This window comes from Atractosteus spatula, chromosome 22 (assembly GCF_055471065.1).
Source record: "Atractosteus spatula isolate fAtrSpa1 chromosome 22, fAtrSpa1.hap1, whole genome shotgun sequence".
NCBI classification, from domain to species: domain Eukaryota; kingdom Metazoa; phylum Chordata; class Actinopteri; order Semionotiformes; family Lepisosteidae; genus Atractosteus; species Atractosteus spatula.
In genome coordinates, this window is record NC_142727.1 from 16,229,496 (window position 1) to 16,301,584 (window position 72,089).

Genomic DNA, 72,089 nt, shown 5'->3' on the forward strand with positions numbered 1-72,089 from the left:
TCTGCGAGCTGCCGCTTTTGTTAAAAAAGCACCTATTGGTAACAAGGGCACTGGCGAGAGATTCCTCCCCCCGCCGCCGTTGTCTAAGTGGGTGGTGACTGACAGCCCCCCCCCCAGTGCTGTCGCCATTGGCGTCACCTGATCTGCACACCCCTCCTTGCAGCCCTGCGCCGCTCGCTGGGGTATCCGAGCTACTGCGACAGGCGCATCATTTCTCTCTCGCTGCCCCTGATTGAGCTTCCCGGGTTTTCCAGGAACAATCAAGGCTATTTTTGTGCCGAACATTTCAGGTGTCTCTTCATTTAGCAATAAAACGATGTGCCGGGGATAAAGGGCTAAAAAACAAAAACTGCTCGGCAGCAAATCCAGTCACCTGGCAGTAACAGGGCAAATTATTGTCTTTCTATCTAGTTCTCAGTGCTTTCAGCGCACGTGGTGGGAGATGTTAAAAGGTTTTTTACAATCTTGCAATTTTCAATAAAAGCTCTGAGCTTTTGAACTTTGCTTTGGTGAACATCAATAGCTATAATAAGGCTGATGGCAGCCCTCTAAAAATTTCGCTGGCTCCGAGGCCTGTGGAGATCTGTGAGATGCCAAGTCACTGTGACCGCAAAACAGCTTTTTAATGTTTCCTTCCTTCAGAGACATTTATATTAAAACCTGTTTATTCGTCTACCTCCATCCATCCACTTTCTAATCCGTTTATCCAGTGCCAGTCCTGGCAAACAACGGGCACAAGGCAGGGTTCACCCCGGACAGGACACCAGTCCATCTCAGGGCAGACACAGGCACACCAGGGCCAGTTTAGCCAGCGCCACATGCAAACCCTCAGACTTCATCTCAACTCCTTTTATAGCCTACCGTGTTTACTTCATTCAGAGGTCACGGGACGGGGTTTTCTCACTACTTTGTTTTGGAACATTTTTCAGGAGATCAGGCTCACGGCTTCCCAGTCCTATTCTCCTGCGTTGGGAGACTCCAACCCTGGGAGCGCCAATCCCTTCCTGCCAAATCCACTCATCAGGCTTCTCACCTCTCTTTGACTTGTGTCTTCTGGAGCAGAAAGATGGAGAAATTGCAGACCAAATGCATAAGCAAAGAAAGGATATGCAAACAAGGAAACTGAGATTCACGTGGTGATGCTCATGTGTTTTTCTTAGAGGGTAGCGGTGTGACAATAAGATCGAGGATGTTTTTGGTGTTGGTGTTCCGCTGTTTTTCATTCAAAAAGGTTTGGGCGTAACAGATTCATAACTAAGAGGCATTTAAAGTGCAACATGCTGTTGGTTCAAATACTCATTGATTGTGTTTTTTAAGCCTCTCGGCATAAGGACTTGTATAGTACTTAGGAAGAGGCTGTGGTAATTCTAAAAGAGAAGCCTTTCATGGACAAAATAGTATTGCTACTGCACACAGCATGCTGGATATAAGGACAGGTCAAGATACTCTAGTTCTGTAAGATTGGTGCTGGCAAGGGAAGTATCTATGTGCATTATTCCTAGGCTCAGTAGGGAGCAATCTGGTTCTAAATGGATTGAACTTGACAATGAGATATGATATCTCCAGCATGAATCCAACATTCACCTCAGCAATCAATCACTGAAGCAAGCTCACCTTTGATAGACCTATAGTGGGTTTTTACAGGGCGTCTGCATCCTGTGATATAGCGCAGAATTACAATGAAGGCATCAAATTGGGAGGAAGAGAAAGCAAAGCTTAACATTCCAGTGTTCAAATATTTTTTTTGCATTTAAACACCTTCTTTGTGATAATATCCCCCTGAATCGGAGCCAGCTCTTTTCTTCTAAGCTGTAATAGCCTGTTGTCTGAGTGATTTAGTAAATTGCTGCGCAGTGCAGCCCGTCTCCAAATTGAGAGCTAATGGAAACGAAGCAGGGATGCAGTCTAATCCCCCAGCAAGTTCAGACCAGGTCTGTCCTTCTTCTTCTGAGCTTTTCCTACAGGTCTCTCTGTCTTCCACTTCCATTACTTTCAGAAAAGCTTGGGGTTTATTTTTTAAGAGGCTGGGGAGGGTGGGGGGTTATTTTTAAGGCTGAAACAGACAAGAATCCTTTCTCTCTTTTGCCTTTCCTCCTTTCTTTCGGTCTATTTCCTACCACCAGCAGCAATAAGCTCATAATTCTAACACAACAAGGCCCCCTGACAATATAGGAAGGGTAAAAGAATGCTGGTGTTCAGGTGAAACTGCAGAAAACCGTTTATTTTATGGCTTTTCTTAACATTGACCTTAATGTGTAGTTTTACCGAAAGGTGATCAGGAAGGGAAGTCACTGTACCTCGGGCGCCGAAAAGACAGGGATGTGATGAGCTTGCTTTCGAATCTCTATTGACTACCAGCAGGGTTCAGCATAAATCACTGCCGGCTTATCTAACGAGGACGTTGATGAAGGAGAGAATAAGAAACTGGGAAACCGGAAGTATGTGGCCTCCTGCTTTGTGAATACATTTGCTTATCTACCTGCATCGAACCATCTTCCCTTTCCAGCATCAAACATAATTCCCGGGGGCGAGAGTGCCAAGCGAGGCCTGTGGTCCTGACGGCTCTGAGAGGAACCTCGCAGTCCCCTTCCACGCGGCCTGGTGCTGTGGAGCTCACGTTGCGCCAGGTGATGGATGATCCTGCAGGAGGGGGTGTCGGAGGAGCTTGTCTGTGCATCTCATTTTCTCCCACTGGATACCGACTTGAAAATAAACCAGTGATTCTACACTCGCCCCAGAGAAAAACACCCGGAAAGTTCTCTGTTTCGCCATTTAAGTACAGCGACGTGCAATGATTGTCATCTCATACTTGCTCTCAAGCACTTTTCTTCAAGTCCCGTGCGCTTAGTTAAAGGGAGCGGAGAATAAAAACCGGGACCACAGAGGATCCCCAGCCTCGGCCGGAAGAGATTGTCCAAGGATTGCCCATTGCTTGGAGTGGAGGGTCATCTCAGAGATCTTATTTCTCCTATAACTCTGTGTTTACATGGTCACCTGTAACCGAACAACAGCCGTTTGATTCAGTAAAGAGCTCCGTGGCTAACTGTTCACTCGGTGAGCTGAAGCAAATGAAATGATCGCTCGATGGCTTATTGTGTTGAGTAGCTCAGTAGTAAAAGTTAAGTGATTTTATCCTGGTTTAGCTCCCAGCTCGTTCCTTGTGTTTCATTCTTTCTTTGAGTCGTAAAACTGAGATTCTTTTGCTGCTGAAGCTGTAATTATTGATGCATACTGTACCTCGGTCACCTCCAGTCTTGGAAGTTGCTTGGAATACGATTGTGTGCCCCATGAACAGGTTCTTTTTGATTTTAGATCTTGATTGAACTTCTCATTAACTTGAAAAACAAAGTGCCTCTTTATTTTCCGGATGCTGCACGCCTCCCCACAACGTTTCGGAGTCGGGGAATGAAAAGACAGACAAAGTTTGATTTTCAGGCAGATGCAAGGCCTGGGTGACTCCGCCTGCAGAGACGTAAGAGCTGTGTTTGCAGGGGGAGCAGTGGAATATAGGCTGTCATATTACTGTTCAAGATGTGCATAAATATCAAGACCCGCTTCATGCTGTTGAAACAATCTGTCACCGTAATGGAGTTTGAAAAGAGGTGCGAGAATTTACCACTGCATCCTAGCAGTTGGCAATTAGTTGCAATGACTGGAGGGCATGGCTGGCAATTTCATTTCTGTCATGATATTTATCCTGGTTTGTAATATTTGAAGGCTGAGTATGAAACGAGAAAACAAATGTTGATCTTAATCGAATCAGACCGCCACTTCTGCGCATGCAAATTGCGTTTTTCTTAACTGTTAACAGAACTCTTCCCTCCGGTGGGGGGGGGTGACAGCGAGAGGCAGTGGGTTAGGATGCAGACAGGCAGCGCAGGCAGAAGGACAGCCAGCAGCAGCGCAGCTCTGCCCTGGGAAATCAGGCCGGTTCCCGAAGGGATCAGCATCACAAGGCTGTTTTATCTTGTCATTTGCACAAACCACAGAAATGCAAATGACACTATAAAGCAGAGGAATGAGCACGGAATTGCTGAGCCTGTATACTGTATGCATCAATAGATGTCATGCTTTTATTTTTAGACTAAATATTCTTAATTTCCAGCATAGCATCAAGTGGTACGTGACACCTGAGAAATAGCAGAGAGGTGGGGATGACGTATCAGGAACAGCCATTGGACCATAAGTAGAGTGGTCACTCATAAACCCCTACAGGGTGACCATGGCTGGTTGTAACACGACTGTTTCAGGACATTGTGGGGGATACACCTCGCGTGAGTTGTCTCCCAGCGTTCTCGTCACCAATCAAACCCATCTCAAACCTACAGTCAAAGTGGCTATCCTATTCATTTACTATGGAGCAGACCACCGGCGTGCAAAAACCAAAGTCTTTAAAATTGTTTTCTGAAATACTTTTACAACCAAAAACAACAAGAGAGGAAAATATTATCCATCTATTTTCTAAGCAGGAAGAAAATGTCCATTTCAGGGCTGCACAAGTGCCTATCCCAGCCAGCAATGGGGGCAGGATGGAATACACCCTGGTCTTGCCCAGAAGTCTTTTTCCCAGAAGTTGAGTAATGTACCAGCATGTCTTTGGACCATGGGAGGAAACCAGAGCACCTGGAGGAAAACCACACAAACACAGGGGGAACATGCAAACTCCGTGTAGATAGTACCTCAGGTCCAGAACTGATCCCAGGGTACCAGCTCATGCTGAAATCAAATTGCCTCTCATTTTGAGCACAAATGATTTTAATTTATAAGAGAAGCAGTCAGGGCCAACGGTATCTTCCAAATCCACACTGCTCCACCCCTTTCCCCACGCCGGCGGAGATGGAAACACGTTTCATTTTCCAGTTCATAGACTGGATTTAAAATTGCAGTAACCCTGATAGTACCCATACTCTTTGAGGATAATGGAGACACAGTATCCCTGACCTGGCATGCATGTAGCAGTTAGTGTAAAAGCTGACTAGCCTAAATGCTAAATGAAAGAAGACATCTGGGTCTCATAGGTGCAATGTGGGCGCTTAGGCTTGGGTGCAATATGAATTAAGCTTGACACTGGGAACCCTTTGGCGACTCAGTGCAAATGTACAGCTGTATAATACATAGTGTCAGCTTATTAGCCCCTCAGTAAGCACAAGTCTTACCAATAGAAAATAAAGGACAGGGAGGAGAAAAGGCAAGTGTCAGAGGATGGTAAAGATCAAGGAGGAGGGAAGATGCGGTCTGGAAAGGTGTCTATTAAAAATACACATTATTGGACAAGCTCTCTTCTCCCTGGTCTAGGCAGAGTGTCCAGCCCTGGTCCTGGAGAGCCACTATCCAGCAGGTCGTCGCAACATCATCAATTAGTAAAAAACATGGAGCATATGTGAGTGGTGATTAATTTAGTAAGTTAATTGGTTCAATTAAGCCAGAAATGGCCAGCTGTGGTCCTTGAAAGCTATGTGAAAGGTGTTGTGATTTTCATTGATGAAATGTTCAAATGATCCCTAAAGAACTCAATTGCACAAATCATTTGCTTAAGTGGTGAAAACAAAATTGCTTTATTGTGGCTCTGTAGGACTGGAGTTGTTCACTAATGCTGTAAGCTATTGTAAATACAATATTAACTCCACTAAGCCATATGCTTCCTTAAACTGCTAGTTTCTAGGAATAACACCCAATCAGAAATTGTTATGAATGTTCATTTTTGAAACATTAGGCATAGAGTTTGAGGTCAACTTGCTAATCTGAGAACCAACCAGCTCCCACTGAGATGAAGAAGTCTAACTACTGGGGTTGTTTCTGAGGCTGCAGAGATAGGTGCTGTAGCCTGTGGCTCTGGCTGAGGAGAAGAGACCTCTGCTGGAGCCCCAGGTGAGCTACTAAAAGGCCAGGCAGCACAGAGGACTGTGGCTCTGGGACTTAAAATGTACCCATTACAAACTGGGAAGGATGTTCAGCCCACTTTAGGCCAAAGGTTATTTTTTCTAGAATTTAAATTCTGGGCATTTCAGTGAACATGGACCTCCAGCTCACATGTACCCCAGAGACAGCACTTCACCAGAGGAGTGTGCGACTACTACTTACTCTTAATTTAAAAATACTAGCATAGCAAATTAGTTATACTCCCTTCTATCACTAATAAATTTAATCCAAAAAGAAAAAAGTCTTTTTTAACCTTCTCTATGTTGAGAGCCAGCATTAGCACTGAGCCTGGCAGCTGGACTGCTGACAGAACAGCACAGGAGTCCTATAATTACTCCAGCTCTATTTAAACTCAAAACAGATCAGATCAGATCACCCTACCCTACCCTACCCTACCCTCTCACCCTGAACTGCAGGACCCAAGACCCAGACTCCTAGCCTGACCACACCTGCCTACTAAAATACCCTGATAGCTCGTCTTGTGGGAAGTGGACTCATCAGCTGGACCAATCACATCAACTCTATTCCTCCAATGGCATTGTAGTCCCACAGGACGCTAATTAGGCCATTAACACAGGTGTGTTCAATTTTCACTCATTCCCTCACAGTTTAGGCCCTGGCCAAAGCCTTGGTTTCCAGCGTCACACAGTGCGTTCTTTTTACAAAAGTAAAAGTCTCAGGACCCTGCCCTTACAAGCATAAGCTGACTGTACCCTTTGCAGGCTTCTCTTCTCTGGAAGATTCATGTTCTACGTCTCCTCAGAGATCTTGTGCTGTGCATCACCTGTCTAAGACCTTTTATACCCAGATCCCTACTGAGCTACACTCATCTACCTGCTCTGAGAGACCCAGGAGCCTCCAAATGACAAACTACTACAATCACAGCAGTTATACTCCTCTCTGGATCCTTCCGCTACGCTCCTCCCTTACGCTTCTGGTAACTGTACCAGAAAATTAGATAGGGCTTGATCTGAAATTGAATCATTTTTGATAATGGTTCGATTACAGGCAGTTAGATTGTGTAAGCAGCTGAAGAAAAGTCAAGGGAAGAAGCCAATTAACCTACCAGTATGTCTTTGGATTGTGAGAAGAAGCCAGAGCACCCAGAGGAAACTCGTGCCAACATGGGGAGGACATATAAGCTCCATACAGAGAGCACCCCAGGTTCAGAATTGAACCCAGGGCCCTTGTGTTAAAAGATAGCAATGCTAACCACATGCCACCTGATTTTGAACATAATACAGAAAATGTGTATGAAGAAGAAGAAGCTTTTTTGGTCGTGTTAGCTGGGGTAATTAAGTCTGCACGCAGATGAGAGGAAAGCAGTGTCCCATTGAGAACAATGGGGGCAAAAGACCTGATCGTGACTGCATGGACTTGGAGAGCCCAGAATAAGCGTAACACTCTTTTTGAAACTGGAACAGGTACAATCCATCACTATCCTGAACATCACCCGGAGTGTGAATATTTCCCATGGACCAGGACTGGCAGGTGAAGAGCTGAGAGCTAGTCGATAAAAGAAACGTCTTTGAAATCTGTGAAAGCTTGTGAAATGTTGCAAAACTACCAAATTGCAGTTAACCTTTCTTGAACAAATCCAGGGAGTCTGCAATAATTGAGTCCATTTTAAGGGAAATGGTTTGCCTTTAAATATAGTACATGACAAATCCCAGCGTCTAATTGGTTTAATTAATGCCTCCTCAACTGGACTTCATGAGGTTAATAATTCAGAATGTAATGTTCAAAATACCTTCAGCTGGAAACCCAGTAATTGTATTTAAAATTAGGACAGACAGGCCACCATGAGCTTTGGAGAGATACAGAGCTGTCAGAGTAATTTGTGATCATTTACCACTCCAAATAAAACTAGTTCTAATGGAATATTTGCTCTAAATCTAGGGCAGCATGTTAGCGCCTACAGCAAATATTGTCTTGGGCCTGCAGCATGTATCTTTTCAGTAACTGTGTTGTAGGTAATGATTACTTTGTTTTGCTTTATTATGACACATTAAGCTTCTTAATGCCCACCACAAAGAAGTGAAAACCACCCACAGCAGAGGACAACATTTTTATCCAAAGGGCTGTGGGAGTCGGAAACAAGCTACCCAGCTGTGTTTTTTTTTTTAAGACAATACTCTTGCTTCTCTCAAGAGAGGACTGGATGAGATGCTCTGGTCAGTTCGTTTTCTAAGTACCACTCTGTTAGATGGGATGAGCCACATCTCATTTGTAAGCTTTCTTGTTAGCCCTAATTTTATTTTTCTTCCAGGGCTCAGTATTTTACAATGGTGTCCTTTCTTCGGGCGGCATGCTGGGGCGCGAGTTAATACTGCACAGCCCGCTCAGTCCTGGGTTTGACCTCTGACTTTACATGCTCCTTCTGCGATTGCGGTTTTTACCCACTAGCCATACCGACTAAAGTAGATTAGTGAACGTTTGATATATTCTCCAGTGCATAACGTGTAAAACTGTTGAGCAGAGCCTAGCCTTGTGTCCAGTGAGGTCTGAGTTGGCTGCATGATGGGGTGTCGTGATTAATGCTCTGTGCTTCAGAATCTTCAGAAACAGTAACATCTGAGTAACAAGTCATGCAGAAGATCAATTATACAGGGTGTTCAAACAAGCAGTGGAGCAGGACTGCTATGTGAGAGAGTGTAGGAGAGGCAGTGTGGGCCTGTGGTCCTCTCTGGACAGCCAGGTCTGCCTGTGTTGTCCAGTTTCTGTGTCCAGCCTGTAGTCTCTGCGACTGTACTCCATCGGGGTCTATTTCTCCTTGTTTTCTGTCACCCTCGTCAGATACTGGGTCTGTGTGTGTTATCTTTTTAGGGCCCAGTTGTATACAGTACTCCAGTTTGTACAGACTTGGTTGACTCTGATTAGTAGTTTTTTAGCAGTGATGTCCTGAGGCTGGTTGCAATCGGTAGAGCTCAGGTCTTGGCTCATTAGGGCTTTGTGATGGTATGAGCTCTTGACACAGTTTTTAGGTGTAGCCAACATTTTGCTCTCTTCAGTATCTTAATTATACAGTTTACTGCACAGTTGGTATTGGTGTAGCTCCAGCCTACACACATAGTTTGGTGTTTTTATAGAACTCTATCAGTTTTACCCATTTGGGACAATTCTTTGTGTTGTGATTTATTTATTACATTTTTTTCTAGTAGCAGTTCTGGCTTCTTGCCTCCTCAATTTCTGTGAGTGGCCTGTTTTTGTGTGCATTGATTTTTTTTTTCTTTTTAAGGGTGCATTTGTAGTCTTTTACCATTGCGCAGCATGGAACGGCAATACTGAACTGGAACATTTCTTGCAGAAACAATAAATAATTTCAAAACAGTATTTTATTTTCCTTGATTCCTCTCTCGCCAGTGTTATGCTTTTATATCTTTCAAGATTCAAGAGAGATTAGAATCATTCGGCCTTTCTAAGCTGTCTCTTCAGATTTAAAAGTGGTTCCATTACAGGGGATGTGATTCTGTTATGGTACAGATAGCATAAAAGACACACATTTGAGTTACTCTTTGCGCAGCAAGCAAATAGCAATAAAATAGAAGATAGCAATCTTTCTTTTTTCCACAAATGGAGCTTTTTGTCACTCTGATAGTCTTTGCCAGACAGTTGATTTTACAAAGCTCTCGAATTTCCAGATGCAGCCGTCATTAAGGGGGACAGGCTCCTGCTGAAGACAAACTCTCTTCCAGCGAGGGTCAGGAAGCGCAGAACGCCTTCATGATTCCACTCATGCGAGAGCTCGCTCCCTGCATTCAGATTTTTTTCACCGGAGGAAAGAAAGCCTCCTGAATTATGAACTCTCCTGCAAACTCGTTGCCCTTCTCTGGCATTTTTTCTCCTCTGACTTTAGCATAATAAACACATTCACTTCTTTTTCTGCTTTCTGCTTTTCCACCCCTGCTCCTGAAATGAATCTTTCTGCAATGGAAAAATCATTTACTAGCATTAAGTGTGCCAATGAATAATTCAGGAGTTCATGGCCGCTGTCGATTCCTTTAGCGAATGAGGCGTTACAAAAGCATCTAACAGGAGGGAATCTGTGTATGTGTGCACATGTGGGAACCTCTGCATAAATGTAATTTATATTGTCATCTGAGGGATATTCTGCAATTTTTCCTGTGGGTTAGTTCAAGGTTAGGCAGGGGAATGCACTTGGCATGAAGAGACAAAATGAATCTTCCTATGGTGTTTAAAACAATATTTTGTGCAGGTCTTCTCACTAAACAGAATGAGTGGGCAATGTAATGCTGAATCTGGCAACATCATGCAGGGCCTTACATAAACCGTCTTGCAGATAGCAAGGGCATGGCACCGCAAGGATTGCTGGTTCGTTCCATTCGTTTCCGGGACTGTTCCATTAATGTACAGGGCTCTATATACACTGAGGTGGCTTTGAGTGGTCACTGCTGTGTCTGACCACTAAATGATCATTTTCTATTCATTGTGCATTATGGAAAACTTAAAAAAATGGCTACAATGGCTGATTTACTTTATGTACATGTAATTGGGCACAGAAAGTTACTCCTTTGTCCTTCATGTCTCATTGTCCAGGACAGCACGGTGGCATAGCAGTTAGCATTGCAGTCTCACAGCGCTGGGGTCCGGGGTTCTGAGGTGCTGTCTGTGTGGAGGTTGTATGTTCACTCCGTGTTCTTGTGGGTTTCTTCTGGGTGCTCCAGTTTCCTCCCACAATTTCAAAGATATGCTGGTAGGATTATTAGCTTCTGGGAAAATTGGTCCACATGTGTCTGTGTGTGTCCCGCGATGGGCTGGTGTTGCATCCTGTGTGAGGTCCTCAAACTCACAACTGCTTGGTTCAAGGTCAGTCCTTCTCCCTCCTGTGAACGGTGCACAGAGAGGTTCTGCTCTCTGCCCTTCAGGCTGCAGACAACCCCTGACTGACTGACACAGGAAGCCCCAGCTGTTTAAACAGTCACCTGACCAGCTGTCCTCCTGTCCTCCTGTAACAGGTGTTTCTGGAGAAGTTGTGCTCACACACCAGCCTTATGCTTATTGCTTGCTGGGATAGGCTCTGGCTCCTCCACGGCCCTCTATCGGACAAAGCAGTTAGAAAATGGATGGGTGTCTCCATGTCTGTTTTGATGGCATACTGTGACCATGTTAGATATTGAGGCAGCCAGTGGCTTTGGATTTTGATTCGCTGCATGATCTGTAAACTAGTGGGAAGGATCAACAAGACTAGATGAATGGCCTTCTCTTGCGAGTCCTTTACTCTTGTTGAATGAAAAAAACAGGAAAAACCGCAAACCAGAGAAGCATATCTGGTTTATTTTCTTCATTAGGTTTCTAGTAGTTGGTTGAATTAAGAATCAACAGTCACCGCAGGACTCACTGGCGATCCCCACAGTGTAATAAAGTGTCTCCAGTTCCCAGTCTCCGATTTTCGCCACCGCAGCGTCCAGCTGTGGCCTCTGGTCCAGCAGGGTTGCCTTGCTTGAACCTGGGAGTTCGTTCTGAATGAGTGAATCGAGCAGAATGTTTGGAAATCATCTGCACGCAGCTGACGCTATCAGATTTGGATAAACTAATGACTGAGTTTCATTAGGACTGCAGGGAAAGCAAATAAGCACCCCACACACCCTCCAACACTCCAAACCATTGACTGGTCTCTGGTTCCATCGGGCATCAATCAGCAACACTACAATACACTCTGATTCCTGCCCCATCCACGAGCTGTATATTTATCTATTCTATTCTTTATCTATTCTTCAACATTATCTTCAACTATTCTTTTGGTCTCTTTTTCCCTGGTTTGGCATGAAGTCACAGATGTGGCTCCGACGGCTCCTGGTGCTCAGTGCTGGGTGATGGAGAGGTTACCCTCCTGCGCAGTGAGATCGTTTCAAAGCTCATTTCCCTCTCCCAACAAGACTAGCACACATTAGCTGCAGTTCAGATGCTTTTTGACATACACAACAGGAGCGCTCTGGGGATTTTGGTCATTTAAAAATGGTGCACATGTGTTTGAAGCACTTGTTTGCATCTCACTTCAATGTTTGGATGCAAGAAAATACAAGCAGCGAGGGAAAAAAGCACACAATGCTTTTTTCAATTGCTGTTGTGAATTGCCTCTTCAAATCTCATTTTTGATGTGTTACTTTTTAACTATTTTAATTTTGTCTTTGGCCTGTTTCCTGTTTTTAATATTTGTTGCCCTTTCCAATTGTTAATTATCATTTAATCGTGTGGGGTTTACATTCACAACAATTCTTTTTTCGTAATTAGAGACTGAGTGTGTTGGCTTTGATGCACATGAGGTACTGATGCAGAAGACTTCTCCTTTAAAGCAGAGCCCACTGCACTGTGTGTGCGGCATCACTCACAGAGGAAAGGTAGGTAAATAAAAGTTAAAAAAGATTAGGGGAAAGAAAGAGCTTCATAGGGATATTCAACAAGAAGGTTCAGTTATAGAAAATGAGCATAGTGAATTGGAAGCGCACATAAAAAATCTCTTAAGGCTAGAGGGGAAATGTTGGAATTTAATGAAGTAAAAAAAAATATTTTCTTCAGTGCAACTGAAAGGACTATCTGTTATCCACTATCCGTCTATCCACCAATTTGTTCAGTACAGGCAGCAGGAGCATATTACAGCACATAAACAGTGCAAGACAGGACACACCCTGGACAAGAAGCAAATCTTTCCCAGGACAGGCACACACACACACACACTCACACACTCACCCACTGCCACACTCACACTCACACTCTCACACACACACACTCACACTCACACACACGCACACACGCACACACACTCACACACTCACCCACTGCCACACCCACACACTCACACTCACATACTCACACTCACACTCACACACTCACACACACTCACACTCACACTCACACACACACTCACACACTCACCCACTGCCACACCACACACACACACACACACACACACACTCACACTCACACACTGCCACACCCACACCCACACCCACACACGCGCACACACTCACACACACACACTCACACTCACACTCACACCCACACGCTCACGCTCACACTCACACTCACACTCACACTCACACACACACTCACACACACCCACACACTGCCACACCCACACCCACACACACGCACACACACTCACACACACACACTGCCACACCCACACCCACACCCACACCCACACACACGCACACACACACGCACACACACATAAGGGCCAGCTTTCCCAGAAGCCAGTAATCCTACCAGCATGTCTTTGGACTGTGGGAGGAACCCGGATCACCTGAGGGAAACCCATGTGAACATGAGGAGAACAGACAGACTCCACACAGATAAAACCCCAGGTATTGAATCCAGAGCCCCAGCAATGATAACCGCTGCACCACCGTGCCACTATAAATGATTCTGTAAAAGGACTCCAAAATGAAATATTTGAAAATATTTGTAGAAGATGAAAGGGAAATGGCTAATCTACAAGGAGTGCAAAAAAGCTCTATTTACATCATATATATTGAAATACAGCAAAATGCAAGGAACTGAATAGAGCAGATGATGAGCCTGATTCAACAACTGTCAGAGTTTAAGATTGCACAGTAAAAAACCTGATGCTGTGAATCGATAATGCTGCAGTACCTTCAGCAAGACGTACAGTATACTTCGACAGGTCATACTGAACAAAGCTTTAAACTTTGCATCTGCGTTTGGCATTATTGGAATTAATATTTGTCTTGGCAGTAATCAAAAAGCATATTTTCCATAAAGCCTCAGAGGAGATTTGCTGAAGTCGTCAATCACTGTAGTATGGTTTTGTCCTGGTTTAACCTCACCCTAGAAGTCTCCCCCTAGATCTGCATTAACTTTTCTAAATACACACAGCTGCCCACTGTTGTCTAACCTTTCAATGCCCTGATCTGTGTTGGCCTTTTACAGTATATAGTTTCTGACTAAATGTGCACTCCTGTGTATTTTGTGGATATCGAGAGCCGTTTCTGCTCAGCCATTTGTGCAATGTGTTAACTCCTCCAACAACCCTGAACAAAAGACTAAGATCACGAAGCACGTGGGACTGTTCAATCCATCAGTAGCGCTAAAAAGGTTTGAAATCTCAGTCTAAGCTTGAATCCAGACAGCTGAAGACTGCTTTTCAAGATCCAGAAGATATCCTAGGACTGGCCTTGGTTGCTGTGAACCTTTCCAGATAAAACAACACACCGTGAAGCATGAATCTTTTGTTTTTAATTGAGAAAATGGTTTAGATGGCATCTGTAAAATATTATTATAATTGTGTCTATGCTTCTTTTTAAAAACTGTTAATAAAAAACTTCTTAAATCTTTTTAAAATAATGTAGGAGAGATTTAAGAAGCATATTTTGACCCTTAAATAATACCTTTTTGAATGCAAATGGTACTTGAAATGTTGGTGCTTATGGAGGAAGAGGTATAAAGAGAGAACTTAAAATGTTTAACAAGCCATACAGTATACATCTTGAATTGACACAGTAGAAAGATCAAATCACAGTCTCTGGACCTCAAATAGGCTGGTTATTTAGTGCATTTAGGCCACTTGTGTACAACTCTTATTTTTTAATTATAAATAAATTAGCCTATATTAAATAAATTAGCCAACATCTATATTTCAGGGGCATAGAAAATTGCTTAATAATAACAACAACATCTTTTTAATTGAAAGACTTTGTTTGAAATTGTTTGCCTCAGCTTTACTGCAACATTGTCAAAAGCTTAATAACTTGCCGTTTGCTTTCTTTTCTTCTTGCTGAAGGCCTAGAGCACCACCACACAAGAGAAATGAAGACTGCAAATATACTGAAGACATGCTTGTGTTTGATGTCTTACCTTTAGTAATTGTATAATACGGTGTATCTATGACAAGTCCCAGTTTGATCAAATTGTTTTAAGGCAATTGTAGTTCAAGGTTCAAAGCCATATAATATTAAATGAATAAATGCCTTATTAACTGAAAGTTATCTCATATATCTCCATCTTAATCAAAATCAGATTACACAAACCAATTGACTTCAAAAGGTAAGTTTTATTATGGCAGTGTATGACAAATAAACATCAACAAGAGATACAAACCTTTCAGTACCCGTCTGGATGCTGTTGCTCATTGTTCTGGGTCAATGCTTTGGACTACATATTTAAAATAAGTGTTATAAAAGGATTACTTATTTATAATTAGTAGCTAAAGCACCATTGAAAATTGGCAAGTTGCTTATCAGTGTATATCCTATTGATGTATACTACTCTAAGCTGTTTATAACTGAAAAAAAGTTATAGTAAGTTAATGTAAAGTTAAGGGGTGTGGTGACACAGAGAACCTTCTATTACACTCTATATTGCCTTTCATTTACACAGCCTAACAATGTTTGTCATTTTATTGTATTGCTGCACGGAAGATGTAAGCGATGTGTTACCAGAAATATAAAATCTTATTTGGCGAGACTTTTCAAGGCACCCAAAGAAGGCTCCACAGCCGAAATGTTGTGTTTCTCTTCTTCTCTTTTCAGCATGAAGTAAACCTGGACTTGTTCCTTTGCAGCCTACGCATGCTGACGCAGCTCCCTACTTGAACTACGTCATCTGATATACATTTCCTGTTTAACAGCAATCCTCCCGAAGCTGCATGACCTAAGGTGGGTAAGGGGATGAGGTCATCTATCAATGTAGTGGGTCTTCTTCCAGGTTCTCCGACCTGACCTCTGACAGTGTCTGTCCAGTGCTTTGACAATGTTGTCTGTCTGGGTCTCTCAGTCCTCCTCTGTCCTGTCTCGGGCCTGTCACCAATTTAACGAAGTCCTGTGCCTGCTCACAGTGTCTCTCAGCCAGGGTGCCTGCAACAAACTCACCTGACTCCAGTGGAGCCACAAGAGGGAAACATGCAGACTTCACACAGAAAGACATCTCCAGGACAGAATTGAACCCTGTACCAGGGAGCAGCAAAGCAGCAGCGCTAACTTCCCCAAGAAAGGTGACACTCTTCACAAACTATAAACACGATTTTAAAGGCCTGCTGGATTATAGCTCTCCAGCTGAAAGGTCTGCCATCTGTTTTTTATTGAAAAAAGGTACCAAGATTATGAAGCTGTGCATTGGCTCTTTCAAATCTAGGTTTTTTAATTGTGTAAAACATTGTTTAATTGGAAGCAATCCAACTGGCATTATCAGTGGAAATATTTTGATAAAAGACTAACAACCTAGCGTGCAACTTTATGAACGCAGCAGTTACCCCTGAATATGTCTGCATATAGCATCATGCTGAAAGAGTGCGATTTACTTTTTACTATATGAGAACATGATGAAACTTAAAATGTTTTTAAACGTTTTGATTTTTTCCTCAGAATTACAACATTTCTTCGTGCTTTGGGGTGTGCTTAAAGCCATCCAGTTTCATAAGGCATTAAGATTAACAGCGATTCAAATGTTTCATTTTAGAAATATGATTCTAATTTTTTTTTTAAATAAATGTCCGACTATAATTCAAATAAGATAAAAATGAGGTCGTGCGCACCGGCCAGGTGGCGTAGCGGGCAAAGTCAGTGTCACAGCTATTGAAAACCAGGCTCTAAGCCCTGTGGCTTAGAGTAGCCTAGAGCCCCCCCGGTACGTCTTCGCTCCGAGCGGGTTCGAATCCAACCCGGGTACGGTCCGATCACGCTCCACCGGCGAAGTGCGTTTTCCAGCTGCCGGGTCTGCACCGGGCCGGTATTTTTAGGGGGGTGGCCATTCTAGGTCACACCCCTAAGAATGGGGAAAATTGCACGGGATTAAAGTACTAAAAGGGGTTTACAAAAAGGGGACGAATGACGTAATTGCAGCACTTAGGGGCGTTTTACGTCACTGCCACCTGACATAAATTCCCCACGAGTGCGGCTCTCTCCCCCCTCCACGCGTGGGTCAGATTCAAGATGGCGGCGCCTGCGGTTTGCGGGGCAGCGTTTCTCTTTTTACACAGTTTAAAATGTTATTTTTCTACCCAGAACGGGCTACAATGTAATGTTTTTGTTTTTGAGGTTTCATTCAGGTACGAGACTTTTCAGAAAGATGTCCTTTTATTGAACGAACAGTGCATTTCTGCGCTGTTTGAACGGGGGTGAACGCCTGGAGTCTGGGACGGAGTTACTGCAGGTGTGTGAGTGAATTCCCGGCGTGTGTTTGGTGGTGGTACGATTTTAAGGAAAATGAAATAAAATGGTTTAGATAATCTCCGTATTAAACGCTATCAAATATACTTTAACGGTTGTGGATGAAAATAAAGGCGAATGTCTTTTATGTTGCAAATAGTTTGAAGCTGTTTAATGTTTTCTTTTCCAGGTTTTATTGTTGTTTCCACTCCCTGTACGAATAATACAAACAAAACGGCTTCGCTGCATAAGAAGACCAAGAGTAAGTAATTTCCGAAAGTGTGTGCTTTTTATGTGCCACCCTTATTTAACTTTTTGTTTTTTTCGGCTCTGAATCCTGTGCAAATCGAGACATGGTGTTTTTTTTTCTGGACATGAACTCTGGTTTTCTATAAACCCTGATTTTGCTAGTCTTTCATAAATAGAATTGTAAATATATTGAGCCTCAATAGAAACATTACTTAATTGTTATTTTGCTGCAGATAGTTATTAGGAAAACGACGATCTGTGTAGCAGATGAACTAAAATTTTATTAAAGGGACCAGAAAAAAAAGTTGATTGATTTTGCTCTTCAATGTTTCTCATCAACAGGGGGTCTCCTTTGAACGGCGCATGCTAGTATCCTGTGTGGACACGCATTCCAAGCTGCACATGTGCAGTGCCTGTCTTGCAGCGTGGTGTGGTCACTGTCTAGAGGGATTCGGTTCTCTCCCCAGATCCCGGATAAGCATGTGCCTGTTCGCTGGTCACTGAAATGTACATGTTCAGTGGAGCTTTTGTCTGGTGAGTAGGGCCTTCATGGCTTTGACTGTCTGGTTCTCATCCTGCACGTCAGCTGGGTTTACAAGAGCAGCAGGAGAACACGCACTGTCCTGCTGGCATGTTGTCACTTCAGGATGAGTCTGCATGAAGGGCAGGTGGTGAGGACCCAGGACATGGGCAGTGTAGCACCGTGCAGCCAGGCTGCCATCAAGCACTACAAGAGGAGTTTGATAGCAGCTGCTGTCACACGTGGACTTCATTTGCCTGTAATGTATTGGCAGATTAGAAATTTCTGAAGAGCACAAGACAATGAGCAACAGTATCCTGCCAAGGATACACACAGAAGTGTTCTTTTAATGTGAACATTGAAATTGTTGTAATTTTTGTTTTCCAGTTTTCCTCGTCAAGGAAAGGATTTGAAACCATCTTCTATAGGTTAACCATGTTGAATATTAATGTCCTTTTTTATTGGCATTATTTTGCAGAACTTCTGTCTCCCATACAGTGGCTGGAACTGTGACCTCAAGAAGTTGGAACGAAATAATGATGATTTTTTTTAACTTGTTAAACATTGTTCGTATGAATGTGTCCACTCCACACAGAAGTTATACAAATAAAGGTTTTGCTTCCTGGGGAGATCCTCTTTTTTGCCACATGTTTATTCTTATTGTTTCTGGTCCGAATCCAGTGTAGATCGAGCTGTGGTCTTTTTGGTTCGATCTAGGTTTTGGTTTTCAGTAAACCCCGAATTGTCTACTCCAGCACCACTTGTAAATAATAAATAATACTCCCTAGGGTATCAGTGGTTTTGAAAGTCGGTGCACATGTTTTGTGCCACACTTGTTTAATTATTCTTATTTTTTCGAATCTGAATCCAGCATTGATGGAGGAGTGGTCTTTTTCATCGCATCTGTGGATGTTTTGTTTTTCAGTAATCCCCGAATATGCTACTCTAGCATGATTTATGAGAAACTACATTATATTTACAGCATGGCAAAAAAAAGAGAATTGTAACTTGACTGAGTATGGAAAGAAATGTCAGTCACTTTGCTGCAGGTAGCTATCAGGAAAATGACAATCTGTGCAGCAGGTGCACTGACATTTTATTTAACAAATGTCATGTATGTCAATTTGGTTTGCTGATTAATATTTCTCATCAGCAGGGGGTCTCCTGTGAATGGCGCGTGCTAGTGTCATGTGTGGTAACACAGTACGAGCTGCACATCGGACATGCCTGCCGAACTCAAGGTTGCAGTCGCCGTCTTATAGGACTTCTTACGGTTTCTTTTCTCTCTCCTGGGTCCTGGGCCAGCATGTGCCTGTTCGCTGCTCACTGAAATCTACATGTTCAGTGCGTCCTAAGTCTGGTGAGTAGGGCCTTTGACTGTCACTTTCTCATCTCAGCGTTATTAATTTAATATAGAGGACATATGGGTTCATTTGTGCTTTTTTTTCCTTTATCTTCACTAGGCTTGATATTCAGCAGACCATATCGCCACCTCATGACCTGACCAGTACTCTTCTTGAACAGGTGAGTTAGGGCTCATGCAACAGTCACTCTAGGCATGAATGATCAGGTTATATTAAATAATTTATTCAGTATGGTTAGTCATTATCAAGCATGGATAGTGTTTCTTTTTTGGACAAAATATAATGAACACTGATGTGAAGATTGTGAACTTCATTCTTGACTGAGTGGCACACCAGGTGTAAAGGGACTTCAGGCCAGCCACAGTAGTGCAAAGTGGAGTACAGATCTGTTTAGGCCCCATCCACGTTATTACCGCTTCATCCAATTCGGGGTCGAGGTAGAGCTGCTGGAGCCTGTATCGGCAAGAAATGGGCTCAAGGCAGGGTAGTCCCTGGACAGGACTCCAGTCCATCGCAGGGCACATTCGCACTCACAGCCACATGTAGGGCATATTTCCCTAGAAGCCAGCTACCCTACCAGCATGCTTTTGGACTGTGGGGGGAACTCCATGCAGATAGCACCCCAGGTCCGGGTGTGCATAGGCAGTAATGATCAAAAATCCTCAATATTACGCTTGGCTGTAGCCACCTGAATTGGTCTGGACTCATCTTGCCATGAATCGGTGAGTTGCCTGTGCACTATTGCTTCTCTTACCTGCCAAATGCATCACTTTGTGACACTGCTTCATGTCCATGTGAAATCATGTTGGTATTTTCAGAAACAGCTCTTCATTGACACATTCTGAAGGAAGAACTGAAGAAAAGCATCATGTTTATTGACTGCAGCAGTACACATGAACTGGGGACAACAGCTCTTGAAACGTTTTGTCAAAGACTTGCATTCTAAAGGGCATGTGTTGTCTTCTCCCTTAGACAAAGAGAGCCGGTACTTGGTGAACACGACTGCTGCGAGTCCGGTTTTGCCACGACCTGCCTGTTGCTGAAGCCTCACTCCAGCGGGATTCACTGTTTCCACAGCCGGTAAGTGTTGTCACTGTGCTCTTGTCTTGCTGTAAATTGTATAGGTAGGGGACAAAAAAATGGAAACGCTCACATAAAAGGTTACTTAAGAAATCTTTAAACCCAAGTGTGCAGTCCGTATGGACGGTATGCAGTGTGGCATAGAGTCGACAGCATGTGCAATTTTACAGAGGGGATGTGAAACCTTTTTCCTTCAGAGTCGTATCAACTCGTGCCTGAGTTTTTGGCGTCCCTCATTTACCCTGTTGTTTCCATTGTTTTGTCCACTACTGGTAGATTAGCTTCTTGAAATGTAGGTGTTGCATTTTTATCTTTTGATTTTATTGTGTGTATCACCAGTCGTATGTCAAGCTGTGGCAGTAACCCCATTGCTCCCACCTCCAGTGTGTTGAGTGGAGCTTTGCCACATGGTCTGGATGCCTCAGATTCGAGTTTGTGATTTAGGTTGCTAACCTTGCTGCTTGAGCAGAACAGCACCAAACTGAAATCTGCATCTCCTTTTCTTTTCCTTCTGCCTTCAGACCAGTGGCAGAGCTAGCTGTGCACTCCTTTCTCTTGAAACCATTATACTTTATGAGATGCTGCTTGACTGACTGACTACCTGCTGTCTGGTGCCATGCAAACCACGTTCTCTTTGCATGTATTGATTGTATTTGCCTTAAAATTCACTGGTGTTAGCCGAGTGTAGTTTATTTGCAGTGACATTTTACATTTTGAGCACAATTGTGTTTTAAACTTTGCATTGACTGGAGCAATGTTAACACGCTTATTCTTTCTCGTCTAGGACACTGATGGCTGCTGTGAAGTCTGGCTCTGCTGCCGAAACCTCGTTCCACAGAAGTCCCAGTGATGGTTCTGCTCCTGTTGCTTTGTATTTTCCTTTTGCACTGTGCTCAATAAACTAAAACTGCATTTTGCTCCATTTGTTGCCTCTTCATTGTTTGCAGGCTTTGCTGCTCTTTGTGCAGAGAAGGAACCAAGGCAGGAAAAGTGGGGTGGGGCTTAGGTGCATGTGGGGCTTAGGCACAGCTCCTCTCAACATGACCATAATTTTGGAGAAAATCTTGAAATTTGAGCTGGTTTCTGGGGGAAGGCGGGCAGGGTTTTGAGGGGGGAAAGTATGGCTCCTCCCCAAACAGGGAGATAGACAAAATTTGAGCTGGTTTCCAGGGGGCGGGGGCTGGGGGAGGGATGGCTCCTCCCCAAACAGGGAGATAGACAAAATTTGAGCTGGTTTCCGGCGGAGTGGAGAAGGGGAGAGAGGGGGGGAGTGGAAAAGAGGGAGAGAGGAGGGGGGGGGGGGGGAGAGAGGAGGGGAGAGGGGGGGGGGGGGGAGAGAGAGGGGGGGAGTGGAAAAGAGGGAGAAGGGGGGGGGGGGGGGAGAGAGGAGGGGGGGGAGTGGAAAAGAGGGAGAGGGGGGGGGGGAGAGAGGAGGGGGGGGGGGGGGAGAGAGGAGGGGAGAGGGGGGGGGGGGGGAGAGAGAGGGGGGGAGTGGAAAAGAGGGAGAAGGGGGGGGGGGGGGGGGAGAGAGGAGGGGGGAGTGGAAAAGAGGGAGAGGGGGGGGGGGAGAGAGGAGGGGGGGGGGGGGAGAGAGGAGGGGAGAGGGGGGGGGGGGGAGAGAGAGGGGGGGAGTGGAAAAGAGGGAGAAGGGGGGGGGGGGGGGGAGAGAGGAGGGGGGGGAGTGGAAAAGAGGGAGAGGGGGGGGGGGAGAGAGAAGGGGAGAGAGGGGGGGAGTGGAAAAGAGGGAGAAGGGGGGGGGGGGAGAGAGGAGGGGAGAGAGGGGGGGAGTGGAAAAGAGGGAGAGAGGAGGGGGGGGGGGGAGAGAGGAGGGGAGAGGGGGGGGGGGGGAGAGAGAGGGGGGAGTGGAAAAGAGGGAGAAGGGGGGGGGGGGGAGAGAGGAGGGGGGGGAGTGGAAAAGAGGGAGAGGGGGGGGGGGAGAGAGAAGGGGAGAGAGGGGGGGAGTGGAAAAGAGGGAGAAGGGGGGGGGGGGGAGAGAGGAGGGGAGAGAGGGGGGGAGTGGAAAAGAGGGAGAAGGGGGGGGGGGGAGAGAGGAGGGGAGAGAGGGGGGGAGTGGAAAAGAGGGAGAAGGGGGGGGGGGGGGAGAGAGGAGAGGAGGGGGGGAGTGGAAAAGAGGGAGAAGGGGAGAGAGGAGAGGAGGAGAGAGTGGAAAAGAGGGAGAAGGGGAGAGAGGAGAGGAGGGGGGGGAGTGGAAAAGAGGGAGAAGGGGAGAGAGGAGAGGAGGGGGCTTCCCTGCTGAAAAAAATTTCCCCAAAACCTATCTCCCTCAACACAGTGGACGTGGCTGGCAGGTCTATTCCTAGCCCCAGCCCCTCCCCTGCTGGAAAAAAATTTCCCCAAAACCTATCTCCCTCAACACAGTGGACGTGGCTGGCAGGTCTATTCCTAGCCCCAGCCCCTCCCCTGCTGGAAAAAAATTTCCCCAAAACCTATCTCCCTCAACACAGTGGACGTGGCTGGCAGGTCTATTCCTAGCCTCACCCCGAGACCCAGAGCACCAACCAAAGGCGGCCACCGAAATAAGGAATCCGTAACACCAAAGGGAAGCCAAACACTTTTCTTTATTAAAACACCAAAGATGGACTCGGGCGTGTTCCCCTGGCAACAAGGCTCCTCGAGTCTTTGGCACCGTCTGAAATGAGACAGGAAAAAGACTAACATTAGTGACACCTCATAAAGACAAAGTGTGAAAAACGCCTGTTGACTACACATTTGACAAAAGAGGGGAGAAGACTAATAATCTTAAACCGGCTAGTCAAATTATTTTGCTTACTTGTCAAAAAATGGCTTTTTCACCAGCACAGATGGCTACGCCAGGCAACTCAACACTTTTCAAAAAGCCCCATTCATTACTGGCACAATTTAAAACTTTAGCAAGCTAGAAGATTACTAAATAACCAAGAGCACTTCGTCATGAAGTCAGGAAGGCTGGGAACCATCCTGTGTTAAAACAATGTGGCAGCTCAAAGGCAGTTTTTGTTTCTTAAGTTTTGTGTAGTCAAACACTGACCTCACCTAAATGTTCAGGTAATTCCCAGCCATCAGGAGTCTAAACTGCACAATCAATACAATATTAAGCTCAGTGCAAAAAAAACAGCACCACACTTCTATACGAAAACTCCCTATTTGCATACAACACATATGACATGAGAAACAACAGAACTGGGGGACATCCGTGCAGATTCTCCTAGTCAGAAGTGACTAGGACGGCCTATTTGAACAAAAAACGCACTCTCACTTTGGATGAGAATCCATCACTGCACAGTCTATCGCCCACCAACCCCACAAAGCAAAATACCCACAACCCCACCTCTGGGGCCACCTCTACTAACAACCCTGACAGTCCACAGCTTCTGACCTTCCTTGATCCATATCAGCAAGCTCCTGAATTGCTTACTTTCTTGTAGTCTTGTGAATGACTTTTCATTTGCTTACTCTTATTCAGTATTCACGGAAGCAACTTTTAACACATCGTGTTTTTCTCCTGTATCGTTCTATTAAGCTCAATACATTCAAGGCACTGGGCCATTTCAGCCAGTGCTTTAGATACTGTATGCTGAGCTCACAATGTGCACATAGGTGCACAATACATTCCTGCACATCTGTGTGGTAGAATCCAGAAACCACACGTCACAAGCACTGCACAGCTGATTTTAATCAGACTGGAAAAATTATCTTGCATAACCCTTTAACAATTTACACTGCAATGTTAAGTGTAAGGTATTCAAATACAAACTGTAGTACTGTCAGCACTACAAAGTCTGGCTGCATTGGGCCTGTGATTCAATTTTGAAGAACTGAAACAGTAATTGAAGAATTTGGTTTTCAAAATCTCAGTATAAATCAGGATAGGGTTGACAAAGCAGGGCTGGGTTGCTAGTGTGTAGCAAAAAATATCCCTGGGAGCCAGATTTTCTCGAACATCAATTGGTCAGATGAGTTCATTTTTTTTTGGTCTTGGAAAGTGATGAGAGTGGTAACAGCCAGCAGAAATATTTTAAAAAGAAAACCTTGGCATCAAGCACTATAGAAACACAGGGCATACTAAAGAAAACATTGGGATTATAAGGCATTTTATGGTGACATAAAGCAATAGGAGAATCTGAATGCTCTTAGGTATGAGTTAAATAATGTACTGTATACTTTTGTGCAGCAATCGTATTCACACAAGAAAAAAAAAATGTTTCACAAAGACTACGTGAGTTGCTGTTGGAGACACTGCATATGGATCAACAAAGCACCTCTTAGATCCAGCAAATCTGACCAGGTTCAACACGGAAATCCCTCAGACACGTGTGAACGATACAGCGGGGTGACAGCTGTCACAGAGGCCTCTCTACAGAACCAAACCGAGAACTTCCAGCCCAGGAAGACTATACCGACATTATTCCACACAGTTACAGCAAAAACCCATGTCTTACCTGGCTTAGAAGGTCCTGGAAACACTTTGCTTCTCCTCGTGGTGAATCAAGCTTCAGGGGTGGGCTGCTCAACACTTTCGGCACCTTGAGAGGCAAAAGTAAACAGGGTGAAATTTAGCCAATGACCTCCATGTCATACCTGCTTGTTCCCAAGCTGAATTAATGCTCAAGTCCTCATGCCCTCACCCAAGGAAACATTGTTTCTTCGTAAACAAATGAAAACCTAAAAACATTACAGTGAAAGTAATAAACACGTGGCTACAAAATCACTTTCCGCGTCTGTTTCTTTCCTTCTATTTCCCATAAATAACGCATCAATCATTTTAAATAGGTTTTAGGGCTACTGTTATTTCTACTAACAAATCCACAAGACGTATGCCTTGCACGTGTTGGTAACATGTTGAAACAATTATGATATAGGACCTCCAAGAAAAATACGATCTACATTAGTTAATGCTTACTTACACATTTGATTTAAAATAACACAGCACTCCATGAACGCGTACCGCGCTAAACCAGTTGCAAAACCAATCATTTTGCTCAATGAAATGTGCTGACGAAAACAACAGAATTGTCCCAAGATTTGATAACGAAATAAGATCTTAACAAAACAGGCAGTTCAAAAATAGATTCACCGAGTCATCAAGTCATTTTGAATAAACTAATGCATGTAACAATAAAAAACGACTCACCCCGAAGACAAAAAACGGGTCTTTTCTCCATAATATCCAATGCTGAAAACGCCACCGAAAACAAAGCTATGCCTGATTTAGATTTTAAAAACCCAGCAGAACCCCATAAGGAAATTCCATTTGACAGCAATAAGAATAAAACGCATGAATGAAAAACGTTTGATTTGCAGAAACTCGGGCCTACTCCAACCTTACGAATTTGGAACAGCCGCCATCTTGCGCTCCACCGGCCGGCTGGAATGAGCGCTCGCGCCGCCACGAGTAAATGGCGAGAACTGCGGCTAAAAACCAATTCCACACTCCTGCGTGCAGTAGCCCGAAACCAATTAGGAGACATTGTACCGTGCAATGCCATATGCAGTGCGTAACTTTGAATTTTAATTGCATAGTGAGCCGAAATGTCGTTAAAACCCCGAAATATACATAGCAGTTATGAGAAAAACAAACTGTAAGATAAGAAAAATTACTCTATGCTATTAGGGTGCGTAAGAATAAGAAAGCAGTGTGATTTGCTTGTCACAAACTGCAAACTCCAGTAGTGAACAGCAAAAGTTTAGAAAACGTTACAGTGCTTCAGACCATCAGATGCATAGTTTGCTTTAGTGCACAAATAATTGAAAAAATAATCGCATTTTTACGAATAATGAGCCTGATTTACTCCCATTCCTTTGCACGGTGATCTACCATATGTTACTTTTTTTTATGAAAGCTGCTATTTACTTAGATGATAAAGTGTTCTATATAAATTCTGTAAAAAACCTTTAGATTCATTTCTTGGGGGTCGTGCTTGTATATTCTTTGCCTGCAAGGAAACTAATGATTATTCCTGCATGAAAAACCGAATTTTACGGTGCATTGATCGTTTCAAGGTCTTTAATGTTATCTATCCAGCAGTCCGACTCAAACATATGGGTTTTATTCTAGCAGCATGTAGTCGTTTGAAAATCTGAGTCAAAGCAAGATAAAACTTTTGAAAAAGCTAGAGCTTACAGTTTTTCATGTATACACTGATACTGGTTGTATAAACACATTTTATAAAACTGAACGTACATGTCCCAAAATAAATACTATGCCAGCTAAATTATAAGCACAATTCACGTGTTTACCACACATATAATATTATAGATCAACTTTTTGCAAAACACTACACACTTCCTCTCATGAGGCACTGTCATCAGTGAAATCACATGTGGAAAGCACTGACATTCACAATAACGAGCTCCAGTCATCGATGAACAACACTCACTCCTCCAGGTGCAAACACTGAATCCTTAATTGCTTAATCACCAATCAGAAACCTACCTTTGCTATAAAAGGGTGGCTGGTGCTCTTTCCTGCCTTTTGCAACAGTGGCTGCATGGAATGCTGGGAGAGGGAGAGGGAGAGGGAGAGGGAGAGGGAGAGGGAGAGGGAGAGGGAGAGGGAGGGGGAGGCCGAGGCCTGTGCAGCTGTGATTGACCATGTGCTTGTCCATGATTTTTCTATGAGGAAAGCTCAGCAGTCCAGCCAAATTTGAGCTGCTTCACTGTGGCCTCAGGTATTCAGACATCCAGAAATGAACATGGGTAAGTTACAACTATCTTGGGAACATTTGAATGCTGTGCTGTAATTGTCCAACCTGCAGTACTGGGATTGTACAACCAGTATGGTGTTCTACAGCCTCCTGTTATCTCCTGTTTGCTGCATACTGTGGAATACTGCTCATTACAGCAGAGCAAGAGGGACATACCACTGTGTTCCTTGAATACATTAGTACTGTAAAACTACCATGGCCTACTGTAATCTCCCCCCAACTTTTTTTTTGGTAGACCTGGGAGACCAGCAGCTAATGGTATAGCACAACTATTTACTGCAGAGCAAGAAACATGGTTCTGGCAAAGGATTCCATGTGGCTTTGAGCACAAGGTCCAATCATTCAGGACAGTGTCTGTCCCTGAGCCAATTCTCCCAATGAAGAGATGGTGGATGAGATGCCTTTGTGTACCATTGGAAGGAAACGCTCAAGATGACAGAACTGTGATGCCAGTACTGTATGTGCAAGTAAGTTTCCTGACAAACTGCTGTGTACTATTAGTGTGATTTTCAGCATTAACTGGTGTTTTGCTCTACTTCAAATCCAACAATGTTAAATGTGATACCTCTATCCTTTTAGGAAATGTTTGAGCCCGATACAGTACCAGGGCCTCTCCCCCTGCTGCCTGACAAGGCAAGACCCGGCCTGTGATGAAAACCACTGGCCTAATCCTACTCCCAGGTGGGATGCAGAGGCAGAATAAAGCCCAAGTTATCACTGTATATTTCTTACAGGAAAGACTTCCATGCAAGTGTTTTTCTGTACTGTATGGTACCTGGGTCTACTTGTGCTACTACTGGTTTTTGTTTAGTGGTCATGTTGGAATTTGAACCATCATCTATCCAAGTTTCCATGTTACAACTTTCACAGTAACAGTGTGACAAGTGCAAGGCTTGCAAAGGTAATTTCAAACTTTCACAGTAACAGTGTGACAAGTGCAAGGCTTGCAAAGGTAATTTCATTTGTTTTTCAGTCATCTCAGCCATGTTTCAGTATGTACTGTTGGGTCTTTAGTGGAGGGGGGAGGCTGTCTTTTGAGCAGTTTCATTTAGGTGGTAGCACCATTTTGAATAGTACGTTTCATTTTGTTTTGAGACTTGGATAATTGGTGGTGGTTTTGCACAAAGTGTGTGAATGATTGTGAACTGTAAAACCTGCAAGGCTTTCTTGAAGTGCTAAAACAATTCCTTGCTTCCCAATTTATCCACCTCATTAACAGTGGCATTAAATTAAACTGACTTATTTTCTACTGTATACTGTAAGTAATCCAATCATGTTGTATAATCTAGTTTTAACTTCTGTGAGCTGTACCATGGATGTATAGTGTTGCATTGTGAAATCCTCCATTCATTGGTAGTATTACACAGGTGTGTGACATGCCTCTCACTGCAAAATGTTTTCTTGCAAATTAAGTATTAATTATGGTTTGTTTTTGCTTAAGTTCAATAACTCCCTCTACTTACTTCACATTGTAATGTAATTACTCCAACCCTTGAAGTCATTATTCTGCTTATCTTGCTATGTTTTAAAGATCTGTCCAAAACACAATCTGTAAATCTAGTTTTCTTTTTTAAATTCATGAAAAACATGCCTTTGTTGTATGTAATAAGTGTCATAAAACATATATCCTGAATTTATCCCTGTTTGTAATCCCAAAAACACTGAATTTATTTATGACTGCTAAAGTTTTTAAAACAAATGCTGTGAATTTGTATGGAATGATTATAATTGTGAAAACATCCATCCTGAATTTGTCAACATTTGTTGTAATCTCCAAAACAGCACATGTATTCTTCTCACAACTGCTCTAGTTTTGAAAACAAAATCCCAGCATTTGTAAGCAATCAAGCTTTGACCAGTCCCAGTGTCACATTACAGCAGGTAAGCATGCACACAAGGGTGGACCAGGAACTACTTCCCTCCTTAAGATTCAGAAAGAGTGTGAACACTGATGCTTTGTTGGTAGAAATTCCTTATCACCTCCGAGCCCTACACTACAGACACATACATAGAAATATGTTTTCTATGGCTAATACTTATAGTATCCAACCCCATTTAAAAGAAGTAGAAATATTCAGGATATTTGTACTTTAACGAAAACTGTCCTGCATTGACTTTGAATACTCCTTTCTCCTTTGAATGGAGATGAACTGCACTAATTAAGTGGGGGACTGCCCCCAGTTGTAGGTGGATCCTGAATACACATGCAATGGCTTAATTACACCCAGGAGCATCCACTAAACTATTAACTTCGAAAGAGATTTAGATGCACCAGAGCTTGGTCCCATAGCAAAAGTGGCGAAGATGTATGATATGCAGCCAGTTATATTCCATTTTCAATTTATTAATTAAGGGGGATATAGAGAATTTTTCCACTTTGACATTAGTGTTGGTCAGTCAATGACCAGAATGAAACGCAGTATGAATCAATACCTTAACAAAATAGGTGAAGAAGTCCAACGTGCGTGAATACTTTTCATAGCCATTGGAAATTGTGAGAAGTTTCAGGGGATCTATTTTTTTTTAATTGCATTAACTCTAATATTAATTTTAACATCTAGCAGACAATGCTATTCAGAAGTCGAACTACAGGAGAAAGTGTTCAAATGGCAGAGGAGTCTGGAAAAGGGTGGACTGAAAATTAATGCAGAAAAATCTGAAGTAAGGGAGAAAAGAGGAGATACTATAACCAAGGTTGAGGAGACAAAAGGAGGAAAATTGAAACAGGTTGATGGCTTTAATACCTTGGATCAAAACTGGTAAAGGGAGGCAGTAAAACAAAGAGTGAAAGCTGGATGGAACAAGTGGACAGAAATAACTGGAATAATCTGTGACAGGAAAAATCCTAGCAAGTTAAAGTGCAAAATGTACAAGACTGTGATTAGACCTGTACTACTATATGGAGCTGAATGCTTGGCAGTTGGAAAGAGGGAAGAGAACTTGATGAGAAGAACTGAAATGAGGATGTTGAGATGGATTCTGCCGATTTCAATGAAGGATAAGATCAGAAATGAAGAAATCCGTAGACGATGTAGGGTGGTGGATGTGGTGGAGAAGATGCGAGAGGCGAGGTTACGGTGGTATGGACATATCATGAGGAGGGACGTTGAGGAAGTAACAAAGAGGGTAATGGAATTTGAGGGGGAAGGTAACGGGAAGAGGCAGGCCTGGGAAGAGATGGATAGATTGTGAGAAAAGATATGGAGGTATGTGAAGTGAGTGAGGAAGATGTGCTCGACAGAGACAAGTGGAGAAGAGCAACCAAAGCAGCTGACCCCAGGACCGTTTGGGACTGAGGCTGTGAAAAAGAAGAAGAAGAAGCAGACAATGAGAAGAAATGTTTAAAAAATACATCTATCCTTCCGGGCTCAGAAAGCTGTTTATTGCTGGTAAAGGCAGTGGAAACCCAGAGCCTATCAAAAGCATGAGGCACAAGGCATGTCTCTCCCACAAAGCACACCTGTGGACAACGTCGAGATACCAGTTACTCTAGACCAGGCAGGAGCAGCACGGAGTCCATCACAGGGCCACACAGACATAAACACTCACACACTCGCACTAGGGCCACTTTTCCCAAAAGCCTATAAACCTACCAGAATGTGTTTTATTTTGGACTGTAGGAGGAAACTGGAGCACCCAGAGGAAACTCGCGTGACCTTGGGGAGAACATTCAAACTCCACACAGTGACCACCCCAGGTAGGGTGTAGTGACTATTTGCAGTTTAGTCAGGATTGCAGAAAAGTGGGTTTCTGTATATCTGCCCTGTTCCTACAAGAGCTTTTGCTGTCACATTCTGTAGGTTTTTGAGAAGTCTTGGTGGCAATAAAATTCTAGAAACAGTTAAAACAAAGAAACTCTTTCATGTTCTAGAAGACAAGCCAGACAGACTCTAGCTGTAGTGATCAGCACCCCAATCAGTTCCAGTATCTGAAGAATTCTTGATGTGAGAATTTCTTCAAAGCCTCACAAATGACCTTGCAGCACAGAATCTTAAATACTGGCCACTGGGTCTCTATTATGTGTTTTGGGGAAAATGCTGGTTAAATAGCAGTATTCAATGACAGCATTTTTATATGATTTATTTAAAAGCAATTTTAAAAACAAAAAGGACTTACAAACACCCAAAAACACCATCTCAGTGATATTTAAAATCAGTGCAGCACAAAGCAGAAAATGTATCACAATTCTTAAGCCATTGTCCTAGTAGGGGATGTAAAATGGTGCTGTTTCTTTGTCACATCAGGGTATGTACTGCATAATGTGTGCAGGATTAGTTTTCACATAGTGGGTACTGTATCTAGTGTAGATCAATTACATTAATCAGAAGTGCACCCATGAAACAAATCACTAGGTACAAAGCAGGAAAAGAGTCAGTGAGGTAAATGTGTGTGGATTTAAGTGGTGGCCTAGTTGTGAAGTGCATGTAGTTGTGTGTGGGAGTGCTTCAGAGAGCAGGGGGACAGAGCATTCTGTCACACTGCAGACAGCAGCCCTGGGCCAGAACTCAGTCAGAGCCCCTTGCAGTGCTAAGCCTTGCTGCTCATTATTTGTAATTATTCTTGTCAATTACACATGTTTTGTAACATTAAGTGCAAACAGTCTTATGTAGTTACCCATTTCTTCAGTATTGGTGTATACTGTATATGTATAGATATACAGAGTATCTGGCGTGTCTACCTAAGGGAATTACGGCCTAGCTGAGTGGATGGGTCCCCCAAACTCCCCTCACTATTGTCATTGTGCCTGAAATTTGAACACGCCCTGAAACCCAGTGCAACACAGGACGTACCACATCATTTCCTCGCGCTTACATACTGGTGACACTTCAGACATGCCTATTGACCTGTCTGGACTGTGGGAGGAACCCAGAGGGCTTGGAGAGGACCCAGGCAACCGCAGGCAGACCGTGCGAACTCCACACAGAAGGCACCCCGGGCTGGAATCCAGATTAGGACCCTGCAGGTGGGAAGCAGCTGTACTACCTGCCATGTGACTGAGCTTGTATTCCTGTTAAACTGCACGTTGCCTTGGATAGTGTGCCTGGCAGACAACACTTCTACCACCAATCATTTCTATTCTCATTATATGGACATGAGCTATCTGCAGAGCAGCTGAAGGAACATGGGAAAGGAACAGAAATCAAAGGGTTATTGTGTAGGAAGCTCTTTAAGGTTACTGCCTGCTGAATAATAAGGCAAGTCAATGCACTGAGAATTGCAAAACCTCTCTGTAAATGGACCTTTAAACATCTCATAAAGAAGAGTAAAAGTCAATAATTAAGGCAGTATAGACTGGCAGAAAATGTTCTAATGTGCTGATATTTCTTAATGCTGATAATTTTTATATCCATTGCTTTCATTACATTTGCACAGTTCACCTCCTTTGGAGGTAGGATATCTTATGGCTTAAATATTACAAGGTCTAACTGGCCTTTTCAAATTATATGTTTAAAATGCAAATGTGTTCATCATTCACCTTATCCAAGAAATGCCTGTAAGAAAGCACTGAGAGTTTATTTACATAAATTGGGTGGATGCTATGAAATCAAATATTACTTGATCTCAAAATGTATAAGGGAAACTTTGTTCTGGTTTATAATAACTTTCAGACTTAAAAGCTCTACAAATACAAAGATTTGTACATTAGATAGAGAGAATACAAATGTTTACCGTTTATATTACAATACCATACGCACTTCTTATTGTACATGTAGTTTATCTGCCTTGCGAACTTGACACACTACTGACACACGAGGAAGAGAGCAAGGACGAGGAAGGGACTGCTACAACCATTGGTATGTTGTATTAGTTCACAGTTTGTGGTGAATGCCAGCCCCCAGGCCGCCACATGTAACCCAGTTTTAGGAACATGTGTTTCAGTGGTCTGTCACTCTTACTGGTTTGCAGAACCCCTCCGGGTTGCTGTGATACACTGACAGTCCCCTTGTGGAGAAGCCTACACAGTCCCCAAACCAGGCCACTGGCAATCAGTGTGCCATTTGCACACTCTTCCTTTTCTATTATTCTCAGCTTCAGTCTTTGGAAAAAGCGCCAGGAGAAATGGAACAGGTGTATTTCTTTGAAGGCTCCAAAAAGGGACTCTCCTTACAAAAGTAAACAGTTCATGACCCTGGCCTGGCATAGTCACAAGCATAACCTGGCTGTGCCCTTCGCAGGCTTCTCTTCTCTGGAAGATTCATGTTCTACGTCTCCTCAGAGATCTTGTGCTGCGCATCACCTGTCTTAGACCTTTTACACCCAGATCCCTACTGAGCTACACTCATCTACTTGCTCTGAGAGACCCAGGAGCCTCCAAATGACAAACTACTACAATCACAGCAGTTATACTCCTCTCTGGATCCTTCCGCTACTAGTAAAACTAATAATGCAGAAGAAAAGAAAATCCCTGCAAGTCTTTTTTTTACAGTGCATTCTTGGATTTCACTGCTGAGGAACATGAATGCGGTAGCCATTCTATTGCTTTAAAAGCCACAGGAGTGGCATTGGCTGACTACAGTGAAGCCCTCTAGCTAAGGGCAAAGACAAGCTTAGAGGCTACATCGTATTGTTATATTTAAGCACAGAGATCAGCCTATTCTGTCTGTTTACTAAAACCAAAAGTATTTATACCTTAACTTGGTCAACAGTCACAGGCTCGAGCCTGGGTCATGGTACTATGACTATGGATTGTCACTGTCATGCCCAAGGTAGCGGCACAGGACTGCCAATTCGTCTCTAAGTGTAGTCTGGGACTTTTGGGGCTAGTTGCTTTCTGTTCTGAGCAAAACAACAGCTTTTGCAACTCTTCCAGATGCCTGCAGGCTTGTGGTGACATCAGCTGAGGGTGTCAGAAGACAGAAGGCATGGTGGGAGGTGGTTGGAGTGCCTAGGCTGCCCGTCTTCGCTCTCCCCATGTGGGACAGGGGTCATTACTGCGAGCTGGGACATAACAACTGGCAAGTCCGAGCTGGGTGCGAATACAAACTTAGAAGGAGGCCCTCTCATACATCATTTTTCTCTGTAGTGCATTTGAGTAAGCTATTAAAAGTTAGAAGCAAAGAAAAATAATTAAGGGATTCTACAGTATGCTAAAATTGTCACTGCACTGGCATCATCTCATGTAGTAAATTGAGCACAATTTTGGGCACTGCATTCTAAAATATTGAACACAGTATCTCAATATTGCTGCTCTTGGATCAGCCCAAAGACTGCCCACCTTCCTGGGTTTTTAAGAGTCAGAAGGCCAAAATAAACTGGACCCATTTAGAGGAGACCAGATTCATGCATTCAAGAATTGCATTTGAGGACTGAGAAGAATTGACAAGTTTAACCCAAAGCACTTCTTTAAGGTCAAATCGAATTGGAGAAAATGAGGACATTGAGAGGAAGTACAGGTACATGCATTTAAAACTAAAACAGGAGGCATGTCTTGACACAAAGAAATGTGTGTTCGGAACACGCCTCTGTCCCATTGTTGAAGCTGATACACTAACTAACCTTCAGGGAAAAGCTGAATGAGTGGCTCAGATCAATTAGCAACTAGCAAAATATTGAACATCTAGCAACTAGAAAATCAAACAAGCCACTTCAAGCCATACATCTAAATGGTCTCTTCTCATTTTTTATGTTCATAAAGCTCATCTAGGAACTGAAGCTGGTGCCTTTTCTATTGATTTACTACTATTGAACTAACACTGATGCCACACAGCAGAGAAAAACATGTCCAATTTAAAGCACCGTTTGTCGTGATGGTAAGGTCTCTGCGCAAGACGAGGTACGAGCCCACTGCTCCTTATGTAATGGAAGTGTCTGTTTCCTCTTCACAGTGACCTGAGTCACGCACAGCAACCTGTCAGTTTGTCACAGGAGGGTAATGCTTGTTTTAGAGAGGCAGAGAGCTCAATTCCCTCAATTCCCCTTGTCTTGTTTTCCTCAGTGGAGACAGCGTTGACACCCACGTTTTTTCATGTAGAACAGGAATCCTGAAAGCCAAATTAGCAAACTGAATTACTGTAGCAGGAGCACCGGCAGGAGAGAAACTCACAAACATACCCACAGCAAGATAGCTCTGGGTGTCCTTGAAAGTAACCACAGGACTTCCAGTACCACCAATAATGTCTCCTGAGTTTTTATTAATACCTTGAGATTTCCAGTTCATTTGCCTTCAACTCAGCCCTCTTGGCAACTGGTGAAGCGCTGGTTTCTATTCCAGATGGGAACATATACAAGAACACAGAATGTGCAGAGGGCTGGGGCCCTGGGTTCAATTCCTTATCTGTGTGGAGTTTGTGTGTTCTCCCTGTGTTTGTGTGGGTTTCCTCCCACAATACAAAGACATACAGGTAGGGTAATTAGCTTCTAGGAAAACTGGCCCAGGCGTGAGTGTGGGAGTTTGTCTGTGTGTCTGCCCTGTGATGGGTGTACCCTGCCTTGTGCCTCTTGTTTGCTGGGATAGGCTCCAACTCCCCCATGACGCAGGACTGGATAAGCGGATTAGAAGACGGATGGATAATGGAAGATGCGGGATACACACCACCTCCTTTTGAAGTTATGTGGAGGGAAGATTTCAGCAATTGGGTCAGTGAGTGTGTTTTCCAGCAAAAGAGCCCAATTGTGTGCTTCAAAACGTGTTTCTTCCAAAACGTGTTTCTTTTGCTTTTTTTGTTCTAGGCTGTTTGTCACACGGCTTTCTCGGTGCCTAGTGGCAGCTTCTCGGGTGCGAGGGGGGTCGGTGTCCCTGGGTGTCCTCCCCCACTCTCTCCCCCTGGAGCCGGGAGCTCGGCCTGCGCAGGCGGGGGTGACGAGGCAGCGCGGTGCATCACGCCACGGCTAAATTATTGTGGAAAAGGTCAGAAGAGAAAAACTGCTTCTGATAAATGTAACCAAGTGCCGCAGAGCATGGGATTACAGAGCCCTGAACCGGCATCACAAATTCCTCTTTATTTTTCTAGATAGAATTTGGATCCTATTGCTTATTCAATAGCAAGGACGGTGATATCTTTATAACACATTTAAGGTTACAGTGGAGAAGGGTGCTGAAAGTTTAGTAGGCTAAATCACCTGAGCACACTTTTCGTCCCTACTTGCAAATCGGTCACGCACAGATACAACAAAGGACACTGGAACATGAGCCACTGCACTTTCTGTACATATTCTAGCGCAGCAGCAAGAGAAACCACTGACGTGGGGCACGAATCAGAGATTTTGTTCCTTCACTTTAGCTCTTCAGGGTTGAGAATAATCACAGCGTGCATGGAAAGAGCACATTAAAAACTCAGTTAAACGATGAGGCAGATTCCAAAATCCAGTGAGTCAGCTTTCAAACTTTCGGTTAGCCTTAGAAAGCCCCGCTGTCTGAACTGGATGCCTGCTGGTTATGGGTTCCTGTGATGTCACCTCCCTTTCCAACACAGCCAAGTCAACAACCGCCCTTCCGCAGAGACAGAGCGTCACAGCACAATTCGTCAAAGTCCTGCAGCTCTCACAGATGCACTTGAAATGACTTGGACTAAGAAAAGAGGGGCAGGAATGTAAAATAGAAGCTAGCAATGTAAAGCCAGTGAATGACAGCGTGGAAGGATGACAGCACCAGCCAACCTACTGCACGGACTAACTCCTTTCGTATGCCTGTTTATAGACCACTCCCTGTTTATCTCACTAAGCAACGGGACTAATTAACAGGGCAGTGCAGGGGAACACACAGCCACTGTGGCACAAGGAGGTGTACTGATATTGCCATTTCCCATATGTGGCTCCCTGAGACCCAGGCCAATTAATCGGAATATAATTAGAAAGCTGAAAGGTGCAGGGAGCCAGATATTAATAACAAAATCAGAGGCTTCATTCTGTTTTGGGACCCCCTGGTGCAGGATTTTTAACCTGAAATCTAACACTCACAGATTTACTCCCTGGCAGTGGTTCAAGGGTATGTCCTACAGTAAATAATGAACCACATCGAGTTCTTTAACACAGAAGGAAGGGAAAAGTGCTGTCAGGTTGCTGGAACTTGTTCAAACTTTCTTTAGAACATTTAGTCTCAAGCACCACACACCCACGCTCTGCATATATTTGTGTACAATGCATCTCTATCTCTACACTCTACTGATAACATGATACAAAGCTAGTAAAAGCCAAAATGACTTTTGTAAAATAAATTTAACAAACACTGCAGCACATGTAACAAACTTAATAACCGTTAAGCACTGAACTATTCGATTGTCACGTAATACCACCCCGGAGGAATTCTGCAACCTCGCAAATTCGGTGAAAAAAAAAATAGAAATATGCTGCACATAAAACGGAAAACTCTCCAGCAGTATTTCTGAACCAGATATTTATACTTGAGATTCACAGAGATTCACAAAGTGGTTATCATACAACAACTTCGATTTTGTCCTCTTTATGTTAAGAGAGAACACACTAATTTAAACTTCAGATGCACTGAATGAAATGTCAAAATCAAAATACAGATAGTGACACCTCATTTTTCATAGAAGCATGTTGCATGTATGTTTAGAGACCAGATTATTATTTTTTTATTACAAGTTCATGAAGAATAACAACACCCTATTTTTAAATGCATGTTTGTGTGTTCTTATTCTGAGTGATTCTTAATAAACATGGCTTATTAAGGCTGAAGGCCAGCCTCCTGGTTTTAGGACAGCTTTCAATTCATTTAAACATTTTATTTTTGAGTATTCAGTCAGAAAAATAAGAGTAATAGATTCCTTACATTTTAGTATTACACTATAACTAAAGTTACAGTAGACTGATAAATGACAATGTTATCAGAATTTATTTAGAAACAGATATAGATATTCAGAATAGAAAACACTTCTGAATATAGCCAAACCATTGAGGTGCCATTCCTGAGGAGAAGCAGGCTCTCTCAGCGACAGTCTGACAGGTGGTATAAGAAATTAGCGATGGGATGTACTGTAATTCCTCACCTCCGTGTCAATGGCTCACACTTGGCAAAGGTCAGCAGTGATTGAAAATCATCCTGTGTGCCCAGCTGTTAGGAGAGCTTGAGGAGAGACTTTACAAAAGACTGTTTTCTCTCTACCTCCCTTAAAGAGTAATTTAAATGTTGTTTGGATTAATTTAATACTTCTGCCATCTTGGTATCAGACACCATCTTCTGCGAAAATTGACCTGTTATTAAGTGATAAAAACGAAAGCCCTGAAGGTAGAGATTCGCCGTAAAAAGAAACATTTCTTTGCCAACTCTACAGAAGTTGCTGTATACAGTACGTAAGGTGAAAACTGCAATTGTGATTTTCAAGGCAAAAGTACTTCTGGCTCTTATTTTTACATATCTGAAACTGCTGTTAGTTCTGCTGTCATTTTTCCCTCTAAAAATGAAAATTTTCAGAATTGTTCTGAGTTCACTGCAAGTGACCTTTGATTCTTTGTCTATGGCTTGAAAGTAAGTAATCTCTGTGTGAAAGAGAGAGCACATCGATTACTACTGCCATTTATGGTACCACAAGCAGGTTAGCCTCCAACAATGCTGTTACATATCCCTCACATGCAATGCTGTGCACTCACCCTTGTTAGAGGAGAGTGTTAAAACCTTTCACTGCCTTAGGCACAAATTAGACCAAGTGTTGTGAGCCCCGCACTTGACATTCTGTTGCCTAGCGACATGTGAGGTCTGGCACTGCCTCTAAACACTGGTTAAAAAAACGGAATTGATTACAAATGATTAGTGATGGTGAAGAGGCCCAGTAAGTACAAGCATGGAGAGTCAAGACACTTCTGTATGAAGAAAAGGTGGTATGCCCATAGCCACATCAATGGTATTGAGTCCTAACACCCTGATTATTTTTTTTTCCTGGTGTGATCTCTCAAAAAAATTCCACAGCACACCTGTTCAAATCTGATGGCAGAGCAGTCCGGCACTGTATGGCACTGATGTAGCATTAGCTAACAAACCGAGGAGCTGGACATGTAAGTGACAGGAGATTTTACAGATCTGCTCCGATGTATATCAGAATTGTAAGAAGTGCCAGAGCCCATCCCTAGTAATAATCGCAAAATGGGATACAAACTGGATGGGACACCAGTCCATTGCAGGACAAACACAGACTGATAGACACACACACTCACACCAGGTCCAATATTCCCAGATTAGCCCATTAACCTACCAGCATGTCTTTGGACTGTGGAAGGAAACCAGAGCACCAGGAGGAAGCCCACACAAACACAGGGAGAACATGCAAACTCCACACCTAGAGCAACCCGGGTCTAGAAGTGAACCCAGGGCCTCAGCTCTGAGAAGCAGCAATGCTGACCACTGCACCACCATCCAGCCCCTGATTTAGCTCTTATTATGTCACATTCACAATTTGGCAGTTTAGAGCACGAAACACTGAAATCGACGCTGGATCTATAGATATTCTGCTTCTGCAGCTCCACTCTAACCCTTGAAGAACTGGGAGAAGAGATGTTTCTGGAAGATGTGCCCTAATCTTCCATCTGTCTTGCACAGCTGGGCAAACAAGTTCCACCAATGACCAGGTGGATGAGTCTACCTCAGCTGTAATATAATGTAGAGACGCAACAGCTCAGAAAAGCACAGCATGTTTAACTCTCTACGTTGTGTAACATTCCTCTGTTTTCCTTTTTCAAAGAAAGACAAAGGAACATGCCTTCTGTCTGTCAATTGTAATATATTTATTTCATCAATAAAAAATATGATTTGATTAGCCATTATTGCACACTATCGGAATATACTATTTTCACTGTACGACTGATGACTGTGTGTTACATAAGTGTGTTGTGCAGAGCTAAAAAGGTAAAAATGATGTTTAGTTATCTGAAGCGATAAAAGTACTATCATAAGAAAAATTGTCACTGAACAAAAGAATAACCTAAGAATAGATTAAAACTATTGAAGACAAGGCAGATGAAAAACTGAGCAGTGAAATTGTCTTGTGTTCTCTTTTCTTTGTACTGTTATGCAGTATTGTCCTAAAGTGAATGGTGACTTGCTACCCTCTGTTTGATAAAAGATACCACATCATAAAAAGCATGCAATTAGTCTCCATAAATAAATGCAATGTAACTTGAACTACAATGTAACGAAAAGAAAACCATCTGTGAGCAGTGGAAGAAGATTCTGAGCTTTACTTTTCAAGTTTGCCATCTCTTTCTATCTCACAGCATATTCCTAATACAGCATTCTGCATGAGGAATATTCAAAAGCACTGGTTTTAAAAACGGAAACTGGTCATTCTAGTCAGACCTTCTAAATGAATACTAGCAAGGGCAATGATTTCAAATTTATGAAATTCTGTCACTTTTTAACTCACTCCTCTTTAGCAGCAGATATTTATACTGACAATTATCTTTAATCCTGCGGATACAATACTTTGAAGCTTTACCAGCTGGTTAAATGCGACTACAAATAGGAAGCCTTCTTTAGATCACCACCAGCTTACACTATTGAAGTGACACATTACACAATCAAGGCGAAAAAAATATTGCTATCCAGCCGAATCGTAACTAAATGCCCAGCCTCACTTTTTGCTCTCTGATAACAATGACTTCAAATTTCAAGTGCTCCCAGCCCAGCTGCTTGGAAGCCATTACGACAATTACACAACCACAGGATTCCCATAAAGCTGATTCCACCCTGTGTTTGTCCGCCTTATTCATTTGTTTATTTTCGCATCTGAACTGCCACAGCAGCCTCGTCCATTAGGGTGCCTAACGAACTGTTTCAGGATGGCTGCAGGAGGACAGTGAGAGTGCACTGAAGTGTTGCACAGCAGTATGTTATGTTCCAACATTGGTGCCTCTTTATACCCAAATCAGCATCACAACTGCATGGCAAACATGGACAAAAGACCGCGGTCGTGTTTTTCCTGCCCGGGATCATCTTTTCGGTCACAGAGCAGATGGCGTGATTTTATTACTTTTGCATATTTTTTTCCCGTAGCCTTGCGAGCCTGTTGCGCCTCTTGATGACTCCCGGACCTGACTTGTGGCATCGTGATGGGAGCTACAAAACGAATACACAGCCTACACAGCCAGGAACTGGCCCCGGCCTATGAAAGCAATACAAAAAAAAAATAGAGAAGCGGAACTTTGTGACAAAAACAACAGTGTGAGACGTTGCGTTGACACAGCGATGACACAGAGGCTGTAGCTGGGGCAGGCTGTGTCTGCAGCCCTCCAGTTAGGGAAGCAGCACAGCAGATGTCACTGTTGGTTTGCTGTACCTCAGCCTCCTGGCAGCTTCGCTGAGCAACTAGAGAAGATCTGAACGGCACAGGCCCTGCGACATCTCTTGCAAGGGGAATCTGAGCTCGCGGAAAGGGCTCTCCTCTCATTGTTATGCATTTAATTACCTCTGATGCTCATTAGGGCCCTTGACCTTGGCAGTACATGCCGCAGGAAGGTCGCGCTCATTGGAAGGGGTCTCTCAGGTGACGCTGCACAACTCACTGCTCTGTCTGCAGACGCTGTTGAGGTCTCGTCAATGGGGGATGGAGCCCAAGCCAGGGAAAACGTCCAATTAAACACTGTCGTTTTTTCGCTGAGAAAAGACTCTGGCTCTCCCCTTGTTAAGAAAGGTTTGTCCGAGGTTTTATTTAACATATCACCCAGTATGTGGTATCAGATGCTGAATAGGTTTTCAATGTGACATTCAACAATTAGTGTTAAGAAAAATAAATACTGCAGGATGTAGAAAATACAATGATTGAGAATTGCGTATTCTCATAAACATAAATCAAGACCCTACTTTCTCAGGCATTTTACTATTTTTAGTAAAATCATAAGAAGATGCAAGAGAAAAGTAAACATCCTGTTGGCTAGTATAATTGTAACTATCAGTATTTTGTACAAACCCTCTTTTATTTACTGTATATTGAGAACCTATGGATTCAAATATCTTGGCCACCTAATACCAAACTGGACCTAATATAAACAAATGATAATATCTATATAGATCAATTATAATAATAATAATTGCTTACACTTATATAGTACTTTTCTGGACACTCCACTCAAAGCGCTTTACAGGTAATGGGGACTCCCCTCCACCCCCACCAGTGTGCAGCCCCACCTGGATGTTGCGACGGCAGCCATAGTGCCCCAGAACGCTCACCAGGAGAGCAGAGTAATGAAGCCAATTCATAGATGGGGATTATTAGGAGGCCATGACTGGTAAGGGCCAATGGGAAATTTGGGCAGGACACCGGGGTTATACCCCTACTCTTTTCGAGAAACGCCCTGAGATTTTTAATGACCACAGAGAGTCAGGACCTCGGTTTTATGTCTCATCCGAAGGACGGCCCCTGTTTACAGTATAGTGCTTCCAGCAGCAACCTTAGTTTTCCCCAGGAGGTCTCCCATCAGGTACCGACCAGACTCACACCTGCTGGGCTTCAGTGGGTTGTCAGTTGTGAGTTGCAGAGTGATTTGGCTGCTGGAGATATGAATAAATAAAGATGTGTACAAACAGGCTTTGTGTGCTCTCAACCGTGTTTTGTTCACCTCTCTTACAATTCCTCTAGTGAGGTAAGAGGAGGATAATTTGTTAATTGTTAATGTTCTACACAGGTGTGTAAGTCAAGAATTTCTCATGTGTGGATTGGTGAAGTGTGCCTGATATTTATTCCAGTTAGCTGCAGGGTGCCAGACCCTCCACTCCCAGTATGTGCAGTGCTGTGGAAAGACTGGGACAGTCTCCCCTCCCAGTATGCGCAGTGCTGTGGAAAGACTGGGACAGTCTCCACTCCCAGTATGCGCAGTGCTGTGGAAAGACTGGGACAGTCTCCGCTTGCAGTGGTAAGGTAAAACTGTGATGACAGTGATGAAGAAAACTCGAAAATTGGAATAATAATGCAATAATAAATAAACTGTAATAATAAGTAATGATAGGAGACCAACACAAAACCTCAGAGAGTTGCAGAAACAGTAACAGAGACTTCCAATCCTACTTTTTGAAAAGAAAGAAAAATCTGGATTTTCCCACAAACTGCCTCTCTTTGTTAGTAAGGCCTTCCATGGAGAATATAGAGGGCTTCAGGAAATTCTACAGGGAAAGAAAATACTGCCAAAAACTTGAAGAATTTAGACTAGTCTGTAATAAACAAATGAAACTTGACAGAAAATAACACCTAAGATACAGTATTAGGAGCAAAAGCCGATAAAGGCCTATGCATATTCCAACAATAAGGTTGTGGATTCTCCCTGCTGTCTGGAATGGACACTGCTGCTTCTTGAGAAGATGTTTAGGTATTGAAGCGTTCAGCCAGAAAAACTAAGCTGTGCTTGTATATCTAGAAAGGATGCCAAATGTACAATGCGGAGACATCTGCAACACCTGATGAGCCTGTTCTCATTTTCCTCTCTTTTCTGTTGATCCAAGTAAGCCGCGGTTAAGCTTCCACACACTCCTACATTCATACCAAAGCAGCAGCACAAGTCAGCACCACAGCTCCTCTTGTCGCTTCTTGCTCCAGAGCACTGGCTTCAGGTGCGTAGCCCCGACGCACTCGCCAGAGGCACGCTGCCCAGCTAAGTGCACGTGGTGCATGTTCTCCTAGCTCAGCTTGGGGACTTGGCAGGACTCGTGCAGCAGGCGAGAGCGGAAGGGCGGAGCTGTGCAGCGAGCCGTTGGCGTTCAGACACAGTCCCCCGCCAGGAGCGTTAGGGTTGGGGACCGACATGTGCTGTGCAGACGCTCAGAAGGTCAACCGAGACACGACCAGCTGATCACCTTGACTGCACTTCCACACACTGTGGCCCGTTCCTTTCCACAGTGACTCTTCACGGCCTCACTTGAATCATATGGGACCTTAGTTCATGTGACGGTCCTCTGTTCATCCCTTGTTTCCTTATTTCTTGAATTTTCATGGGAAACATAGAAAGTTTTTACATTTTCGCCGCCTCCCTGTGCATCACTTTATGATTCAAAGGCTGCAGCATTCCAAGTTAATTAACAATAATCCCTGCATTAAAACTGATAAATGCCAATGAGGAATAAACTGATAAAAGGCATGTATAGCCCTGAGTCATCATTACTGGGAAAGTTTAATGGCTCTTTCTCCCTCTGGCAAAGCTTGAGACAGTCCGGGAAGTGATTTTTTCACCATCGTGCACCTAACAATATTCTCTAGGGGCTACAGCAGATTCTGCCCAGGGGAGGCAAAAGTGTTGCTTTGCTTTTATAAAATACAGTTGGCACTGGTATCATATCACTATATAAAAACTGTTAATTGCTATAGAGAGACTTTATATGTTACAGATATAACACTGCTTAATTATGCCTTCATCCTACAGACATTTATAATTAGATTAGGCGCTCTCTTTTTATCAGTCTTTTTATCTAGCCCTTACCATTTTATGCCAATAATTCTTAATTCTGATGGCACTTCCAAACCTCAATACTATAAGTAATCCTGTTCTCTCTCTTGCAAGTATCCCCTGCAGCCCTCCTCCACCTCCTCTCCCAAACCTCTCAGCACACTCAGTTCTGGGGTGCTGTTATTCTAAGTGAATGTCTTTGTATCGTGATCTTAAGGTTCAGAAACAACTGTATTATTCTCTTATAAAGGAAGCAGATCTCTTTCTTTCAAAGTTTTTGTCTCTAATGCATGACATATCAATTTTTGGTATGTTTTCTAGAATAAATATTGAGTTGAGGAGGAGAAAAGAAATGAAAATGTAGAAAGAGAACAATCAGAAATGTATGTAATGTCTTTATACTTTTCTGTTGGGCTATATTGCAAACATGAAAATGCCTATTGGTATTACAGGAAAGCTTCATTATTACGAAGGCATCAGTTTTAGAACATTTGAAGTTACTGAAAATCCATTAAATTAAATGAAAAATCACCAGGAACGTGTAACTTTTCTCTCAAATGTATGTCATCATTTCTACTTAACACATTTCCTTACTAAGAAAGTCAAGATCTGTAAATCCTGATTTAACCTTAATAAAGTAACGACAAGTACAATTCTTCCGCGCTGGCTGTTACTTTCTTGACACAGTGCCTTGTACATTTCGTGTTTCTGAAGCGTTTTGGTAAAGTTCCACATAAAAGAATAATTAAATTAAAGGTCAAAGACACATTTGGCAATATAGTAAAAGTTAATGTATAAAACAAGTAGTACATATTCAGGGCTGAGTGCTCAGTGTGTTTAGTACCACAAGATTCTCCATTGGGATCGAGCAACAGGCCGGCCAGGATGGTGCTGCAGAAATACGGTTGAATCACCAGAGGGCGGCGCGGAGACAGTCCCAGTAACACATTCCTCTCCTTCGCATGAAGGAAATCAGGGAACTGTCTGAACCTGGAGCCAGAGGCTGTCTAACCAGACCCTCACAGTCGCTTTGGGGACAGTGAGATTACACGGTCTCAGGGTGAGACCCTTTGGGAAAACTGTAATAAGGTTCACGAATGCTCCGTTAGTGGTAAAGACGAAGTCAACACTTTTCTTTATTAGCCATAGCCCTGATCATGGCCGAGCCTGCCCTCCGGTAGAAGGAAGGATGAAGGCATAATTAAGGCATAAAGAAGGTAGAAGCGCACTGCTACAATCATTGTCTGATTAAATGAAATATTTCATGCAGAAATGCTACAGCGGTACAGCACTGTCTTTGAATTCAGGGACTGCGTATAACAAATCACATTATTATGACCTACAGCTATCACGTCCGCCGTCAAAGCCTAAACAGAAAGCCCAAAAGCAAGGAGGAGAAACTGGGCTACTTGCTTAGTCACAGCTGAGTTTGCAGGACAGGTAATCAAAGAGGATAAAGGGGCATCTTCTGGCTTACTCTAGTTCATTAACATCTTGGTGAATCATTAGTCTTCATCAACACACAGAAACGCAGGATAAAAGACAGGACAAGAGAGAGAGAGGGAACGGAGAGACAGAAGTTTGCCAGGCAACAGAACCTCGTTCTAATCAGTCTTGGAGCGGATTCTGGCTCAGTACCTTGGGTCTTGTTTTAGAGAGCTGCTGTTCTGTTATTTCGGAAATTCCAATTCCCTTTATTGTGGAATCCTCAGCCTAAAAACATTCTGTTTTAATTTGATTGTGTTATCTTTATAAAATTAATAATACTAATAATAGTAATTGCTTACACTTATATAGTGCCTTTTCTGGACACTCCACTCAAAGCGCTTTACAGGTAATGGGGATCCCCTCCACCACCACCAGTGTGCAGCTTCCCCTGGATGATGCAATGGCTGCCATAGTGTGCCAGTACACTCCCCACACATCAGCTATCAGTGGGGACGAGAGCAGAGTGATGAACCCAGCTCAGATTTGGGGATTATTAGGAGGCCATGATTGATAAGGGCCAATGGGACATTTGTAAATTTCATATATATTACATATATATTTAAATTTATATTTTTCCTGATGCGCTCTTCATTCCAGTGTCTGGAATTGAACAAACTTCTATTTTTGGATGTTGTGTCTCCAGAACATATACGTTGTTACTGCTGTCGGAGAAGGTAATGTCTGAGGCTATTGAGAGAGGGAGGAATTTAAGAAATTGTGTCTTTGATTTAAATTTTTATAACAAGTTGTCAGCTCAGGTCCATTTAATGAGGGCTTTGCACTGTACAAAGAAAAGGAATATTAGAGCATCTCAAGACAGGATTATGAACTGGAGACCACAAAAGACAGCAAATTATAAAGTGTAATTATCAGTTGTAATTCGTACAATTGCCATTAATATACTCTTTTAATAATTTAAAATTAGATGCACCAAATTATTATGTAAATTACCATTGAACATTGGTTATACAAATCTTTTTCACTGCATGTCAGATTTCCAAGCATATGTTTGGAGTACACTTCTGTTCAGTGTCCTCCTGTGATTCAGAAGTGCTGTCATGTTCATGCAGTGCTACTAATAAAACAAAGAACTGACAGTCATTCGCACCCAAACCCCAGTAGAAAGTTTTGTTACAGGCTTTTTACAGGAGTTCATTTGTACTGTAATATCTAACAATACGAAGGCAAAGGCTCAATACCAAGAAAGTGGTCATCATTTACGATTTCACACAGCCATCCGAGCCAGTATTCTGAGAGCTGCGCTCTAAGGTTATTATTTCATAACAGACGGGTATGTGCAATAACAACACTGAGGCGTTTGATCCCTGGGTGGCTCAATTCCAATCTGTCACAGGTTCGCATGTTGTGTTAAAGAAACAGAACTCTATCAACAGTGGCCAAATCTTCCTCCATCTCCTCCTCATTGTTCATTCTAAGGTGCAAGGTCAGAGGAGTGCGGCCCCTACCGTTATTCTAAAAGAGACAAGCTCAACATAAACACGCGCTGCGGGGGAGGGGGGTGGAGACGAGATGTGGAACTGAAGCTGGCATCATTTCAAGACAAGAACATGTCTGGAAGCGGAGATCTAAGCAGAACGAAACAATAATTCCAAACCGAACCAGAGAAGTCAATCTCCAGCCAATTCCAATATCAAATTAGGGGCTCCCACGAGCTGCAAGCCATATCAACAATTCAATCTGGGAACACACCGTCACAGAGAGGTTCACAGATAGGACGCCCCAGACAACGCAGATGTGGTGACTGTCATTCTGCAGTGCAGCGTGTTAATATTGGCTGTCTTTTTTCTGCTAAGCAGGCAGTCGATTCTTATTTATATATATTGTATATTTCAGGACAAGCATTTTGTTTTTTATATATATCATTTTCCATAACCTGGTAACTTCCTATGCAAGAGGACAGAGCTGCAATAGAACATAAAGCTGTTATAATGACATAAATATAAAAACACTTTGTTAAGAAAACATGCAATTGCCAAATGGAAAGCCAATTTGGTTAGATGCTATAATCAAACTACCTGTGCACTTAAGGACTCGATACGAGCAGTTCAAATACATATCTTTATGGTATTTTATTTTGTTGGTAGAGCCATTTGAAATCCCTACTGTTATTCTTATTTTGGGGTATAATAAAATATTATAATCCTTTAAAGGAGAGAACACTTGTTGCAGAACTATTAGAAATAAAAGTGTTACCTTTTATTACTGTCTCTACTGCCACTGTCACCACTACAATTAATAACATTAATTAGTCATTTCCAGAATACAGTACCTCACCATGCTCACTGCTCAAGGTGCAGCTTAAACCAGACTGCATAATAAACTAAGAACAATTTAGAACAATTCAGGAATTAGTGATTTTAAGAGGATTAGAAATTCTCTAGTTACCACAGAGGTTTTTCTAAAGCATTTTTGTAGTTTATAATAATACAAATGCAAGACTGGAATTTTGGAAACAATAGCATGCATTTCATTTGTAATCTGACTTTCTAGGCTTTATAGACATCTGTACTGTACCATAACATATTCACGATATACTGTAAATTTAGGACTAAATGCAAAACAAATAGTCACCCTAGAAGTTGTGAATACACAGTCCCTTTTCATCTCTTTTAATCATGTCTAGGACTTTAAAGGGAATTTAAAGGGCATACACTTATTCAAGTACAGCTTTAGTAATTGTGCTTTAGTAAGATCACTTTATTGGCCATATACAATTTCTTGTATTAGGAATTTGTCTTTTCGCATACCCCAACTTGCTCTCCACAAGGCACACGGACAGGGAGAGCAGCTGGGGGTCAGAGCGCAGGGTCAGCCATTTATACGGTGCCCCTGGAGCAGTTGGGGTGAAGGGCCTTGCTCAGGGGCCCTACGGAGTAGGATTCCTCTGCCGGCCACGGGATACGAACCGCAACCTTCCAGCCACAGGCGCTGATCCTGAGCCACAGCTGGCCTGAACAGCATAAGCACTGAAGGAGTTAGGTGTAGGTCAGTATGCAGCCGCTTTCCCTGAATGAACAGAACAAAGACGGGCTGCTGATGTATTTATCAATTAATAAGTGTGATGACATAATTATGCTGCAAGCAGAAGTACATGGGTGTGCACTGTATATTCTTTAGTGTCCGGAGTCCTTTCCTCAGAATTAGTCAACGACATCCTAAGTAAAGCAGAACTGACACTGAGGATCTACAGAGTCTAGAACAGGATAAAACGAATAAATCACCTGGGTGTAAAAATAATTTCCAGTTGCACATCCACATTGCACACAAGGAAAAGAGATGTTTATCAAAGACCTTGAAGTTCAAGTAACAATACATACAGTATGGGATCTGTAGTCATAGATTGCACCATTTCAAATCTGAAACTGATTGATAAATAAAAGGACCAAACCTGACACAGGAAACTAAACAAATCTTTCTCATACAAATATGATTACAGAAAGTGCATTTTAAGACAGACAGGAATTTAAAAAGGGCTGTCTTGTATGAACCTGGACTGACCAGTTTAACTTTAAAATATCTTAGGTGACAGCTGCTAACAGAGTCGATGTAGGCAGTGGTGTACCACAAAGATCTGTTTAAAAAACATTCCCTGAACATATATCACCAAAATCATCTCATGTTGTCATGCAAGTTTGGAAAGCAAGGCTATAAACTCTTCTCTGTCAATATTCAATGCCATAGAGGCCATAAACAGCAAACGAAGGTACTGTACACAGATTTCCATGATTTGAAGGCTCTGCCTCTAAATCCATGCATGAGTCTTGTTGCTGAAGTCCTGTGTTTTGCCTCAGAGTACACAAATCACATGTATGATGATTTGAACTTGTAAAGTAGTTTCTTTCTATTGAGAAGATTTTAATGTGGAACATCAAGCTGAAGCATTAGCTTGGTATAGTGTGACAGTGTTTTTGACAAATTAGATGCTGCGGAAATTTGTGTCCAGAACTGGCAAGAAGTGTCCTGAAACTCAATACCTCAATACCAAAACTGAACCATTTCGGCTCTTGATCAGCTTTCCAACTCAGAAAAAAGCTGATGTTTTGTGGCTTGCAACACTTTGCTCTTTGCTTACGTGCAAAATACACTAATGCTCTAACTATAATGCTCGTATATAGTGTTGAAATAGTCTTATAGAAACAGGCTTGCTTTCTAAGGGACCATTCAAACATTTGCAGCTTATTGTTGCTGTACTCGGCTATCCCTGAAGTCATCATCCGGGTTTTAAGTGAGGCCTGAAATGCTTTGGGATGTCCCCTTGTCCCTTGTCATTATTAATGGGTAAATGTTTAACCGCATCAGAGGGGGAGATAAAAGTAAGTCGGATGAGACACACTGAGTAAGGCACTACAGGGTGTGTCTCAGTCTGTGAGCACAGCAGGGCAGTGATTTAGTCAGTGAGCAGTTTATGGAAAACTCATCATTTTGCAAATTACATCAGTGGGAGGTTTATTACATACCACAGTCTTACAACATCTCTTAACCCCCCCCCCCCCCCCAAGTTTCAAAAACTTTGCAGGTTGTTCCAAACCAAGAGCAAAACTTCAGAAAAACCATGGAGCAGCGTTTTAGATTAGCAGTATTTTGTAGTGCTAAACAATGAAAAAATAAGAAGCTCTTAAAAAGATGATATTTTAGAATACAGCTGTTGTTCTTATTTCAGTAAATGCTAGCTTTCTTTTATTTTAGCGTAACACATCAGTCAGCTTCAAGGAAAGAGTATATTTATATTAAACAAGAAATTGACTGAGCCAAACTAACTAATGAAGGGAACAAAGCAAACTAGTATTTTATATGCACAGTCATGTGGTAATCTAACACACTGGAAGAAAGTAAAAAGCATTCTGAAACACAAGAAGGTAATAAAAACAAGGGGAGACCATTCAGATACACTAAAATTAATACAACAGACAATCAAAATGAGAACAAAATAGGTTTTCATAATGTATACAGCAACTGTATTGCTCTGTATAGTCGAAAACATCAAGAAAACAGAACCAGAAAGACAAAAGTGCAAAAGCAGTTAAACATTTAAGCAGGAGGACAGACAATTTGTCTGAACTGTACAAACCTGCATAAAAGAGTTTTGTTTCATTTGTTTCAATTCTTACCTTCCTCTGTCACGGAAACAGACAGAGAGAGGTCAGAACACACACTTACTGGGCTCACAAAGCAGAAACTAGCAGGACTAGGGGGTGGAATCCCAATAGTTTTATGCTTAAAAAACATAAACCTCAAACAAAACAAAAGAGATAACTTACTGTGGTTTATATACAGTACCTACTCTATATACAGTATATATACATACATTTGATGCAAATCTGTGCATATTTAGAATCAAGAAACTAAGACAAATTTTAATGCCTTGTATTGACTCGTATATTCAATTATTTTTGAATTAAAGAATTACATTTTTGAGAAATCTTTTTTTTAATATAATTTCCAATAAAAACTTTCAAGAGAAGCTTTGCTAAACCACACACACACCTGCCTACCCAATACCTACAGGCTTAGTTCCAGGTGACAGCACGATCTTGACTGTTTGTCACTCTTCAGGATGAAACATTCAGGAAACGTGCCAGCTTGAACATGCCCCTTGGGAATTAAACGATGTTAAGTCTAGATATATTTTCCATTTATGCCAATTAGTGACACTTAATAAAAATAAAACCGTGGGAAGCACATTTAAAAGGTTTTTAACGTATTATTAATTTATGACAATTTCTTATGAGGCTTACACTTGCCTCAATTTGAAATGATGTATTAGTTAAGGTTGTCACTGAGGGCCGGCATGGATGTGCAGAAGTAACTGCCTTAAATGTCCCCGTGTACATTTTTACAGTCCTGAACTGAGGGGAGAGGAAGATCAGAGGAGAGGGAGGGGATATACAGTAGGTTTGAAAAGTACCTGCATCAGCATCAGAAGGGAAAGGAAGGAAAGTGGAAAATTGTGCTGCATGGCTGTCCTAATTATATTTGCCTACAATGCAAGTTAAAGATGTGCAAAATGAAAAACTGCCTGTCTACTCCCTAATATCAATGTCAGGAAAGTTTTTCAAGTTCCTCGCAAAGCATTAGCAAGCTACTCCAGACAGTTAATTACATCTGCTTTATGAATGCCAATGAGCATCTCCCTGCATCACAAGCCAAATTCCAAAGAAAGGTATCTCAGGTCAGAACTGCTGTTCCACCTACCCATTGCTATACTCTCCTCTTCCATGAAAGTCCCTGTATTTCATGCTCAATTTAACATGATGCCATGTGGCCAAGAGCAATGCAGTAAGTGGCTCTATAAAACACAGTTCCTGCTCAACAAGAAAAGGCTACATGCAAGCCCTATAGCACAACAGATCTCTGCTGTCTTATCACACATGGATTTAATGCACATTTCACCGGGCACAACAGCATCTAAGAACTGGTTGCTCTGTGAATACTTGGTGAGAAAAGTCTGTCTTAACCGGCTTGGATAACGGGCAGCCTCCTGGCCACAGAATGAGGAGGCTCCAACACCTTTGATAGTGGGAGAACCAGGGGGCAGCTGCACGGAGGAGATGGAGGAGGGGTGCTGGACGCGAATGCGAAGAGAGGTGTTTGTGTTCGATATACAGAACTAATTCCCGTGGTGACTGTGATTGCTGTGGGAGATTGACTTGTCGCTCTTATCCCTCCCCAACCTCAGTTAATTACTTCCATTTAATGAGATACAGAGCTGAAAGGAGACGTGCTTTTTAATTTTTTCCTTTATTTTTATTTTCCTTCTGTAGGCTACGGATCGTAAGCATAGCTATTCATGAAGATGACAAGATCCACATGTAACAGCAAATGAGTGTTTATTGTACCAATAACAGAGGGTGCTACAATATATAATCAATACATAGTGGCAACAACAAGGCTGCTCGAACTTATGCCATACTGTCTTCTAACCTGAACTAGAAAAGGAAATGACACAAAACAATCTCAGCAATACTAGGACACCGCACTACAGATATTAAATAAAACTAATATGTGCTGTAACTACATTGAACAGAACATACACACAGCAACTCTGTTATCTGTCTGCTATAATATCAAAGCTTAATGTATTCTCCGCTCTTATGTCTGCTTTATGATTGTATGTCTGTAATGGTCACCTGGTGACTCTTCCCCCATCTCCAAACTTATTTTTCCCTGTTTAAAACACATCTCTTCTAATTTCACTTCTCTCTAATGAACCACCTGGGCTGTTAGACATCATCACGTGATCGACAAAACCTTTGTCTCTGCTTTGGGACTGAAACATTTTCCCCGCAGCGCCGGGCTCAGAGAGTGAGCCCTACACTATGTAAAGACAGAGTTCTGCCCAGGTCTAGCCTGCAGCAGGACCTTGTGATCAGCTAGCTACTGTACCACCAGGCATCCGATTGGTCACCGGTGCACTACAGGTGGACTTTCGGCGACATGCCCGAATGTCCCATTCTTCAGCAGTAGCTGCTACACTCGTGCACAGACTCTGTCCCAGGTCGGCTCAACGCAAACTCGAATGTCTCTCCGTGGAGAAGTCTCTGTGCTAGACTACAGGAGGGCTCTCTCTCACTGATACCTCGAGCTGCACCAAACGTGGATGAGCATCAAGCAAGCACAGCACAGATTAGACAACACTGCAATGGGTCCAATCAGCTGCTCAATTATAGCTCTGCGTGGGAGTTGCAAATCCACAGTTGTGGATGAATATACTGCAGTTCAACATTCCCCATTCCTAACACTTAATCACTTAATATCAATTCACCTTAAGTTATAGTATTTACTTATGAAAATCTGAATGTTGATTATGTTTAATGAGGTTAATTAACAGGTTAGTATAACTAACCTTTAGTGTAGTATTCATACTAAAGTATAAACTAAACGCATAATCCCTGTTTTTGTATCTCGTCTTAATTTTGACATCACCCTCACGTAATGAGCTGCCATTATATACAGGGAGACTTTCATCTATTTACTTTGGAAGCTTTTACTTAATGCACACATTTTAGGCAATGAAGGTATTTCGTGTATTTTAAATCCATGTGCAGACTGTTTTCCTATTCTGTCAGCTGATTCCTAATAGTTTAAGGTAAGTTAATTGTAATTTACTGTTACAATGAAAATTGTGCCAGTAAAATGACACAACTGTTACGCTTTCTTCAGATCTGCTTTTCATGAGAACTGATTAAAATGATTGTTTTGTGTTGGAATAAAGGAGGCTCTTTGTGTTCAAAAAATGTGCGTGCGACCAACACACACATCTTAATTAATATCTGACAATTATTTCAACTTAATTATTTCTTCAGGTTTTGGAGAATTTAACAGTTGAAAAACCTCGGATCAACCTCTCTACCCACCTGCCATTCCTAATGACTTTTACAGTTTCTCTTCTGAACTCATTTTCAAGAAAGAGATAAGCAGCAGTACTTTCCTATTCATTGCTAAGCATGGGAAATTCAATTTTAAAGTTGAAGATACGTAACTGTTTTAATGTTTGTTCCTTAAGGCAAGAAAATATAATTAATTCCTTTCATTATTTTACAACATTAATTATTTTATAGTGCTTAATTAATAAAGGTCATTCAGTGTCATTTTGCTTTTATTTCACCAAACTATATACTTCTGTTTTACAGATTATTGAATTAAACAATGGAGTGCTACCATATACAGCACACTGTAAGGAACTGTGAAGAAACAAATCTTCAAAAATCTCAAAAAAACATTTCTAAAAATTTCTAAAAGTAAAAAGGCATGAAGAAAAGATGACCACCACATATTTTCAATGATACTGACCGTTACCAGCGATAATGTGTATTGTAAACTGGATTTTACATTGATCAGATTTTTAGGGCTTCGTGCAGATGGATATTGAAATGCAGTACATTTAGCTTTGTTGCAATGCACAGTAGAATTTAAATACATGTGTAATAAATAAACAATAATAAAAGTATGTCATTGCTATTTCCTGTATTAGTGAATTGAGTTAGGTTTCTATCCATCCATTTTCTGACAGGCTAAACCACTGCACCAACATGTTGTCTGTTAGGTTTTAATTACACAAAAAAATTCCTGTTACTACTAAGGTATGCATATAATTTAACGATTGGTATATAATCAAATACAGAGATAAAGTATACCAACATCTCACTTTCTCTTTTAGATAAAGCTGTATGGCTTTTTAACAGATACTTTAATCATTGTGAATTTTGAACCAAGGAATAGTTTGAGGAATAGGGTTAGGAGTAGGTTTTGCTACAGTATAAACAGTGAGTGCCAATGTTCAGTATTTGTTATGCCACAGCATGACATACTGTACTGTATACAGTAAAAGCTTGTGTGATACACAGTGAAGAGGATTCATTTTGTTTAGCACGTTTGGTTACAATACCTGAAAATCCCTGAATACCGTCCTGATAAGTAAATCATTATCACAGCCGGCATAATTTAAATTTTGATTAAAAGGAAGCATTACCACATGCATCCTACATGCATGGCCAATTTTAAGTACTTGATTCAGTCCTTTCATAGCATTAAATGATCAAAAGAAAAAAGGATACACTTTTTTCCAGTATTACAACACGGTCTTGTTCTTCAATTACAGGAGAATAATGGGAAACATATAAATATCTTGTTAAATTTGCAGACTTCTTTGAACAAGAAAAAACAGCAGTTCAGAATACTCCCTAAGCACACAATATGGCATATTAAGATTTCAGAATGTTTTTGATGGAGCTGAACGAAATGGATATTATCATGCATTAAAAATATGGTTTGAGCATTGAATTTAGTTTACTCTAACACCTTGACAGCAAAAAGGCTATAGAATTTTGGAAATAAATTGCGCTAAGTTTTTTGTATTAGCTTTACTAATGTATTTGAGATTTGATGAGAAAAACATGATGTAGTGACACAGACTCATTGCTAATCGACCAACCACAAAACCCTAGCCTTGTTTGGCAAACCCAGTAAGTTTAGATAGATTAATACTATAAATACAGGTACTCATGATAAAATGAATACTCTGCTCATCAGAAGTTAGGTAAACAAAAACAAAAAAATTCAGGATGTGTGGTTTTTGAAAGCATTTCCATTGTATGTAAAATATTATTGCAGGTATTTTATCAAGGTGTATTTGCTCAGGTCTTGAGATGTGAACTGTTCAAATCCTCATTTATGGATCATATAAAATATAAATATGACTGAAGTTTATTTGTGGTGATTCCAATTTCCTTGATGTATTGCATTTACTGGTGAATCATAAGCAGAGGGCTTGAAAACAACACAAAGTGTCCCCTAGTTGGAAACAGAGGTATTTCAGAGGGAGAGATACTGTATGTCCTGCAGTCAAACAAAGTTCTGAAGAGTCTGTGGAGCCTCAGTCATCTGAAAAACTCAATGAAATCTGTCACTCTTCTGCAGCAGAGCTAACGCATCTTGCAGATACTGTATATACACTGCCTTGCCATACAAGGGAATGTTGTCCAAATTGCACTAAAAGCAAAAGATTGAAAGAAAGTGAAGAAAGCTTTGAAACTCTTGGATTTGGCACTCAATCCAGAGGCATTTTAACAGACAAAGTGAGAATTTAATGGGTATTCCTGACTCTTGCCCTAGTTAAGCTCAAAACAATGCTCATTGAGGACACCATACAACACGAGATTTCCATTAACAGAATACTTGACAAAAACTAGAACTTAAGCATTGACGATGCTTTCTCTTTGGTTTGGGTAGGTTGCTATGTCAGTTCTGACTGTTATTTTCATTCGCTGAAGTATATTTTCCACTGAAATGAGTAGAAGGTGGCATTGATTGTTTGAAGGAGGTCTGAACCCTAACCTAAAAAATCCTGAGCTAGGGTTAGGGTTAGGATTCCCTCAAGACGTAGACATTCCTTGATGGCATGGCTGTGTTTCAGGAGAGAAATGAAATGTAGGAAAAGTGGTATTTCAAAGCTAGCTTCACATTTTTTTTCTTAAATATATTGGTATATACACTGCCTTGCATTACAAGGGAATGTTGTCTAAATTGCACTAAAAGCAAAAGATTGAAAGAAAGTGAAGAAAGCTTTGAAACTCTTGCATTTGGCATTCAATCCAGAGGCATATTTACAGACAAAGTGAGAATTTAATGGGTATTCCTGACTCTTGCCCTAGTTAAGCTCAAAACAATGCTCATTGTAGACACCATACAACACGAGATTTCAATTAACAGAATACTTGATAAAAACTAGAACTTAAGCATTGATGATGCTTTCTCCTTGGTTTGGGTAGGTTGCTTTGTCAGTTCTGACTGTTATTTTCATTCGCTGAAGTATATTTTCCACTGAAATGAGTAGAAGGTGGCATTGATTGTTTGAAGGAGGTCTGAACCCTAACCTAAAAAATCCCGAGCTAGGGTTAGGGTTAGGATTCCTTAAGACGTAGACATTTCTTGATGGCATGGCTGTGTTTCAGGAGAGAAATGAAATGTAGGAAAAGTGGTATTTCCCAGCTAGCTTCACATTTTTTTTCTTACATATATTGGTACAGTATATAAACTGCATTACCATACAAGGGAATGATGTCTAAATTGCACTAAAAGCAAAAGATTGAAAGAAAGTGAAGAAAGCTTTGAAACTCTTGGATTTGGCATTCAATCCAGAGGCATTTTAACAGATAAAGTGAGAAATTAATGGGTATTCCTGACTCTTGCCCTAGTTAAGCTCAAAACAATGCTCATTGCGGACACCATACAACACGAGATTTCCATTAACAGAATACTTGACAAAAACTAGAACTTAAGCATTGACGATGCTTTCTCTTTGGTTTGGGTAGGTTGCTTTGTCAGTTCTGACTGTTATTTTCATTCGCTGAAGTATATTTTCCACTGAAAAGAGTAGAAGGTGGCATTGATTGTTTGAAGGAGGTCTGAACCCTAACCTAAAAAATCCCGAGCTAGGGTTAGGGTTAGGATTCCTTAAGACGTAGACATTTCTTGATGGCATGGCTGTGTTTCAGGAGAGAAATGAAATGTAGGAAAAGTGGTATTTCCCAGCTAGCTTCACATTTTTTTTCTTACATATATTGGTACAGTATATACACTGCATTGCCATACAAGGGAATGTTGTCTAAATTGCACTAAAAGCAAAAGATTGAAAGAAAGTGAAGAAAGCTTTGAAACTCTTGCATTTGGCATTCAATCCAGAGGCCTTTTAACAGATAAAGTGAGAATTTAATGGGTATTCCTGACTCTTGCCCTAGTTAAGCTCAAAACAATGCTCATTGCGGACACCATACAACACGAGATTTCCATTAACAGAATACTTGACAAAAACTAGAACTTAAGCATTGACGATGCTTTCTCTTTGGTTTGGGTAGGTTGCTATGTCAGTTCTGACTGTTATTTTCATTCGCTGAAGTATATTTTCCACTGAAATGAGTAGAAGGTGGCATTGATTGTTTGAAGGAGGTCTGAACCCTAACCTAAAAAATCTCGAGCTAGGGTTAGGGTTAGGATTCCTTAAGACGTAGACATATCTTGATGGCATGGCTGTGTTTCAGGAGAGAAATGAAATGTAGGAAAAGTGGTATTTCCCAGCTAGCTTCACATTTTTTTTTTTACATATATTGGTATATACACTGCCTTGCCATACAAGGGAATGTTGTCCAAATTGCACTAAAAGCAAAAGATTGAAAGAAAGTAAAGAAAGCTTTGAAACTCTTGGATTTGGCATTCAATCCAGAGGCATTTTAACAGACAAAGTGAGAATTTAATGGGTATTCCTGACTCTTGCCCTAGTTAAGCTCAAAACAATGCTCATTGCGGACACCATACAACACGAGATTTCCATTAACAGAATACTTGACAAAAACTAGAACTTAAGCATTGACGATGCTTTCTCTTTGGTTTGGGTAGGTTGCTTTGTCAGTTCTGACTGTTATTTTCATTCGCTGAAGTATATTTTCCACTGAAATGAGTAGAAGGTGGCATTGATTGTTTGAAGGAGGTCTGAACCCTAACCTAAAAAATCCCGAGCTAGGGTTAGGGTTAGGATTCCTTAAGATATAGACATTTCTTGATGGCATGGCTGTGTTTCAGGAGAGAAATCAAATGTAGGAAAAGTGGTATTTCAAAGGTAGCTTCACATTTTTTTTCTTACATATATTGGTATATACACTGCCTTGCCATACAAGGGAATGTTGTCTAAATTGCACTAAAAGCAAAAGATTGAAAGAAAGTGAAGAAAGCTTTGAAACTCTTGCATTTGGCATTTAATCCAGAGGCATATTTACAGAAAAAGTGAGAATTTAGTTGGTAATCCTGACTCTTGCCCTAGTTAAGCTCAAAACAATGCTCATTGTAGACACCATACAACACGAGATTTCAATTAACAGAATACTTGATAAAAACTAGAACTTAAGCATTGATGATGCTTTCTCTTTGGTTTGGGTAGGTTGCTTTGTCAGTTCTGACTGTTATTTTCATTCGCTGAAGTATATTTTCCACAGAAATGAGTAGAAGGTGGCATTGATTGTTTGAAGGAGGTCTGAACCCTAACCTAAAAAATCTCGAGCTAGGGTTAGGGTTAGGATTCCTTAAGACGTAGACATTTCTTGATGGCATGGCTGTGTTTCAGGAGAGAAATGAAATGTAGGAAAAGTGGTATTTCCCAGCTAGCTTCACATTTTTTTTCTTACATATATTGGTATATACACTGCCTTGCCATACAAGGGAATGTTGTCCAAATTGCACTAAAAGCAAAAGATTGAAAGAAAGTAAAGAAAGCTTTGAAACTCTTGGATTTGGCATTCAATCCAGAGGCATTTTAACAGACAAAGTGAGAATTTAATGGGTATTCCTGACTCTTGCCCTAGTAAAGCTCAAAACAATGCTCATTGCGGACACCATACAACACGAGATTTCCATTAACAGAATACTTGATAAAAACTAGAACTTAAGCATTGATGATGCTTTCTCCTTGGTTTGGGTAGGTTGCTTTGTCAGTTCTGACTGTTATTTTCATTCGCTGAAGTATATTTTCCACTGAAATGAGTAGAAGGTGGCATTAAGTGTTTGAAGGAGGTCTGAACCCTAACCTAAAAAATCCTGAGCTAGGGTTAGGGTTAGGATTCCCTCAAGACGTAGACATTTCTTGATGGCATGGCTGTGTTTCAGGAGAGAAATGAAATGTAGGAAAAGTGGTATTTCACAGCTAGCTTCACATTTTTCTTCTTACATATATTGGTATATACAGTGCATTGCCATACACGGGAATGTTGTCCAAATTGCACTAAAAGCAAAAGATTGAAAGAAAGTAAAGAAAGCTTTGAAACTCTTGGATTTGGCATTCAATCCAGAGGCATTTTAACAGACAAAGTGAGAATTTAATGGGTATTCCTGACTCTTGCCCTAGTTAAGCTCAAAACAATGCTCATTGCGGACACCATACAACACGAGATTTCCATTAACAGAATACTTGACAAAAACTAGAACTTAAGCATTGACGATGCTTTCTCTTTGGTTTGGGTAGGTTGCTTTGTCAGTTCTGACTGTTATTTTCATTCGCTGAAGTATATTTTCCACTGAAATGAGTAGAAGGTGGCATTGATTGTTTGAAGGAGGTCTGAACCCTAACCTAAAAAATCCAGAGATAGGGTTAGGGTTAGGATTCCTTAAGACGTAGACATTTCTTGATGGTATGACTGTGTTTCAGGAGAGAAATGAAATGTAGGAAAAGTGGTATTTCAAAGCTAGCTTCACATTTTTTTTCTTACATATATTGGTATATACAGTGCATTGCCATACAAGGGAATGTTGTCTAAATTGCACTAAAAGCAAAAGATTGAAAGAAAGTGAAGAAAGCTTTGAAACTCTTGCATTTGGCATTCAATCCAGAGGCATATTTACAGAAAAAGTGAGAATTTAGTTGGTAATCCTGACCCTTGCCCTAGTTAAGCTCAAAACAATGCTCATTGTAGACACCATACAACACGAGATTTCAATTAACAGAATACTTGATAAAAACTAGAACTTAAGCATTGATGATGCTTTCTCCTTGGTTTGGGTAGGTTGCTTTGTCAGTTCTGACTGTTATTTTCATTCGCTGAAGTATATTTTCCACTGAAATGAGTAGAAGGTGGCATTGATTGTTTGAAGGAGGTCTGAACCCTAACCTAAAAAATCCCAAGCTAGGGTTAGGGTTAGGATTCCTTAAGACGTAGACATTTCTTGATGGCATGGCTGTGTTTCAGGAGAGAAATGAAATGTAGGAAAAGTGGTATTTCCCAGCTAGCTTCACATTTTTTTTCTTACATATATTGGTATATACAGTGCATTGCCATACAAGGGAATGTTGTCTAAATTGCACTAAAAGCAAAAGATTGAAGGAAAGTGAAGAAAGCTTTGAAACTCTTGCGTTTGGCATTTAATCCAGAGGCATATTTACAGAAAAAGTGAGAATTTAGTTGGTAATCCTAACCCTTGCCCTAGTTAAGCTCAAAACAATGCTCATTGTAGACACCATACAACACGAGATTTCAATTAACAGAATACTTGATAAAAACTAGAACTTAAGCATTGATGATGCTTTCTCTTTGGTTTGGGTAGGTTTCTTTGTCAGTTCTGACTGTTATTTTCATTCGCTGAAGTATATTTTCCACTGAAATGAGTAGAAGGTGGAATTGATTGTTTGAAGGAGGTCTGAACCCTAACCTAAAAAATCCCGAGCTAGGGTTAGGGTTAGGATTCCTTAAGACGTAGACATTTCTTGATGGCATGGCTGTGTTTCAGGAGAGAAATGAAATGTAGGAAAAGTGGTATTTCCCAGCTAGCTTCACATTTTTTTTCTTACATATATTGGTATATACACTGCCTGGCCATACAAGGGAATGTTGTCTAAATTGCACTAAAAGCAAAAGATTGAAAGAAAGTGAAGAAAGCTTTGAAAGTCTTGCATTTGGCATTCAATTCAGAGGCATTTTAACAGACAAAGTGAGAATTTAATGAGTATTCCTGACTCTTGCCCTAGTTAAGCTCAAAACAATGCTCATTGCGGACACCATTCAACACGAGATTTCCATTAACAGAATACTTGACAAAAACTAGAACTTAAGCATTGATGATGCTTTCTCATTGGTTTGGGTAGGTTGCTTTGTCAGTTCTGACTGTTATTTTCATTCGCTGAAGTATATTTTCCACTGAAAGAGTAGAAGGTGGCATTGATTGTTTGAAGGAGGTCTGAACCCTAACCTAAAAAATCCCAAGCTAGGGTTAGGGTTAGGATTCCTTAAGACGTAGACATTTCTTGATGGCATGGCTGTGTTTCAGGAGAGAAATGAAATGTAGGAAAAGTGGTATTTCCCAGCTAGCTTCACATTTTTTTTCTTACATATATTGGTATATACACTGCCTGGCCATACAAGGGAATGTTGTCCAAATTGCACTAAAAGCAAAAGATTGAAAGAAAGTAAAGAAAGCTTTGAAACTCTTGCATTTGGCATTTAATCCAGAGGCATTTTAACAGACAAAGTGAGAATTTAATGGGTATTCCTGACTCTTGCCCTAGTTAAGCTCAAAACAATGATCATTGCGGACACCATACAACACGAGATTTCCATTAACAGAATACTTGACAAAAACTAGAACTTAAGCATTGACGATGCTTTCTCTTTGGTTTGGGTAGGTTGCTTTGTCAGTTCTGACTGTTATTTTCATTCGCTGAAGTATATTTTTCACTGAAATGAGTAGAACGTGGCATTGATTGTTTGAAAGAGGTCTGAACCCTAACCTAAAAAATCCTGAGCTAGGGTTAGGGTTAGGATTCCCTCAAGACGTAGACATTACTTGATGGCATGACTGTGTTTCAGGAGAGAAATCTAATGTAGGAAAAGTGGTATTTCAAAGCTAGCTTCACATTTTTTTTCTTACATATATTGGTATATACACTGCCTTGCCATACAAGGGAATGTTGTCTAAATTGCACTAAAAGCAAAAGATTGAAAGAAAGTGTAGAAAGCTTTGAAACTCTTGCATTTGGCATTCAATCCAGAGGCATTTTAACAGACAAAGTGAGAATTTAATGGGTATTCCTGACTCTTGCCCTAGTTAAGCTCAAAACAATGCTCATTGCGGACACCATTCAACACGAGATTTCCATTAAGAGAATACTTGACAAAAACTAGAACTTAAGCATTGATGATGCTTTCTCATTGGTTTGGGTAGGTTGCTTTGTCAGTTCTGACTGTTATTTTCATTCGCTGAAGTATATTTTCCACTGAAATGAGTAGAAGGTGGCATTGATTGTTTGAAGGAGGTCTGAACCCTAACCTAAAAAATCCCGAGCTAGGGTTAGGGTTAGGATTCCTTAAGACGTAGACATTTCTTGACGGCATGGCTATGTTTCAGGAGAGAAATGAAATGTAGGAAAAGTGGTATTTCCCAGCTAGCTTCACATTTTTTTTCTTACATATATTGGTATATACACTGCCTTGCCATACAAGGGAATGTTGTCTAAATTGCACTAAAAGCAAAAGATTGAAAGAAAGTGAAGAAAGCTTTGAAACTCTTGCATTTGGCATTCAATCCAGAGGCATTTTAACAGACAAAGTGAGAATTTAATGGGTATTCCTGACTCTTGCCCTAGTTAAGCTCAAAACAATGCTCATTGCGGACACCATACAACACGAGATTTCCATTAACAGAATACTTGACAAAAACTAGAACTTAAGCATTGACGATGCTTTCTCTTTGGTTTGGATAGGTTGCTTTGTCAGTTCTGACTGTTATTTTCATTCGCTGAAGTATATTTTCCACTGAAATGAGTAGAAGGTGGCATTGATTGTTTGAAGGAGGTCTGAACCCTAACCTAAAAAATCCTGAGCTAGGGTTAGGGTTAGGATTCCCTCAAGACGTAGACATTTCTTGATGGCATGACTGTGTTTCTTGAGAGAAATCAAATGTAGGAAAAGTGGTATTTCAAAGCTAGCTTCACATTTTTTTTCTTACATATATTGGTATATACAGTGCATTGCCATACAAGGGAATGTTGTCTAAATTGCACTAAAAGCAAAAGATTGAAAGAAAGTGAAGAAAGCTTTGAAACTCTTGCATTTGGCATTCAATCCAGAGGCATATTTACAGAAACAGTGAGAATTTAGTTGGTAATCCTGACCCTTGCCCTAGTTAAGCTCAAAACAATGCTCATTGTAGACACCATACAACACGATATTTCAATTAACAGAATACTTGATAAAAACTAGAACTTAAGCATTGATGATGCTTTCTCCTTGGTTTGGGTAGGTTGCTTTGTCAGTTCTGACTGTTATTTTCATTCGCTGAAGTATATTTTCCACTGAAATGAGTAGAAGGTGGCATTAAGTGTTTGAAGGAGGTCTGAACCCTAACCTAAAAAATCCTGAGCTAGGGTTAGGGTTAGGATTCCCTCAAGACGTAGACATTCCTTGATGGCATGGCTGTGTTTCAGGAGAGAAATGAAATGTAGGAAAAGTGGTATTTCAAAGCTAGCTTCACATTTTTTTTCTTAAATATATTGGTATATACACTGCCTTGCATTACAAGGGAATGTTGTCTAAATTGCACTAAAAGCAAAAGATTGAAAGAAAGTGAAGAAAGCTTTGAAACTCTTGCATTTGGCATTCAATCCAGAGGCATATTTACAGACAAAGTGAGAATTTAATGGGTATTCCTGACTCTTGCCCTAGTTAAGCTCAAAACAATGCTCATTGTAGACACCATACAACACGAGATTTCAATTAACAGAATACTTGATAAAAACTAGAACTTAAGCATTGATGATGCTTTCTCCTTGGTTTGGGTAGGTTGCTTTGTCAGTTCTGACTGTTATTTTCATTCGCTGAAGTATATTTTCCACTGAAATGAGTAGAAGGTGGCATTGATTGTTTGAAGGAGGTCTGAACCCTAACCTAAAAAATCCCGAGCTAGGGTTAGGGTTAGGATTCCTTAAGACGTAGACATTTCTTGATGGCATGGCTGTGTTTCAGGAGAGAAATGAAATGTAGGAAAAGTGGTATTTCCCAGCTAGCTTCACATTTTTTTTCTTACATATATTGGTACAGTATATAAACTGCATTACCATACAAGGGAATGATGTCTAAATTGCACTAAAAGCAAAAGATTGAAAGAAAGTGAAGAAAGCTTTGAAACTCTTGGATTTGGCATTCAATCCAGAGGCATTTTAACAGATAAAGTGAGAAATTAATGGGTATTCCTGACTCTTGCCCTAGTTAAGCTCAAAACAATGCTCATTGCGGACACCATACAACACGAGATTTCCATTAACAGAATACTTGACAAAAACTAGAACTTAAGCATTGACGATGCTTTCTCTTTGGTTTGGGTAGGTTGCTTTGTCAGTTCTGACTGTTATTTTCATTCGCTGAAGTATATTTTCCACTGAAAAGAGTAGAAGGTGGCATTGATTGTTTGAAGGAGGTCTGAACCCTAACCTAAAAAATCCCGAGCTAGGGTTAGGGTTAGGATTCCTTAAGACGTAGACATTTCTTGATGGCATGGCTGTGTTTCAGGAGAGAAATGAAATGTAGGAAAAGTGGTATTTCCCAGCTAGCTTCACATTTTTTTTCTTACATATATTGGTACAGTATATACACTGCATTGCCATACAAGGGAATGTTGTCTAAATTGCACTAAAAGCAAAAGATTGAAAGAAAGTGAAGAAAGCTTTGAAACTCTTGCATTTGGCATTCAATCCAGAGGCCTTTTAACAGATAAAGTGAGAATTTAATGGGTATTCCTGACTCTTGCCCTAGTTAAGCTCAAAACAATGCTCATTGCGGACACCATACAACACGAGATTTCCATTAACAGAATACTTGACAAAAACTAGAACTTAAGCATTGACGATGCTTTCTCTTTGGTTTGGGTAGGTTGCTATGTCAGTTCTGACTGTTATTTTCATTCGCTGAAGTATATTTTCCACTGAAATGAGTAGAAGGTGGCATTGATTGTTTGAAGGAGGTCTGAACCCTAACCTAAAAAATCTCGAGCTAGGGTTAGGGTTAGGATTCCTTAAGACGTAGACATTTCTTGATGGCATGGCTGTGTTTCAGGAGAGAAATGAAATGTAGGAAAAGTGGTATTTCCCAGCTAGCTTCACATTTTTTTTTTTACATATATTGGTATATACACTGCCTTGCCATACAAGGGAATGTTGTCCAAATTGCACTAAAAGCAAAAGATTGAAAGAAAGTAAAGAAAGCTTTGAAACTCTTGGATTTGGCATTCAATCCAGAGGCATTTTAACAGACAAAGTGAGAATTTAATGGGTATTCCTGACTCTTGCCCTAGTTAAGCTCAAAACAATGCTCATTGCGGACACCATACAACACGAGATTTCCATTAACAGAATACTTGACAAAAACTAGAACTTAAGCATTGACGATGCTTTCTCTTTGGTTTGGGTAGGTTGCTTTGTCAGTTCTGACTGTTATTTTCATTCGCTGAAGTATATTTTCCACTGAAATGAGTAGAAGGTGGAATTGATTGTTTGAAGGAGGTCTGAACCCTAACCTAAAAAATCCCGAGCTAGGGTTAGGGTTAGGATTCCTTAAGATATAGACATTTCTTGATGGCATGGCTGTGTTTCAGGAGAGAAATCAAATGTAGGAAAAGTGGTATTTCAAAGGTAGCTTCACATTTTTTTTCTTACATATATTGGTATATACACTGCCTTGCCATACAAGGGAATGTTGTCTAAATTGCACTAAAAGCAAAAGATTGAAAGAAAGTGAAGAAAGCTTTGAAACTCTTGCATTTGGCATTTAATCCAGAGGCATATTTACAGAAAAAGTGAGAATTTAGTTGGTAATCCTGACTCTTGCCCTAGTTAAGCTCAAAACAATGCTCATTGTAGACACCATACAACACGAGATTTCAATTAACAGAATACTTGATAAAAACTAGAACTTAAGCATTGATGATGCTTTCTCTTTGGTTTGGGTAGGTTGCTTTGTCAGTTCTGACTGTTATTTTCATTCGCTGAAGTATATTTTCCACAGAAATGAGTAGAAGGTGGCATTGATTGTTTGAAGGAGGTCTGAACCCTAACCTAAAAAATCTCGAGCTAGGGTTAGGGTTAGGATTCCTTAAGACGTAGACATTTCTTGATGGCATGGCTGTGTTTCAGGAGAGAAATGAAATGTAGGAAAAGTGGTATTTCCCAGCTAGCTTCACATTTTTTTTCTTACATATATTGGTATATACACTGCCTTGCCATACAAGGGAATGTTGTCCAAATTGCACTAAAAGCAAAAGATTGAAAGAAAGTAAAGAAAGCTTTGAAACTCTTGGATTTGGCATTCAATCCAGAGGCATTTTAACAGACAAAGTGAGAATTTAATGGGTATTCCTGACTCTTGCCCTAGTAAAGCTCAAAACAATGCTCATTGCGGACACCATACAACACGAGATTTCCATTAACAGAATACTTGATAAAAACTAGAACTTAAGCATTGATGATGCTTTCTCCTTGGTTTGGGTAGGTTGCTTTGTCAGTTCTGACTGTTATTTTCATTCGCTGAAGTATATTTTCCACTGAAATGAGTAGAAGGTGGCATTAAGTGTTTGAAGGAGGTCTGAACCCTAACCTAAAAAATCCTGAGCTAGGGTTAGGGTTAGGATTCCCTCAAGACGTAGACATTTCTTGATGGCATGGCTGTGTTTCAGGAGAGAAATGAAATGTAGGAAAAGTGGTATTTCACAGCTAGCTTCACATTTTTTTTCTTACATATATTGGTATATACAGTGCATTGCCATACACGGGAATGTTGTCCAAATTGCACTAAAAGCAAAAGATTGAAAGAAAGTAAAGAAAGCTTTGAAACTCTTGGATTTGGCATTCAATCCAGAGGCATTTTAACAGACAAAGTGAGAATTTAATGGGTATTCCTGACTCTTGCCCTAGTTAAGCTCAAAACAATGCTCATTGCGGACACCATACAACACGAGATTTCCATTAACAGAATACTTGACAAAAACTAGAACTTAAGCATTGACGATGCTTTCTCTTTGGTTTGGGTAGGTTGCTTTGTCAGTTCTGACTGTTATTTTCATTCGCTGAAGTATATTTTCCACTGAAATGAGTAGAAGGTGGCATTGATTGTTTGAAGGAGGTCTGAACCCTAACCTAAAAAATCCAGAGATAGGGTTAGGGTTAGGATTCCTTAAGACGTAGACATTTCTTGATGGTATGACTGTGTTTCAGGAGAGAAATGAAATGTAGGAAAAGTGGTATTTCAAAGCTAGCTTCACATTTTTTTTCTTACATATATTGGTATATACAGTGCATTGCCATACAAGGGAATGTTGTCTAAATTGCACTAAAAGCAAAAGATTGAAAGAAAGTGAAGAAAGCTTTGAAACTCTTGCATTTGGCATTCAATCCAGAGGCATATTTACAGAAAAAGTGAGAATTTAGTTGGTAATCCTGACCCTTGCCCTAGTTAAGCTCAAAACAATGCTCATTGTAGACACCATACAACACGAGATTTCAATTAACAGAATACTTGATAAAAACTAGAACTTAAGCATTGATGATGCTTTCTCCTTGGTTTGGGTAGGTTGCTTTGTCAGTTCTGACTGTTATTTTCATTCGCTGAAGTATATTTTCCACTGAAATGAGTAGAAGGTGGCATTGATTGTTTGAAGGAGGTCTGAACCCTAACCTAAAAAATCCCAAGCTAGGGTTAGGGTTAGGATTCCTTAAGACGTAGACATTTCTTGATGGCATGGCTGTGTTTCAGGAGAGAAATGAAATGTAGGAAAAGTGGTATTTCCCAGCTAGCTTCACATTTTTTTTCTTACATATATTGGTATATACAGTGCATTGCCATACAAGGGAATGTTGTCTAAATTGCACTAAAAGCAAAAGATTGAAGGAAAGTGAAGAAAGCTTTGAAACTCTTGCGTTTGGCATTTAATCCAGAGGCATATTTACAGAAAAAGTGAGAATTTAGTTGGTAATCCTAACCCTTGCCCTAGTTAAGCTCAAAACAATGCTCATTGTAGACACCATACAACACGAGATTTCAATTAACAGAATACTTGATAAAAACTAGAACTTAAGCATTGATGATGCTTTCTCTTTGGTTTGGGTAGGTTTCTTTGTCAGTTCTGACTGTTATTTTCATTCGCTGAAGTATATTTTCCACTGAAATGAGTAGAAGGTGGAATTGATTGTTTGAAGGAGGTCTGAACCCTAACCTAAAAAATCCCGAGCTAGGGTTAGGGTTAGGATTCCTTAAGACGTAGACATTTCTTGATGGCATGGCTGTGTTTCAGGAGAGAAATGAAATGTAGGAAAAGTGGTATTTCCCAGCTAGCTTCACATTTTTTTTCTTACATATATTGGTATATACACTGCCTGGCCATACAAGGGAATGTTGTCTAAATTGCACTAAAAGCAAAAGATTGAAAGAAAGTGAAGAAAGCTTTGAAAGTCTTGCATTTGGCATTCAATTCAGAGGCATTTTAACAGACAAAGTGAGAATTTAATGAGTATTCCTGACTCTTGCCCTAGTTAAGCTCAAAACAATGCTCATTGCGGACACCATTCAACACGAGATTTCCATTAACAGAATACTTGACAAAAACTAGAACTTAAGCATTGATGATGCTTTCTCATTGGTTTGGGTAGGTTGCTTTGTCAGTTCTGACTGTTATTTTCATTCGCTGAAGTATATTTTCCACTGAAAGAGTAGAAGGTGGCATTGATTGTTTGAAGGAGGTCTGAACCCTAACCTAAAAAATCCCAAGCTAGGGTTAGGGTTAGGATTCCTTAAGACGTAGACATTTCTTGATGGCATGGCTGTGTTTCAGGAGAGAAATGAAATGTAGGAAAAGTGGTATTTCCCAGCTAGCTTCACATTTTTTTTCTTACATATATTGGTATATACACTGCCTGGCCATACAAGGGAATGTTGTCCAAAGTGCACTAAAAGCAAAAGATTGAAAGAAAGTAAAGAAAGCTTTGAAACTCTTGCATTTGGCATTTAATCCAGAGGCATTTTAACAGACAAAGTGAGAATTTAATGGGTATTCCTGACTCTTGCCCTAGTTAAGCTCAAAACAATGATCATTGCGGACACCATACAACACGAGATTTCCATTAACAGAATACTTGACAAAAACTAGAACTTAAGCATTGACGATGCTTTCTCTTTGGTTTGGGTAGGTTGCTTTGTCAGTTCTGACTGTTATTTTCATTCGCTGAAGTATATTTTTCACTGAAATGAGTAGAACGTGGCATTGATTGTTTGAAAGAGGTCTGAACCCTAACCTAAAAAATCCTGAGCTAGGGTTAGGGTTAGGATTCCCTCAAGACGTAGACATTACTTGATGGCATGACTGTGTTTCAGGAGAGAAATCTAATGTAGGAAAAGTGGTATTTCAAAGCTAGCTTCACATTTTTTTTCTTACATATATTGGTATATACACTGCCTTGCCATACAAGGGAATGTTGTCTAAATTGCACTAAAAGCAAAAGATTGAAAGAAAGTGTAGAAAGCTTTGAAACTCTTGCATTTGGCATTCAATCCAGAGGCATTTTAACAGACAAAGTGAGAATTTAATGGGTATTCCTGACTCTTGCCCTAGTTAAGCTCAAAACAATGCTCATTGCGGACACCATTCAACACGAGATTTCCATTAAGAGAATACTTGACAAAAACTAGAACTTAAGCATTGATGATGCTTTCTCATTGGTTTGGGTAGGTTGCTTTGTCAGTTCTGACTGTTATTTTCATTCGCTGAAGTATATTTTCCACTGAAAAGAGTAGAAGGTGGCATTGATTGTTTGAAGGAGGTCTGAACCCTAACCTAAAAAATCCCGAGCTAGGGTTAGGGTTAGGATTCCTTAAGACGTAGACATTTCTTGACGGCATGGCTATGTTTCAGGAGAGAAATGAAATGTAGGAAAAGTGGTATTTCCCAGCTAGCTTCACATTTTTTTTCTTACATATATTGGTATATACACTGCCTTGCCATACAAGGGAATGTTGTCTAAATTGCACTAAAAGCAAAAGATTGAAAGAAAGTGAAGAAAGCTTTGAAACTCTTGCATTTGGCATTCAATCCAGAGGCATTTTAACAGACAAAGTGAGAATTTAATGGGTATTCCTGACTCTTGCCCTAGTTAAGCTCAAAACAATGCTCATTGCGGACACCATTCAACACAAGATTTCCATTAAGAGAATACTTGACAGAAACTAGAACTTAAGCATTGATGATGCTTTCTCCTTGGTTTGGGTAGGTTGCTTTGTCAGTTCTGACTGTTATTTTCATTCGCTGAAGTATATTTTCCACTGAAATGAGTAGAAGGTGGCATTGATTGTTTGAAGGAGGTCTGAACCCTAACCTAAAAAATCCCGAGCTAGGGTTAGGGTTAGGATTCCTTAAGACGTAGACATTTTTTGATGGCATGGCTGTGTTTCAGGAGAGAAATGAAATGTAGGAAAAGTGGTATTTCCCAGCTAGCTTCACATTTTTTTTCTTACATATATTGGTATATACACTGCCTTGCCATACAAGGGAATGTTGTCCAAATTGCACTAAAAGCAAAAGATTGAAAGAAAGTAAAGAAAGCTTTGAAACTCTTGCATTTGGCATTCAATCCAGAGGCATTTTAACAGACAAAGTGAGAATTTAATGGGTATTCCTGACTCTTGCCCTAGTTAAGCTCAAAACAATGCTCATTGCGGACACCATACAACACGAGATTTCCATTAACAGAATACTTGACAAAAACTAGAACTTAAGCATTGACGATGCTTTCTCTTTGGTTTGGATAGGTTGCTTTGTCAGTTCTGACTGTTATTTTCATTCGCTGAAGTATATTTTCCACTGAAATGAGTAGAAGGTGGCATTGATTGTTTGAAGGAGGTCTGAACCCTAACCTAAAAAATCCTGAGCTAGGGTTAGGGTTAGGATTCCCTCAAGACGTAGACATTTCTTGATGGCATGACTGTGTTTCTTGAGAGAAATCAAATGTAGGAAAAGTGGTATTTCAAAGCTAGCTTCACATTTTTTTTCTTACATATATTGGTATATACAGTGCATTGCCATACAAGGGAATGTTGTCTAAATTGCACTAAAAGCAAAAGATTGAAAGAAAGTGAAGAAAGCTTTGAAACTCTTGCATTTGGCATTCAATCCAGAGGCATATTTACAGAAACAGTGAGAATTTAGTTGGTAATCCTGACCCTTGCCCTAGTTAAGCTCAAAACAATGCTCATTGTAGACACCATACAACACGATATTTCAATTAACAGAA

General features: G+C 41.2%; 2 long non-coding RNA genes across 2 annotated transcripts; one reads left to right on the forward strand and one right to left on the reverse strand.

Moving 5' to 3' along the window:
* Positions 1–16,780: 16,780 nt before the first annotated feature.
* Positions 16,781–21,172, forward strand: LOC148816896 (uncharacterized). Its single transcript, XR_016094708.1, has 6 exons — positions 16,781–17,046; positions 17,233–17,304; positions 17,634–19,171; positions 19,275–19,335; positions 20,148–20,255; positions 21,040–21,172. It is a non-coding gene; the product is annotated as an uncharacterized LOC148816896 (long non-coding RNA).
* A 1,644-nt stretch (positions 21,173–22,816) lies between these two features.
* Positions 22,817–25,650, reverse strand: LOC148816897 (uncharacterized). Its single transcript, XR_016094694.1, has 3 exons — positions 25,387–25,650; positions 24,695–24,778; positions 22,817–22,905 (listed from the first exon to the last, which is right to left on the reverse strand). It is a non-coding gene; the product is annotated as an uncharacterized LOC148816897 (long non-coding RNA).
* Positions 25,651–72,089: the final 46,439 nt, after the last annotated feature.